This window comes from Blennius ocellaris (assembly GCF_963422515.1).
Source record: "Blennius ocellaris genome assembly, chromosome: 7".
Lineage (NCBI taxonomy): Eukaryota > Metazoa > Chordata > Actinopteri > Blenniiformes > Blenniidae > Blennius > Blennius ocellaris.
In genome coordinates this window covers 27,368,135-27,440,223 of record NC_137656.1, presented here as the reverse complement: position 1 = coordinate 27,440,223, position 72,089 = coordinate 27,368,135, and positions in this window count along the sequence as shown.

Below are 72,089 nucleotides of genomic sequence, written 5' to 3'. Positions count from 1 at the left end.
GAGTAATGACTGGCATTGGCCCCAGGTGTGGAACGGGACCGCCCAGACCTGTGGCCCGCCCACTCTTAAGGGAGATCCCAGCCTACCTCCTGACAGTACCCCCCCTCCACGACCGGCTCCAGACGGCCCAGGCATCTCAGGATGCTGCCTGTGGAAGTCTCTGATCAGGTCTGGGTCCAAAATGTCCCTAGCAGGCACCCAGGCACGTTCCTCAGGGCCATACCCCTCCCAGTCAACCAGGTATTGAAAACCCCCGCCCACGCCGGCGAGCTGCCAGGAGCCGCCTGACAGTAAAAACCTCCTCACCCTCTACCATACGGGGGGGAGGAGGGGCACTGGAGGAGGGCACCAGGGGGCTTTCCCGGGCAGGCTTAACCTTCGACACATGAAAGGTGGGGTGAACACGAAGCGAGCGGGGCAAACGAAGGCGGACTGCAGAGGGACCAACAAGCCTAACAATTGGATAAGGTCCAATAAACCTCGAAGCCAGCTTTTTTGCGTCCGAGTGGAGTGGCAGGTCCCAGGTGGAGAGCCACACACGCTGACCCACCATGTAAGTAGGTGCGGGAACCCGGCGCCGGTCTGCAAGCCGCTTGCGCTCTGCAGAGCATTGCAAGAGCTTGCTTCTGGCCTTAAGCCAAGCGCGCTTGCACCGTCGCACCATTGCCAGAGCTGACGGGACACTAACCTCCGACTCCAAGGCAGGAAACAGGGGAGGTTGGCAACCATACACACACTCAAAGGGAGACAGCCCAGTGGACGAACAGGGAAGGGAATTGTGCGCGTATTCCACCCAGACTAACTGCCTGTACCAAGAAGCCGGACTGTCAGAGACCAGACACCGAAGTATGGACTCCAGCTCCTGGTTCACCCTCTCCGTCTGGCCGTTCGACTCTGGGTGGTACCCGGACGAAAGGCTCACCGTAGTTCCCAATAGCCTGCAAAACTCCCTCCAAAACCGAGACACGAACTGAGGCCCCCTGTCAGAGACAATGTCCCGCGGGAACCCATGAAGACGGAACACGTGTCTCAGCATGACCTCTGCCAGCTCCTTGGCTGATGGGAGTTTCGCTAAGGGCACAAAGTGGACCATCTTGGAAACGCTGTCTCGCCACAAACAGGGTGCGCTGAGTTCCTGGATGACACGACAGCACGTTAGTGTGGGCCCATTGAATCACCCTAGACCGTACCGGGGGACAAACAAACAGGAGGTTGGGAGGACAACCTGGTGGCACCGTCACCCCCTCCAGAGCCCACCAAACCTGCTCCTCAATCTCCCACGTCACCGCCCCCACCACACAGGTCGGAGGTAAAATTGGCGTGGGGGAACGAGGAGCAGGATCAGGTTCAAAGACCCGGGAAAGGGCGTCAGGCTTCACGTTCTTAGACCCAGGCTGATACGACACCACAAAGTCGAACCGGGTGAAGAACAGAGCCCACCGAGCCTGCCGAGAATTTAATCGTTTGGCTACCTTAATGTACTCGAGGTTTCTATGGTCGGTCCATACCACAAACGGGTGCTCTGCACCCTCCAGATAATGCCTCCACTCCTCCAACGCAGCCTTGATTGCCAGGAGCTCTCGATTGCCGATGTCGTAGTTCTGCTCAGCCGGGGTCAGCCGCCTGGAGAAAAAGGCACAAGGGTGCAGCTTCCCATCCTCACTGCTGCGTTGAGAGAGCACTGCCCCAACACCGACATCTGACGCGTCCACCTCCACCACAAACTGCCGCCCTGGATCCGCCACACTAAGCACGGGAGCTGAGGTGAACCTGGCCCTGAGCTCGGAAAACTCCTGCTCAGCTGAGGGACCCCAAGAAAACGGGACCTTGGGGGAAGTTAAGGCATGTAGTGGCGCCGCGATGGAGCTGAATCCCCTGATAAACCGCCGGTAGAAGTTAGCAAACCCCAAAAAACATAGCAGTTGTTTGCGGTTACCCGGGGTTGGCCAATCCGCCACAGCCCTGACCTTCTCTCTGTCCATCTCCACCCTCCCCTCTGAGATGACGTGTCCGAGAAAATAAACTGTGGGAGCATGAAAAACACACTTCTCAGCTTTAACAAACAAGCCGTTGCTGAGAAGACGCTCCAAAACATAATGAACATGCTTAACATGACTGGCTAGATCCGATGAAAAAATCAAAATGTCATCAAGGTACACGAACAGAAACTTATTCAACGCATCTCTCAGCACGTTATTGACTAGGCCTTGGAAAACTGCAGGAGCATTACATAACCCCAAAGGCATCACCAAATACTCGTAGTGGCCAGAAGGTGTGTTAAATGCCGTTTTCCACTCGTCCCCGTGCCTAATCCAGACCAGGTGGTATGCATTGCGCAAGTCCAGCTTAGTAAAGACCTTGGCGGCCTGCAGGCGTTCAAAGGCCGAAGTCATGAGAGGTAGTGGGTAGCGGTTCTTAACGGTTATCTCATTGAGGCCCCTATAATCAATGCACGGTCGAAGTGTCTTGTCCGTCTTTGCCACAAAGAAAAATCCCGCCCCTGCAGGAGAGGACGAGGGTCTGATTATCCCAGCCTTTAAGGCGGACTCGATATAATCTATCATAGCCTGATTCTCGGGTGAGCGAGTAAATGCGACCCTTGGGGGGAGTGGCTAGGCCAGAGTGGTATAGCTGGCAGAGTAATGACTGGCATTGGCCCCAGGTGTGGAACGGGACCGCCCAGACCTGTGGCCCGCCCACTCTTAAGGATCCCAGCCTACCTCCTGACACCCTCAAACAAGACATGGTGGTCTCTGTGGAAGATGATCGAACAGACCCACTAAATAACAAAACGCATGAATGTGAGATATCAGGTGGGCATCTCAGATGGCACAAAATTCTGTGAGGAATTATGCAAATAGATTAATGTAATTTACAGCATCTTAAAGCGGGGGCATTGGTTTTGTTTTTATCAGGGACTGAGCCTGAAGGGCCTCCGTTACATGTTTTTAGCATGAAGGAAAAAAATGTGGAAAGTGGTGAGAAGCATTTCCTCAACTGGCTCCCAACGACTTCTGATTATGGACTTTATGACAAGACGTTCTCTGTGCTGCACCTCAGATTTTGACTTATCAATTCCTGAATTAGGTTTCTCCTTTTTCCAAAGTGGGTTTTAACAGCTGGAATGCACTGTGGGTTTTATTCTTTCCTCTGAACTCCATAGTGACAACGAGCAAACCAACATGTTAGCAATACTGTTTCCAGCTGATCACTCACATGTGAACAGGGTCGAAAACATACAAACTCCTCAGGTGAACACTACTGTTTATATATTTGTCGCAGGTGGTGTTATGATCTGTGCATTCTATGGTGAGAGTGACCATTCGGCACAAGTATTGCAGGATGTTAGTAAAGCAGGACCTTTTGGAAGAATATTTGGTGCAGCTACCAAATCTCACCCATGAATGTGTGTAAAAGAGCTGAATCAGGACGCTGCTGCCACCGGTTATTAGGACCCCCCCCCCCCCCACACACACACACACACACACACACCCCACCACCTCCCTACTTAAAATGCGCCAAAGGACCCAAAGTATGCTAATTGCAATGATAAGTTCCCTGCAATTTTGTCTCTGAGGATGAGCTAATTTTCTCAAACACAGCGCCCTTCAGATAATTCTGTGGATGGAGTGTCTCATCTCAGCTGAAGTACAGGGGTCATTAAGTGTTGTTGTGGGGAGCTAACTGTAGGGAGGGACCTAAGCCCCCCATCTCACCCCCACTCCCTTACACCTGTCCCCCCGACATTACTGCCCTCGTGTACGGTTGCTTCTTTCAGCCTGCGCCTACTACAGCCACTCCAGTGATGTGTTGTGCAGCGATGCGCAATTTACAGAAATTTTTATATATTCTGATTTTATCAAGATGAATAGGAGCTTATGTAAGAATGTAGCAGACAAAAAAAAAAAAAAGGATTCTTAACTTTTCCATTAGGACGAGATTTTTCAAGACGTGAGCATTGCCAAACCACTCCACTGTGTTACGGTGAATAACAAATGCAAACAACAAAGACATGTTGGTGCCACGAGTGCCATCAATTCATAAAGAGAATCTATTTTTCCTCTGGCGAGGGAGTATTTATTGCACCTCCAGCCCGGGGAGTGGAGTGCACGGCGCTCTGCTAGAGGCCCAAATGGATTTTCAACTATGGACCCGAAACCTTTCAACCCACAACGCTGCTGAATAGCAGTTAGCAGTTGCCATGCCAACGCCATCTAGAGGGACATTTCAGCTGCATCAGAGAGAAAGCTTGGCCAGATGTCTTCAACAATTTGCTCTGAAAAGATTCACCATCCGCCACGCTCATTAGAGAGCAGCAATCAGAGGAACAGGGGAGCTACGTGGCTTTTCTGTCTCCATCTCTCTCCCACCTTTCAGGGTGAAAAATAAAAAAAATAAAGGAGAGAGAAGATGGGCCACTAAAGCACGGTGGCCCCCCCTTTCCCGTATAGGCCTGTTACTGCTGGATATTTTCTAAAATATTTATGTCTTATTTCTGCGTCTGTGACAAGTCCAGTTCAGTGTGCAGCTGACACGCTCTGGCAGTGCAGGGAGGCATCTGGCCAACACAGAAGAGAGCGAGCAACTTTGTGAATTATTAATAGTATAAATCAACACCTGTGGTGTGGCTGACAGTTTCAGAAGCCGGGAGGCTGCAACCGGGGCTAAGGCCTGTAGCTCAACCTCACCGCCATGCACAGCCTGTGCTCCTCTGCTTATATAGTTTATATATGTATGTATATATATATATATATATATATATATATATATATATATATATATATAGTGCTGTCAAAAATAATGCCTTAATTTAGTGAGTTAATTTGAAATGCTTACGTAATTACATTGTTTACTTACGTTTTGTTTTTTTTACTCTCTTACCGGAGCAGCCTTATGTACTGTATCTCTGGATGCAGTGCCATGACTCCAGAGCAACACAATACCCAGTAGAATAATATTGAGGTAGAAGGTTTCACTTTAAAAGATCCCTTATGACTGATTGAGAAAGTGAACGTCAATAGCTTTATTTTGAAGGAGCCACAAAACTGCTAAAACTGGAGGAAAGACTGGCAAAATAATAATTGTAACTATTTGTCTCTTTCCCTGGCTCTCCTCTATACTGTGTGTGTGTGTGTGTGTGTGTGTGTGTGTGTGTGTGTGTGTGTGTGTGTGTGTGTGTGTGTGTGTGTGTGTGTGTGTGTGTGTGTGTGTGTGTGTGTGTGTGTGTATTACAGTATATTATTGCCACGTTATTCATGTAATACTGTAAATTCACAACTCTAACTAAACCCAGACTTATGTTAGATGTTTATCAACTAATCTATTCATGTTTTTATTATTTTTCTGATCTTGGAGAGAAACAGTTTCACCACAAGCTAAAAGGACATTATTCAAGTATTTAAATGCAGTCTCTGTATGTTGAGTCGACATTAATTCCGTGGTTTTCCCTGAATAAATATCTATTACAAGCTTCAGTCTTCAGGAGAAAAACAATGTGATTAATTGCAATCAATTACAGAAAATTGTGCACTTAATTAGTAAATCTATTGACAGCACTATATATATATATATATATATATATATATATATATATAGCTTTTTTTTTTGTTTTTTTTTAATTTTTTTTAATTTTTTGGTATATTTTGTATTATATCTTCTCCATGGTTTTGCATTTTCCTCTTGTGTGGTTATTGCTGTCACTGATGTTTCTGCTGCTCACACTGTTTTAACATTGCCACAGAGTGACAATAAAGTTGTATTCTATTCTGTGTGTAAGAGAGATATTAACATATTAAAAGGGAGAAAGTGATAAAATAATCACCTAATTATGCACAAAAGGAAACACACAATTAAATAGAGCAAAAAAAGGACAAAGTTAAGCAGTGATGACCAGCTCAGTCTTCAGAGGCTCATTGAATGAATCAAATCAGATTGTATATTTCTTTGAAATTAATTCCACTTGACCGACTGACCACAAAACCAGCAAACAGTTTAGGTACAAGTATAGCAGCAGTGATGGTGTGTGAAAGATGTGAAGCCTTCATTCCTCTTTTACTGCCACCATGTAGTTTTGCGGTATGTAAAGAGCTCAAAGTCACCATACAGTAACAGACAAATACTCAAGGAAATATAATGAAACGATGCAAAACAGATCAATGATGAAAGTCTTCAAGGAAAGCTGTCATACCTTGATGTTGCAGGTTAACCTTTAATCACGGAGGAGTGAAGAATGTTAGGAAGGTTGGAGTCTGAAGGCTAAATAGTAGAGCCTGATATAATGTTAAGAGAAGTATCAAGGCCAAGAAGCAGAAAGTATCACTGTTAGTGAGTAGCAAATACTAGATAAAAGAAGAACAACACATCTGAGATGCTGAAAGTGGGCACTGTTTGTAAAGGCTGCTAATGGACCCATGAATGCAGCTGCATCCATCTACAGTCCCACCTTCTCTTTTCACATGATTGGTGCATTAACAGTGGAAAAAGATTTGCTCAAGTTCATTCGTGATGCACTAGGAAAACAAAATCCTTAAAACAAAGGTTAAATTCAAAATAAACCTTGAAGTAGAAACGTATCCATTGGACTACAACCAAATGAGGCCCGTTAATGAGTCCATCCATGGATTGAGCCTGGCAGCAGTGATGGGAGATGGCATGTTCAGACTGGCTTCCTCCTTCCAAACCTCCCCCGTACTGTTGACGTTCCTCCACAGGATTGTTTCCAATCAAGCCTTTGTCTCAGCTCCCAGATAAGAGTCTGAAGAAACTGTCAGCTCTTTCTATTTATCAGTCCCGGTGTATTTGTCAGCACATCATTAAGGGGGCCGGCGGAGGGCTAATTAGTTGTTTGTACAGCGAGCTGATTAGCAACGGGATTTGCATTGTATTGTACCCTGGGATCTATGTGGAGACGCTGAGTTCTCGGTCCGAGCTTTGGAACTCATTTCCTGCTCTTGTCCTGGTCGCAGAAAGCAGGACTGAAGAAAGTTATGAGCCAGTGACAGATCAGTGACAAGAGGCAATGCCCGGTAACGCTGAAGTCCAGCAGGAAGCCAAGCAACAGCTTTTGTTCAGCTTTTATTTTGTGGACTCTGTCCAGAACTTCAATATCTCTCCGTGAAAAACTGCATCACATGAAATGAAAGTCTGTGGATTTGACATGATGAATGAAACAAGAAACATTTGAGAGCTTTCATAATAATCAAATGGAAGTTATTCTTAAACATACAATATGCAATATGCCTAAAACATCTTTTAAAAATTATACTAAACATACTCCTGTGTTATATATGGACCTTTAATGTCATAAATACATAAATAATGGACATTAAAGGTGATGAATGGTGTATTTTTACTCAAAAGGTACAACAATATAAAGAAAAGTGCATTATCTTTGATTTATTAAGAACATCTGTATCAGAGCTAGCAGTCAGGTGAGACTGGCTGCATCGTCCCCAACTGAAGAATGCAGGAGGAAGATGGATGGATGGTGTATCAACATCAACAATTGTGATTTGAAGGAACAGTGTGTCCTTTACACTGTTGAAGTACAGTAATCTTCATACACAACTTAATAATTGAAAAACTATTTCTCAAGTGAGCTCCAACATTTACACGAACAAGGACGGAGACCAAATCTTTTATTGTAAGTGATCATATGACTCACGGCTTCACTCTTGTTGCTCCATTTGTCTTGTTATTGATTTATTTATTTATTAGTCACCTGAGGGGAAATGTCTTCAGTGCATTGAGCCGTTGCAGCAGGCAGGCATGCAGCAGGCATACTGAATCTTACATGTCTGTCGCCTTCTCCTTCAAAACCAAACATGTTGAACAAGGTCATAATAATAATAATAATAATAATAATAATAATAAGAGTGGTTTAATGGTCCAATGCCAGGTCCTGGGGTAGAATAACTGTGCTGTATTAAAGCTACCGTTGATCAGGCAGTGGCTTGTACCAAAGTCCTCTTGGAAGTAACTCATCATTGCAGCATTAGGGAAGTCGCTGCACACTCCGTGTTCAGCCAGCAGAAGGCAGCTTGTATTGATTTGTTGCCCTTCTAAGCGAGTCTATGCCTACCGTTTATGGGTCGGAGAGGCACACAGACACTTGGAGCGCCCCAGAGATGGTAGTTTAGAACCAAGGTCTCCAGCGATAACTGGAGATAAGGTTTTATGACACTTCCCAAACTTTAAATAACAGCAGAGCACCGCTACAGCTGAAATGTGGCGGCACAATTTCATTCCATCTGTGTCTGCAACCCACAGTATTATCAATACTTCAAAGTAATTTTAGAATATCCTTACAATCAAAATAACATGTTAATAAGCATTGCTGACTAAAACTCACATATTTCACCTTCTCTGATTCAGATTGTCTTCAGATTTCATAAATACATTACTGGATCTCTGTAAATGGTTGGCCACATGCTAGTAGTACGCTGTCCTATTGTGTATTGTAGTATTTGCACAAAAGAATACCATAAACATGACTTATCCAAAGCATTGGGCATATGATTTGAAGTTTGGTCCAGTTTGATGTGTCCAGTGCTTTGCTCATGTCTGCTTTTCAGCATTTTTTACACTATATTCTTAATTTAACTGCATACGTCACTGAATGATTTCTGACAAAAGGAAAGGATGCTTTGCAAACGTTTTCTTGTAATCTCAGATCTGTGGCCAGTCGTCTTTACCAGAAAGCTGCAGGAAAGCCAAACAGGAGTGCAGACCCACTGAGGAGTCATCAAAATATCAGCACTGGGCAGATAGTGATGGACTTCACTTGTACACTTCATCTTCACCACTTTATTCACATTCACCAGTCTCACCACTCTTTCCAGTGGCCATGGCTGCAAGGTGCTCTGGCTGCATCCGTACAATCCTGAGGCGCAGCAGTTTTATTAACTTGCTCACTTTGTGGTTAATCTAATTGATTCCTTTTCTAATGAGATATCAGACTGATGTGCAGGATGAATAATATCATCGCATTCAGTTAGTGGATCAATCCCACAATCCTTTGCACTAAGATGCTACATGTCACACATCGAGCTCGACCCCAAAGCCCAACATTGTCCAACAAAGACTCTCAAACTGAGTCATCATGTCTCTTGTATTTCTTTTCTTTTTGAACTGCATCAAATGAACATTTTCTTCAGTTGTAGTTTGATCGGGGTGAGATGATCAAATGTTTCAGGCAAACTTGTTTTCCTGCATCGACCTGCACTACTTTGCCACTTTGTCCATTTCTTATGTCGGACAAATGCACTGAAAGTTCCAGCAGTCTTGTGCAATCCCTGCAATTCACATGGACTCTAATTGGTTCATAAACCAGCTCCACTGATCTGATTGTAATTTCAAATTGATTTAGGTCAGCTCGAGCCTTGACAATGTCTTATTCTATTTTTGTTTGTTTGCCTGGATAGCAGTCCAGCACGGGGTACACACAGACCCATAATCACCCACAATCACCCCGACAGGCCACCCAGAGTCACCAGCTCACCTCGGGTGACCATATTTCAGAAAAGAGTACAATCTTGGGATACTTCAATGAATTAAATCCATTTTTTCAGAAATACCTTTGCAAAAGACTTAGTAGTTTTGAGAGGTTTGGGGTGTTTGAACTTCACAAAAGTGATCCCTGAAATATCTAGAAACCTGGAAAAACAGACCAGTGGACAGTGAGAAATCAAGCCAAAACCTAAATAATATTAGTAACCATCTACAGACCACCCAAATACAATACAAACTTCTTACATGACTTTAGCAGCCTGCTGGATATATTGATTAGGACTCTGTTGTGATAATGGGTGATTTTAATATTCACTGTGATAATCCAAAAGGTAACTGTGGCTGGGAGCCAGTGTGTAGTGTTCTGACCCAGAGGCAGAGCACTTGTAGTGTACACAAAGTATATTTAAACTGCAAGACCTGGGAAATGGGGATCGGAGACTCCAGAGTGCAGAGTGCATGGGTGACAGGACTGCAGCAGGGAGGAGCGCTGTCGGGGAAGGAGGTGCGCCGAGGCTGCTCAGGGTGAGGAGCCGTGGAGCGCATGAGGAAGCTGGTGACTCATGTGAAAAACGCAATCTTCTGGCACCGAATCCGCCTCACTGCAGAGCTAAAGAGGTGGGAGCAATCAATTAGTTAATCACCTGGAGGAGTGTCAGTGAGGGAGGATCTGGTGGTGGAGGGAGGTTTGGATCCTCACAGTACCCTCCCCTCAATGGCTGCCACCTGGCGGCCTTGCCGGCTTGTCCAAGTCCCTGATGAGCGTCTCATACAGGATGAGCCGACGGGGAAGCCAGGATTGCTCCTCCGGACCATACCCCTCCCAGTCCACCAGATACTGGAAACAGGATCTTAGACATGGTGAAGGCAGGGTGGTCATCAATGATCCGGGGGGGGGTTGGAGGGGGTCAGCAGGAGGACAAAGGGGGCTAGAGGAGACTTGTTTGAGGAGAGAGAAATGGAAGGTTGGGTGTACCTTGAGGGAGTCGGGGAGCTGGAGGCGCATGGCAGTGGGGTTGATCACCTTGGAGACTGGGAATGGGCCGATGTGCCGGGGAGCCAGATTCGGCAACTCCACCTGGAGGGGAAGGTCTCGGAAGCACAACCACACCATCTGCACGGGTCTGTAGTCCGGAGCGGGAGTGCGGTGATGGTCCGTGAGTCGCTTGTCGGACTCCACGGATCTGGAGAGTGACCCTGGCAGATTTACACACCTCCCAGACCCAATGTAGGTGGTCCTTCACCGCGGGGACAGCCACATCGAGCTCCTGATCTGGGAAAAGGGGAGGTTGAAAACCGTTACATACCATGAACAGCAACATCCCAGTGGCTGAGCACGTGAGGGAGTTGCGGGTGTATTCGATCCAGAGAAGGTGGGAGCTCCAGGATGAAAGAAGCCATGCAGCCATGCACAGGAGAGCCGCCTCAAGGTTCTGGTTCGCCTGCTCTGTCTGGCCGTTGGTCTTAGGGTGATATCCAGAAGAGAGGCTGGCAGTTGCCCCCATGGCCAATCAGAATGTCCATGGGAATGTTGTGGAACCTGAACACGTGGAGGACCAGGAGGTCGGCGGTCTTCCGGAGAGGGACGTAGTCGATAGACTTTGAAAAACAGTCCACTATGATCAGGATGCTGGTGTTCCCGTAAGAAGACGGAAGGCCGGTGACGAAGTCCACGGCGATGTGGGACCAGGGCTGGCCGGGAATTGGCAGTGGTTGCCGGAGGCACACCGAAGGTTGGTTGGAGGACTAACTGCAGGCACAGACGGAGCAGGCTGCGACAAACTCCCGGACCTCCTGGGCCATGCCAGTCCAGCAGAAATGTCGCTGCAGGAAGGAGAGGGTGCGGACGGCTCCAGGTTGGCAGGTGAGTTTGGAGTCATGCCCCCACTGAAGAACCTGGGAGGGCACAGAGTCCGGAATGTAGATGTGGTTCAGGGGATCATTATCTGGATCTGGGTCTGCTCCCTGGGCCTCCCGGGTGGTCGCTTCAGTGTCCCAGCTGGCAGCACACAGGATGCAGGATGATGGGATGATGAGCTATGGCAACTCAAAGAATGAAGGGGAGGAGTGGAGCCGAAACAGGGCGTCCGGTTTGATGTTCTGGGATCCAGGTCGGAAGGACAGAGTGCAGTGCAGAGTGTAGTGTTGAACCTACTCAGGAAGAGGGACCAACGCGCCTGATAGGAGTTGAGCCTGAGGGCTGAGCGAAGGTACTCCAGATTCTTATGGTCTGTCCATATGATGAACAGGACAGTAGCGCCCTCCAAACAATGTCTCCATTCTTGCAGGGCCCACACCACCGGAAGCAGTTCCCGGTTCCCCACATCATAGTTTCTCTCAGCCGGAGAGAGCCTGCGGGAGAAGTAGGCGCAGGGGTGGAGCTTGTGGGAGTCAGGATGCCGTTGGGAGAGCACCACTCCCACTCCAGTGTCGGTTGAGTTAGAGGACAAGCTACCCAAGTGTAGACCCTGATGAATGAGCGAAGGAGGCAACGATGAGGGAATGAGGTGACCTGTTCTGTACGGTGATGGCATTCAAACCCTTGAAGTCAATACAGGGACAGAGTGGTGTCGTTTTTGTTTACAAAAAAAATCCTGCTGCCACCTGAGATGACGAATGGCGAATGAAGCCCGCAGCGAAAGACTCCTGGAGGTACGTCTCCATCGCCTCCATCTTGGGACGCAAGATGTAGAGGTGCGCTGCCGGCAGCAGAGCCTCGGGAAGAAGGTCAAAGGAGCAGTCATAGGGCAGATCAGGAGCAGCCGGAGCCGGAGAACAGGAACAAGAGACGGACCTCCTCCCTGCTGCATTCGTCTCGCCTGTGTGCCGAGGACGCTCGGAGTGAGGAGCCGTGGAGCACACGGGGAAGCTGCTGACTCATGCGAAAAACTCAATCTTCTGGCACCAGATCCGCCTCACTGCAGGGCTTAAGATGTGGGAGCAATCAATTAGTTAATCGCCTGAAGAAGTGTCAGGAGGGAAGGATCCGGTGCTGGTGCGATGTGTGGATCCTCACAATAACAGTGCTAATGGGTGATTTTAATATTCATTGTGATAATCCAGAAGATAACAGTGCTAAGGAACTTCTGAACATCCTTGAAAATATTGAACTTTTCCAGCCTGAGACAAATTCCACACACAACAAGGGACATGTCTTAGACTTGGTTATTTTCAAAGGGCTGAACATTTCTGAGGTTGTGGTGAACGATGTGTCTGTTTAAGAGCATTAACTTGTTTAATTGCCTGCAGCTTTCATCAACCACCTTGTGGAGAACTACAGCTCTAAACTAATAAACATCATTGATAGCATAGTGCCAGCCAAAGCTAAAGCAATGTGCGACAGAAGTCAATAGTCTAATAAGAGTAAATAGTGTAATCGACTGGTTCAGGCCCAAAAAAGATGGTGGAGCGCAGGTGGAGAAAATCTAAGCTCCACCTTCATTATGACATCTACAAAAAAACACTTGGCATGTATAACCGAGAATTAAAAAGGACCAGACAATCTTTCTTCTCTGAGATTATCACCAAACACTGTAATACTGCAGTACTTTGTTTAGTGTGGTGGACAGACTGACCAATAGTGATAAGAAACCTGACTCCTTGAATGGACTTGGGGGTTTTTGAGTCGTTCCTCCAAATGAACTGGCTGTTTGAGTCATTTGAGTCATTTAATTCTATGCACATGAGCACTATTTCCACCCGCTCCAGGACCTGGAGGCTCAGCTGAACTGCGACATGAACCAGGGGGAGAATCATGTATTCATAGTAAAATGATGAAACACTTCTGAGGAAAATAAACAATAAGTACACATTAGTTTTTGGTGGCCCTGGTCTCCTTATTCTAGATTATGTGTGTTGTTTTTGAGGTTTATTTGAATCAGAAAATAAATTAAATAAATTATTAAACTGAATAAATGCCTGGCATCCAGAATGGCAGATATACAGTATATATTAATGTATACATATGTTTTTATAGTTTTTTTTTTCCTTCCAACATTCTGATTTTCTTTTTTTACTAGTATCAATAAATAATGTGATGGTCATAGGGCAGAACTAATTATAGTTAAGTGTAACACAATACATGCTACAGTCGTATTTTAACATTATTTATTGTGTATTTATTTATGTATTATGCATGTGTTTATCTCTACAAGATTTGTGAAACAAACAATGTGTGTTGTTTTTTTTCACTGCCGTCACTCAGAAACTTTCTGAGCGGAGCGCCGCTGGAGATTTTCAGGTGAGGGAGGGGCGTAGGGCTCACCGCTCACGAGGTGAACAACACAGCAGAAGTGCTTCTGACCGATTCAGTGAACGACTCTTTCGAGTTTCGAGGTGACTCGGGCATGTGAGCTGAATGACTGATGCGAGCTGACTTGCGCCTGTGAGCTGAACGACGGAAACAAGGTGAGTTGGTCATTCGTGCTGAACTACACCTACAAGCTGACTCGAGCTGCTGAAAGCCTCATGTGAATGTAAGGAGCCGGAAGCTGCTGTGCTTAGCAGCTATTGTTAGCGGTTCAGTGACAAGCTGCTTTTAGCAGTTCTTTTAGTGTTACAGCTGCTTTTCTTACAGGGCGACTAAAGTGAGTAATGGAGATAGACTAGCAGAACAGTGACATTTATATTTTCCTCTCTGCAGCTGGGGGCTGTAGCAAGAATGACTCAGTGAACATGTTAATGAACGTGATAACTCATGAGTCACCGTTCAGTAAAGTGACTCGCTGGTTTTGAACGATTCGTTCAAATTCGATCATCACCACTGACCAATCCCTCGCCATCAGTTCCTCTTCAACTGTTAGCGATGCATCTTGTAATGATTTTCATTGCCATAAAATGAGCAGATCATCCTGAGAGTCAGCCAGTGGAGCTCAGGATTCTGATTGGGACACCTCAGCTCCACACAGAGGTTCTGTTTGGTCAAACCCCAGCACTGAAACAGGTATATTTAAAGTGTTGAATGACGTCTCCATGAGCAGTGACACTTCCAGAGTCTCACTTTTACTGTTACTGGATCTTAGTGCTGCTTTGGACACAGTTGACCACAACATACTGCTGGACCCACTGCAATTATTAATATATGTCTTGTGTTTTTGTAAACTTTTTCTGTATTTCTTTAATTTCTTATATTTTTTTGTAAAGCACTGTGTTTTGCCCTGTGTTTGAATGGTGTTCTAGAAATACATTTGCCTTGCCTTGCCTTTCCTAAAATAAATCTCATCCACTAAAATATACTTTACTTTTAAAATTTACTCTGTCGGTAAATGATGTGTTTGAGGTATTTACATCCTCACCTTTGAAACAGTCATGGAGTTAACTTAACAAAAAGTGGTTCCAGCTTGAACATATGTGTCAGAGCAAGCAGTGAACCCAAAAGCAGACTTGCAACCAACAGCAGTAAAAACAGTTTATTCTCAAGCAGACGTGTCCAAACAGGGGTAACCCTAAAACGGAACCTTTAACGCAGTCAAAAGCCTGTGCCAGGTCACAAAAACCTTTGGATATTTGGGTCTGGAACGAACAAAGACGAGCTGACACAGACCACCAAGGAGAAGGGTTTAAATACACAGGAAAGGAGGGGAGACAACAGGTGCTGCACATGACAACTAGTACTAGTATTCAGAGTATTCATAACGTTCATTGTCTCCCCACAGTGGGAGATAGTGATTCCATGGATGTATTTGTGTCCCCAGATGTCCTCCCCACTGTGGTGAATGAGCAGAGGACAGCAGCCTGACCTCTTCCTCTCAGTGGACCAGGGAGAGTTTGCACAGCATGATTGATGCCTTTGTTTTTAGTGGAGGCTGCAACCTGCCAGCTCAATTGTTTCATTGCCATCAAACAAACACTGCATTGGACAAGTGAGCAACACAATGGCAGTGTGAGGAGTGATCCCTGAGTGCTCACTACCCCAGGTCTCATCCCTGGTTAAACATTAAACCCACTAATGGTGGACAGTGTCAGCTGGCTGCTGATGAGCTGTGATAACAGGCAACATATAAACTGCATCAACATTCCCCAATCATTCGACTCCCAGCAACACCAAACACCCAGGTACAAGATACTGTGATGAGGATTCGTCATTAGGATGGAGATGAAGTACAAACAAGACCTAAAGGCTTCATTAGGTCTCCATTCTTGTCTGTACATGTTCACAATGAATGAATGGAGGATTTCCAGGTGAGAATCGGCCTCATCTGTTTCTCACTTCCAGAGTACGTTTCAATGTCGGAGATGTTGTCGACTCAAGATAGCCATGTATGAATTACATTTGATTTTAAAGTTGGCACAAATAGCAAAAGTGTCTTTGCTCATTTTAGACCTTTCCCGTCCAACCTCCACGAGTCTGAAGTGAAAGAATTTCTGTCAGGGTCACATCTGGCTATTAACGAATCGGTGTCTCTCACCTGTTTGTCACTTCCTGTTTTATTTTGTATGTCTCAGTGTGTTGAATGGCTTCTCTTTCCTTTTTGTCTCCCCTCTGTGTGTCAATCATCCTCATGTGTTCCACCTGTGTCTCTCCCCGTTCCCAGTGTTCTACCCAGTCTCCCTTATGTCTGTTGCCAGATCATCTTGTTTGTTCACTTCCAGACATCCCATAACTCCCAGTGTTCCCCTTCAGGCTTCGACTCTCTTTTTTTGGACTTGTGCCTGCTCTCTGGATGTTCATGTGACTCCTCCTGGATACCCCTCCCTCTGATGGTGAGAATAAACTCTTTAAACTAGTATCTTTGTGTCGAGTCTGTCAGTTACTTGAGGTAGCTTCAGGTGATGGAGATAGTCATCAAATAAAAGCAGGTCTTTGGTCTTGTGTAGGGGTGTCAACCTCTTTTCAGTTGAGGGGCCACATCCACCCTAATCTGACCTCTGGGGGGCCCAACAAGTCAAACACAACATATTAAAGTGCAGATATGGACAAATGCAAAGTCTTTCCTTCTTGTGATCCTTTTGTAGCTGCAAGAATTTGTCAGTCTATTCTGAAATTTACATATTAAAGGAAATCAGATATTATTATATTTGCAACAACAACAAAAAAAACCCTCAGTCACCTCTATCTGAATATCATATGTTTATTCAGGATTAAAACAATTTGTCATCATCTGGACATTTCTTTGAGTTTACATGTCTAAAGTATCATTTCACACAAGTTGGACTCATTGTTTTATTGTGAAAGGCGTTGCGTCATGTGACCTCCACAGATGCATTAATGTCGGGGGTCAAATTCTGACCAAGGGCGGTTTTGAATGTCATTTTTGACAATCTAGTGTTTTTAGATCAGCCTCTGTCAGTTTTCATATTTATACTTTAAAAAAAAAAGAAAGAATCACATGGCGGGCCGGATTAGATCCTCTGGCGGGCCGGTTCTGGCCCCCAGGCTGCATGTTTGACACCCCTGGTCTTGTGGCTCTTTCAGTGGTGCAGAGTACCATAAGACCCGTTCTCAAACCGGGCTGCACTCTGCTTGTTTGTGTATTGTTGGTCTGTTTGTGTATTTAAGGACATTGTAAATCTCGTTAAATTGTTTCTGAGTGAGAAGATCTGAGTGTCCTGTTGACATGAACACTGAACAAAGTGATCAGATTAATGTCCAGATTGATATGCACCAAGATTATTATCCAATTCAGTCAATGGATGAGTCTAATAATGATTTTCCCTGTGACATTAGTCATTCCAGTTTTTGTTTGAATCCTGATGATAGAGCGACTAATCAAGCTTCTGGTGTTTCGTTGGTGTTTCATTTGGCCAACATCAGGATAATGTAACTTTCAGCAGAGTCCTGGTCTTGCAGAGTCCTGCAGCTTTTGTTCAGCTTGCTCCCCATCACTTTTCTTTCCCACATAAAAAAAAAGCAGCTTTGAATTACTGATGCCTCATCCAGTATGTTACATTATTCTTTCTTTTTTCAGATACTTGTTGTTAACACTGCAATATGTTAACTTCCTCCCCAACATTTCCAACTCTGTTTTTGTGCTTCATCCATTCACTCCATGGTGAATTTGAACATACAATGCAGTCTCTAGGAGATTGATATAGGTATATAGTATTATGGTTTTATCTTCAGTTCATTGCCTGCACACTCAAACGTTGTCAATGTTTTTGGTGAGCATGTAATGCAGAACGCTTTATGTAGAATCTTAGGCCCTGACCACGCAAGCCAAAACAATCTTTTTACCATCATTCTTAAGCTGTCCAATCCTCATTACATCATGGAAACCACTCACAACCATGTTATGCCAGGCCTATAGGGGGTGCTGTATCCCGCCACAGAAATACAACAAAAAGCAAGAAGAAGACAGAGGTGATGACATCATCATTTTCAGCAAATGTGCATTGTGCCCATCCATGCCTCAATGCCAAGGTTGCGTTTGTACATTTCTGCACTCTGGAACCCATTTCCCTTCTCCTGAAATGTGGCGCATGCCGTGTGGCCCACCAGACAAAAACCACGGTTACATGAAATGGCGTTGTGTTGTGGGTGGGGCCTGAGTGATATGATTACTTATGAGGGGATTCCCTGATGTAGTGTCTTCCTGCCACTTCTTCAATCCAGGCTCACAAATAGTAAGGGACAGAGTTACTTCTGAATGACACATCCGCGAGCCAATCAGGTCATTTTATATACATTCTTTTTCTTTTTTGGAACTCTGTGTATGTTGTAACAATCAAGACGAAAGCAAAACTGTCTGGTACGATGGTGACTTTTCAAGGAAAGACGTCTGCTGAACTAAATGACATCCCAATGCTGCTGGTAGTTTGTGCTACTTCAGCTGGACTTCCTGCGCCCAAACAAAGGGACTGACTGACACTTCCAGGTAATTTCCTCCATCTGGAGCTTGTTGGAAAAGAAGAACAAGCACACACATCATACCTTCTGTGGAGTGAACAAGATCAGAATGACAACAGCCCACGTTGAAAGATTTCAAAATGACACGGTTGGCATCACTTCAAGCTGATGTGTACTTAGTACATAGTTTTCATTGTCGATACAGAATCAGCAACTTTCCGTTTTATCATGGCGCTTATATTGTGCTCAAAGACCTGTTGCATTATTGATCAAAACAGCTTCTGGTGTGTGATTTGCATGATTCAGCCTGATAATTAATGGAGCTGGTGAATAAGTGAGTGAAACATAATATATGAATAAGTGCTATTCTATCTATCTATCTATCTATCTATCTATCTATCTATCTATCGAGGCCCTGGATGGTGGGTTCTAGTTTTTTGAGAAACTTGATTTTGAGCCTGAACAGAAAACAACATTTGTTCAAGTGACAACCTGAATACCCCCCCCCCCCCCCCACCCCTGTCCCTACCTCCTGCTGCAAACAAGGCCTGTTTTGGGGCAACTACGTTATTAGCTTCCAAATACCCAGTGCTCACACAGAGGGTAATACGCAGCAAAATAAAGAGTGTAGAAACTCTAGCTCTGGGCAATGTGAAACTATTGTCAGACCTGGACAATAGCAAAGCAACATTGGCTGGAAAGGGAAACTGGAGTCTCCAATCTGTCCCGACTCGGTGTGCTGATAAGAGCTGGGGGCTCTGCCGGCGCTTTGGCCATCGTGGAGTACAGTAAACACCGGACAGGAGCCAGAGCAGGTCATTCAGAGTCTTCCTGCCTCCAGCTTAACATGACACTTAAGTAGTACTACAAGGGCAGAAAGAAAAGGCAAGGCTGCACACATTACAAACTGCCTCTATTCTCCACTCCCAGGCTGAAATGTCAGAGCCATTCTTTCAGTGCAGAGTGGGGTGGGGCTCGGGGAGGGGTGTGTGTGTGTGTGTGGGGGGGGGGGGGGGGGGGGGGGGGGGTCCAGACTAAAGCCCTGGGACTCCATGATGATTTGTTGCATTTTCATTATAAGTACTTTGATTGTTGGAGGAGGTAATCATGGATCTGAACACACCTGAAAGTAACTGTTTTTCAAGTGTGGAACTTGATACTGCTTGTCCTCCTCCTCCTCCTCCTCCTCCTCCCCCTCCCCATTCTCCTACTCCTCCTCTTTCTGCTCCTCCTTCTCCTTTTCCTCCTCTTGCTCCCTCTCTCTCTCCTCCTTCCTTCTCCTCCTCCTGCTCCTTCCCACTTCTCCTCCTACTTCTCCCCCTCCTCCTGCTCCTTCCCACTTCTCCTCCTACTTCTCCCCCTCCTCCTGCTCCTCCCCTCCACTTCCCCCTTCTCCTCCTCCTCCTCCTCTTGTTCCTTTTATTCTCCTGCTCCTCCTCCTCCTCTTCTTCTTCCTGCTCCTCCTTCTTCCTCCTCCTCCCCCTCTTCTCCTGCTCCTATCCACTCTTCTCTTGCTAGTCCTCTTCTCCTGCTCCCTCTCCTCCTCCTCTCACTCCTGTTCCCCCTCCTCCTTCTCCCGCTCCTCCTACTCCTCCTCTTGTTCCTTTTATTCTCCTGCTCCTCCTCCTCCTCCTCTTCTTCTTCCTGCTCCTCCTCCTTCCTCCTCCTCCCCCTCTTCTCCTGCTCCTCTCCACTCTTCTCTTGCTACTCCTCTTCTCCTGCTCCCTCTCCTCCTCTCACTTCTGTTCCCCCTCCTCCTTCTCCCGCTCCTCCTGCTCCTCCTCTTCCTGCTCCTCCTCCCCCTCTACCTCCTGCTACTCCTACCCCTCCTTATCCCGCTCCTCCTACTCCTTCTGCTCCTCCTCCTATGCCTCAACAAACTGTTTTTCTGCAGAACTCCACCTGCTGACCAATCCCAGATGGCTTCAGCCTGAGATAATTCATCAGTAATGAGAGGAGGGAGGAGGTGTGAGGAGAAGCCGGCACTTTCAGAAAAGATGAAGAACTATCAATCTAATAAACACCTCAAATATAAAAGACGTCCAGAAATATGAGATGTTGTGCTAGCCTGCAGCTCAAAGGACTCGCCTCTATGTAAATTGCTCCGTATCAGACAGAACACCAGCTGCAGATGGAGGCTGAGGTGAAGCAGTGGAATCAGACGCTGGATTCATATGAGTAATCTAGCTCAAATCTAGCTCAAAAACTACTAGGAGTTTGACCCCGTTCTGGATTATTTTTGGCAATATTTTCTGTCTTGCAGTTTTAATTTGCACTTTATCAACAATGATTTCCTTATTTACTGCAGAAATAAAGTGACCACACTTTGTCGAGAAAGACAGCAGCTCTGCAGCTTTCAAATCACAACAAGCACACGGACAATCAGGAACTGTAATCCTTGTACTATTTTCATAACGTTTCACTAATGTGTCACTGCAGGAAATCGAACTATTACAGCTAAATAAAAATACCTCCACCCAACATCTAGATACAGAAACGGCGGGAACATATTTTACAGAACTGCAAAAACATGAATTCTATAATGTATTGGACAAGAGTTGTTTAATTCTGTATGGATTTTATGAAACCAGGGGATAAAGTTCAATGGTTATTGTTATTGCTAATGTTACTAATGTTTACTGTGGGTTGTGTGTGTTATATGTATTATAATGTGTATCTGCCCGGGGACAGTGGATGGAAACTATATCAGGGATGAAGCATCTTTTCTTTAAGATGAAACATGGTCCCTGAAGAAAAAAAATCAAGTGTGACAGAAAACACACAGGCTCTGCGTGTGCTCAGCGCCTTTGTCCTAATGAATAAAGACTATCCAGAATGTGTGTCATATTGCACCAAACACTGGTGGAGTTTCAGTACCAGACTATGCGGGGAGTAATAGATTACATGTAACAATCGTACATAATTAGGATGCCCCTTTTTCTTTTTCTTTTAAATAAATCCACTACAGTAGAGAGAGAGAAAAAAAGGTAGAATCCGATTACTGCTATTATTTATAAAAAGGAGCCTTACTTAGCAGAATTACATTTTAACGTGACCTCTCAGTGCCAGCTCTCTGCTGTCAGCATCCCAAGGTCTCAAGGTTAAAGACTAATCTAGAGCCAGAAGAAGACCACTGGTATATGGAGAAATACACACAACCTCGGTGAGCTAATGGTAACATTTGCTATATGCATGTGTGATGGAAGTGAAATCCACGCTCAGAAAGATTTGTTAATATAATTGAATTATGTTGAACATTTCCATCTATTCAGATTAAGTAGATTGATATGGAGGGCCTAAATTTAAAAAGAAAAAAAAAATACACCATTATATAATTTAAGAAATGTATCATTGATTTATTAAAATTGGAATAAAATATATAAATGTGTCATTTTCATATGTGATTAATTCATGTATCAATTCATTTTATGTCAAACATATATAATTATTTCACTATTTAATTATTTCAATGCCTAAATGTGCCAAAATCAAATACATAAATACACAATTCATTAATTAAATATGTCATAAATTACTGGAATTAAATCCATAAATGTGTCATTAAATAAATCATTAATGAATTAAAATATTAATTCCTTTCATGTAAAGATCATATTTAATTATTTCACTATTTAATTAATAATTTCATGGTCTGTTGTATCAGTGGCTTCAACCAGCCAGAATCCTGTACACACCGTGCATACAACTTTTTTGAAGGTGTGAAAAAAAAATGTGTACGTTAAAGCCATAATACCTATGTAATTCAATTCTGGCAGCACCACTGTGTTGTACTGCTTCATGAATTTTATCCGTGAAAACTGAGTGGGCGGGGCTAACGCTGATAGAGTCAAAACCATTGCTTTGGTCTGAAGAGTTTCTGAACGTGAGGTTCCATTACCGGAGGATCTGCAGGAACTTTAAAAGTCTTTTCCTGAGAGGAGCTCCCACAACAAGTCTGTGACCAAGATCCAAACGTCACTAAGTGAACCTCGAGAAACGAGGGTCTGCAGGAACTTTGTAGGGAGTTGGTGAGAAATCTACCACGCTGAATGGAACCTCGCCTGCAGAAGTTAAGAAATCAAAGTTCTTCACCTGTCCGACGAGTCTGGAGTTTTACTGTGAGGAAGGAGCAGACTTTAACGTCCAGTGCCACCCAGTGGATCAGAATACGTTCATTTGCGCTGAAGGATCCTTTATCTGGGATCTAACGGTTCTGACTGGATGTGCAGGAGAACCAATCAGCTGAAAGGACCCGCCCACTGACTTTGATGGCTGAGTTTGACTGATCAAATTAATTAATGACGCTGTGCAACACCGGACCATGAAATAAATAACACGTTCATATATTTACATACAATTTTAATTAATTAATGACATATTTAATCATTATTTAATGGTGTATTTATTTATTTTTGGCACGTTTGGACCATGAAATGAGTAATTAAATAGTAAAATAATTATATATGTTTGTTACGTAAAATTAATTGGTAAAATTAATTAATGATACATTTAATGACACCTTTATATATTTAATTTCAATTTTAATTCATTAATGATACATTTAATGACACCTTAATGTCATGCTCAGGGACCCAGAGTGGTTTCACACCAGCTGTGGGATTCAAACACGACTCCCAATCACAAGTCCACCTCTCTAACCTCTAGCGAGGCCACCACTTCCCTTTGATGGTCAGGGTTGCTTGCCTCTGGTTTCAGCATTAATAGAAAGAAATGCATCATTTGGGTCTAGACGTTTTTCATGATGGGGGGGGGTCATTTTTTTTCTATTGTACCTAAAACTACAGTTCCTCATGTGTGCTCTCCATATGATAGGAGCTTTTGATTATAATTGTAATTTGATACTATGGTAACCTATGAAGTGGTCACAGTGTGAGGTGGCAGAGCAGGTAGAAATGGTGAGTCGATCGCAATTCTTCCATTAGCAGAACTTCAAAAAGCTCATGATTCCATTGATTAATTCAAGGAGGTTGTTCTCATAGGACCCAGACTGTGTGGAGATATTCCTTCCACCTGCAGACTGAGGGGAGACTAGACAGATCTATACCATGTTATACCATGAATTCACAATAATATCAATACTACTACTACTGCTACTACTACTGCTACTACTACTACTACTACTACTACTAATAATAATAATAATAATAATAATAATAATAACAATAATAATAACAATAATACAGTAATTGAAATAATTTGTGAGGAATTTGTTACATGCAGTTGTTTCCTCCCCTGACCTTCAGTCGCTCGTATGAAAACCCATGAAAACCAAAAAATAAAAAGAAAGCTTCTGCTGTCTGCTGGTAGTGTGTCACACATTGAACACGATCACAACAAATAGAATGTGCACAAAGAGAGCGGGAGCACAAAAAAAGGGATGATATTTGAACCGAGATGGAGCTTGTCATGCGATTGGACCAGGTCCATTTCAGCCTGATAACAATGCCAGCTCAGGAGACGTTTTTGCCTGTCAGGCCACTTAGGCCGAGCAGACAAAAGAGGTGAAACAAATCCTGCAGAGGCTACAAAGCTGCAATCCTCCCAGGCCAGACAGTCTGAGCCTCCTCCTGCCGCGCTCCGCTGGCAGCCGCCACTCGATTAAATAGCTGCTGTTAATTATACCTGGATTGTGAGGCGTTCAGGGGCTGCGGTTTAGCGGCTATCCATCACCCCCCGCCCCCACCCGTCCACTTGGTGCTCTGCCATTATTGAAAGGGGCTGGCTTCCCTTCTCCGCTGTGGACTGTAGCAATGTGCACGGGACAAAATGAAGAGGTGAATTCCACCATAACGAGTGACTACTGCTGTAAGACAGTGAAGAAAAAGACTGTTCAGAGCAGTGAATGGCTCTTTTGTAATTCTACCCATACAGGTGTCTTTTCTTTTTCTTATTTGAACAGACAATCAAATTAGATCCTCTCTGGGGACAAATTTGAGATGACGGATGAGCTGAGTCAGCTTGTGTGGGAGGTACCAGGATAATTCCCCTCAACTGGGATATGCAGCAGATGTGAACCTGGAAGACGGAGCAGAACCTGTCTGCTCCGTCAGCACACAGGTGAAACAATACATTCACACTTACAGTCTTCTACAATTCTATAAATTCTAAATATCCAGTTCTCAGTGATGGTGTCAGCAGTCTGTTCTAACCCTTCATGTGCCAATGAACCAGATGTGGTCAATTTGGGAATTTCTTCCCCTCAGTCAGTGTTTTCATTGCTGTCAGCTGGTGGGTTTGGCAGTTGGCCAGTCGGTTGCTTGGTTGGGTTGGTTGGTCATATGGTCAGTTGGACGATTGGTGGGTTCGTGGGTCGGTCCTTCAGTCAGTCGGTCGATCAGTCGGTTGTTCAGTCAGTGGGTAGGAGGGTGGATTCATTGGTTGGGCGAAGTCAGTTGCTTGGTTGGGTCGGTCGGTCAGACGGTCAGTCAGTGGGTTGGTTGGTCAGTCAGTCAGTCAGTCGGTTGGTGGGTGGGTAGGTGGCTGGATTCATTGGTCGTTCAATCAGTCAGTCAGTCAGTCGGTTGGTCAGTGGGTGGATTCATTGGTTGTGCAGGCAGTTGCTTGGTTAGGTCAGTCCGTCAGTCAACTGCTCAGACGGTCCGTCGGTTGGTCAGTCAGTCGGTTAGTTGGTCTGTCAGTTAAGTAATCGGTCAGTCAGTCATTTGGTGGATAGGTTGTTGGGTGGGTCCGTCGGTCGGTCAGCCAGTCAGTCAGTCGGTAAGTTGCTTGGTCGGTCTGTCAGTTAATCAGTGGGTCGGTCAGTCAGTCAGTTGGTGGGTTGATGGTTGGGTGGGTTGATCAGATGGTCAGTCGGTTGCTTTGTTGTGTCAGTCGGTCGGTCGGTCGGTCAGTGGGTGGGGTTGTCTGTCGGTTGGTTCATTAACTGGATAAGTGGACAGATTTTCACAAACATCCTCAGGCTGAAGGAAGTGATTGAATTCCCACTGATATCCACAATATAGTACATAGTACTACATCCTGTAGGAAGTCATCTGCTCCCAGAATGTTGTTTCTTTTAAACTGAATTTGTCAGTAAATAATAATTGAGAACACATCATTATTCTCTTGCATTTAAAATAGCATTTAGTTGTGTTCACTAAAGACCAACTTAAAAAAAGTGATTCATGTTTAAAAAGTAAATAAACATAATTTTACACCACCACAGTGTTTGAATTTTCCCTTTCTAATGATTTCTGAAACAGTGAAGCTTTGATCATCTCGGAGCTGCTTTTCTCTTCGCTCTGCAAATATCCACCCCTTCATCATGCTCATTATTTTTCCATTAGAAAAGCATTTTTCTAGAGGACATTACCACAATGTCAATGCTTATTTTATCTATAGCTTGTGAAATTAATGTCATTTATGTCACTTTCACTCTTCCCAACAGATTTTTCATGTATAACATCAGTTGTTTTAAATTTTTAATGTGGAACAACGTCTGATAGGCACATTCCTAAAACATTACAGTTAATCAGTGACTGACACTCAACAGCAGAGCCTATTGGTGGATTGTCAGTGTTCACCATGTTCAACATTTTATGTGACAACACCTAATCCAGTGCCGATTCAATAAAAATCACGGTTGCAGTGGAACGGCACACCGGTGTTGTGAACAGAGCCCAAAAGTGAAGAAAGCTTTGACTGGTGAGGAAATAAAGAGAACACACCGAGACAGTCCTGCAGCTCAGAGAATAGAATGTATTACAAACTTGTGTCCTGTGTGTGAGAGTCTAACATGCTGTACCAAAGCAGGCGTATGAGTGTGTGGCGACAAGTGAAGACAGATAAAAGTAAAATGTCTAAATTAGCTTTTCCTAAATGACCAGTGGTCACTTTCCTAGAAAATGTGTCAGTGTGTTTTGTTCCTTTTTACTGTAAACGTGAGGTTACGAAAGTCTTCATTAAATCAGTCATAACACCAAAAAGAAAAGTATTTGCAAGAGTTGCAGATTTCCCACCCATGTTGAATTGAAGGAAAAAGAAATGTGCACCTGAAGAGAGAGTGTGAGAAGAAGGTTTACGTCAACTTGTATCCAGACATTTTCATTTCAGATTTAGAGTTCATCTTACAGTAAGAATAGTTTTGTCAACCTTTGCATCATTGCATAAAACTGTAACTTTGGGCCAGCACAATAAAAATCTACATTACTAATACGACTGTGGAAAAGCAACATTACAAATGGTAACTTTTGAATTGCATGACTCCTTTAAGGCTTGGCAGAAGCCCGAGATGTTCAGAGACACAGCTTCTCTGAATAATGGCTGAACTGGTTCCTTCTCCCTCTACTTGTAGTTTCTGTTTCAAAACAAAACACACTTCATTCCTACACTTTATAGCAACCTGTTTTTACGTCTTTCAGCTGAATCCACTTGTCAATCAGTGAGCATTCCTTTCCGTTTGTTTTATTGGACGTGTGTGTGTGTGTTTGTTTTTGTGTGTGCGTGCATGTGTGTGCGTGCGTGTGTGTGTGTGTGTGTGTGTGTGTGTGTGTGTGTGTGTGTGTGTGTGCGCGCGTGTGAGACGGCTGCAGCCCATAGCGTTAGCTTGAATGAGGTTGATCAGAAGGGGCCTCTTCTCTCCGGCTCCCATGTGCCACACGAGGTGTGAGAAGAAGATAATAATGTGATCACGGTCTCCCTCATTAGGACGAACAGAGGTGGGTGATAAAAAAAACAACAATCCAACAATGCCTCCTTTTCCATTCAGCGTCAGCTTGCACTCTGGTGATTGAGGCCAGGCTTTGTTTAATTAATTTCAGGCTTGATGGAATGACTGGGGCTTATGCCTCTGGCACCAACCTGACACAAGCAGCCCTCAAACTCATCGCCATAATGTGCTGGGAGGGAAACCCTTCAGGGAGAGGAGGAACCGGGCAGGTCTTCGATCTTATCACGGCCGCCGCCACTCCTTCCTGATTTAGACCTTGGTAAGGCGACACCGGCCCGGCATACACCGGCTCACGGCCCCTACAGTAGGTTTTGTCATTGATTAATATGCAAAGTGTCAATTGATCCATGCGTTCACACAGAGCACCAACACACACACCACACACACACACACACACACACACACACACACACACACACACACACACACAAGCAACTATTCTTCACGAGTCACGACGGTGCCGCACAAAGTAATTTATCAATTATCTGCGCCTTACAGCCATCAATAACTATATATCTTCATATGAAGGTCATCTCTGGTATTCGTCCCTTTAGTTTAATGTCCTTTATTATAATTGGCTTTATTCTGTGTGAATGTGGAAAAGCATTCATTTTCAGTAGTTTGACTCTCATCTACCAGAACAAACAACCATATAGTAATGTTAAATCAGGGTTAGGTCAGATTTTAATTGCATTTGTACCACCAGGTCTCCACTCATGTTTCCTTAAATTAACCTCTGATTATTCTAAGTAATAAAACTCCACTTAAGTCTGTCTTTTTGTGTCCTGCCCTGATCAAAAGGTTAACACATTTGTATGTTAACTTTTAAAAGATGAGCGAAAAACAGTGAAAAGTGAAGATGACGGATATGAGTTTTACTACTCCAGTTAGCATGCTAACCAACGAGCTGCAGGACATCCCCTGTCCTCAGTCCAATGAGGAAAAGATCAGATTGAATCATAAACACAACCGAGGCATGGACTTGAGACAGATTACAGTGACTCTCTACTGCCACCGACCACACAAGACTGGAATTACAGAAGTTCTTGCACCATTAATAACGTTTTTCTGAGTGATGATTCTCTCATTATTTCAAAATATATATTGGTTTGAAGGATGCCCAATATATGAATGAATGAATGAAACTTTATTTTGAACAAACAAATATATATAAATTGCAACTGTATTGCTATGGTGGTACCAGCATGTAGAAATATATGTCGCAAAAGTCTCACTTGTGATGAATTCTGTTTTATGGTACATATTTTAAAAAGCATCATTTTAAAGATGAAAGCAAAGTCAAAGTGAAATGAACAAGCTATCCACAAGTTACCTTGTAATACCACTTCCTACCACGAGATAGTGTAGTGAGTCACTCTAGGGTCAAAGGCCTGATAAGCTAAGCTCAAAGTCAAAAGCTGTCAGAGCAAAAGCAAAGATTTGTAAAAGATGATAAGACTAAAGAGGGCGACATCACAGGTAATATTTTATGAAAAGGTCTGCAAATGAGTGTTGTGGCGAGGCAGTTGCCCAACTAACAGCAACATCACACCTCTTGTGTAGCGTAACGACAACCTTCACTGGGATGTCTTCATTCCCAACTTCCCGGTTACTTGTGAACGGTGGCGCTATGTTAAACATGTGGCGTCCATAAAAAGAGCTCTTCATGTGAAACAAGGGTGTACATCAAGTTAATCTGCGTTGCTGCAGCAGGAACATTTTCTCTCGGTCTGCATTTACTGTGCATCTTCATTTCTTTGTGGTCGTTTCTCCAGGAGCTGTGCAGCATCCTTTGTGTCATGTAGGAAATGAAGCTGAAGCCGTGGTGGCTCTGCATCAGCTTTTCAAAAAGCTTTTGCTGTGCAAAAAGTATTCTCATGATGCACAAGTTCATTCTATTGGAAAAAAGAAAGAAGATGGACAGTTGTGGATGGCCAGAAAATGGGGGAAAATACTATAAATATGCATTCCATTACATTTGGGAGAATTTAATTCAGGACAAATAAATTGAGAGATGAGCCGGCGCTGAAATGCTGGTCTTAATGGACAGGTGTCCACTTAAAATCTCTGGCAAAGCTAAGACTAATGGATTGCTTTATATGCAGCACATTCAGAGAATGGAAAAGGGATTGGGAGAGCTTAAGCGCCTGAAGCACCCTGCATGCACACACTCCCGCATAAATACGTCGCTTTCATTTGCACAACTCAGTCGTTTGTCAGCTGTAACCTTTTTGCTGTCGCACATTTTCCGGACAATGAGAATTAACCCCAGAGTCCTGCAGGTCTGAGAGGAGCAGCAGACTGAATGTGTGCAGAGAAGACCGGCGCCGTTTCCCTCCTGCTCTTAGGCCAGTCTTTGTTTCTAAAAGCTCCTGGGTACATGCTAATAGCTGCTCATGCACAACACTCATTCATATTTTACATGTTCAAATGTTGTTTTACTTTTATAACCAAAACATTTGTAGAATTTTTCTTAAATTAGGATAATTATGGCTTGAGGTTGAAAAGTTGGGAGACATCAAAACATTTACATTTGTTTAATATTTAAATGTTCAATATTTTAGATTTGTATGACATATGGGTTAAAATTATACAGTATAGAACAAAGAAAACTTTAAATATTTTAGAATGTAAAACAAAAATAAGTCACACATGCTGATGTTTTGCTTTGTGGAATCATTTCAATTGTTTAGTTTTTGAGATGCACTGATATATATTTAATGGAGTGAGTATAGAATGTAAACACATTAACGTTTCAACATTAATGTATTAAAGTTTATTAAATTCTTCTCAGTTTTTTTTTAAATAGTAATGATTTTATTGGTATTTTTCAAACATTCTCTCATACCCAAGTCCTCAATCTTCATTTCATACGTTCTGACAAGTGCGTGGTTGTGTGTGTGTGTGTGTGTGTGTGTGTGTGTGTGTGTGTGTGTGTGTGTGTGTGTGTGTGTGTGTGTGTGTGTGTGTGTGTGTGTGTGTGTGTGTGTGTGTGTGTTGTCTTTAGCACTATATGAACAAAGTTAAAACAGCATCATAGTGGGCGGCTGAGGCTCGGTTGGTGGAGCGGATGTTCTCCAATTGGAAGGTTGCAGATTTGAGTCCTCATTTCCATATGCCCACATGTGAGTTTGCCCTTGAGCAAGACACTGAATGGCTCCAAATGGATGGACTGAGGTCTCTCCATGGCAGCTGCCTTAATTTATGTGTGAGAACGGGTGAATGTGATTAACTATCTGAAGCCCTTTGGAGCTGCTCTACCAGTTGTAAAGCGCTGTATAAGTGAAATTCATATATAATCAAACCTTTATGATTCATCTAACAGACATGAATATATCTATGTCTATGGATTAATCCACAGAATTTCCCCACAATATTAATGCCTTAACAGTGTAACACTAAAACCCACACATAATGAGTTAAACTGAGTACGTTAAGGGACAACGACGGCTTCCAGAAGGCGTCATTAGTACACAAATATATATGTAAAAAATATGAAGCTAATGGACCATGATTTGAAAATGTTAATATCCTAAACATACAAAATACAGGCCGACAACTTCAGATAAAACAGAATAAAGAAGGAGTGATATAAATCAAAGTGAGTGCAGGCACTGCCCCAGGATTGCTCTGGACAAGAGTGGCTGTGTGAATCCACGTCCTCCGTCCAGCAGCGAGCTGAGATGCAGTCAGAGGATGTGAGAGTATGAGGTGACCTGTAACTCACTTTATTCCTCACGGCACTGCTCATGAGCAGCACACACCAAGCAGGAGTCACGTCGTTGCTGGAGGAACCGTGAGGGATCAGAGGGAGGCTTTAGATCCTCTGTCCTCACAGAGCCAGACATTCAGTCTGTCATGTGAGCAACAACAATACAACTGCCACCCCACACATATGTACTGAATAAACAGCTACACTCATTATCATAATGCAGCCCACCATGTCTGAAATAGTATAAAAAGGGAGGTTATCTCATGGTGTCACCTAGTGGCCATGCAGTCTAACTGCAAAAAAAGAAGTTTAGATAAATTGTAATAGTTTGGAATAAAAGTGTAAGATGACGAGGATGTTTGTATGGTGCAGTTGACTCTGCTGGGAGTGCATGCCAGGTCATGTGACTGGTCCCTGCAGACACATGGAGCAGATACATATAGGCCTGGGGAATCACATCCGCAGCAGCATGCTAAGATGTCTTTCATGTCTCCCTGCTCTCTGAGGCTCTTGTCAGGATACACACCTTGAAGACGGCCAGCTCTGAGGATGAGGTGAGGCCTGAGATGAAGATTGCCTGATGGTTCGTCTGCTGTGGAACTGAGATGACATCTGAATCTGCTTGTGTTTCTGTTAAGATGCAGTCATTGGAGAATAAGTTTCTATCTTGAACATTTTTGTGTATGATAAAGGTGCACAGTAAAATAAAAAAATCAAATATCTAAGTACAAAAAATAAAAATAGATTTGAGTGAATTAAAAGTGAAATACTGAGGATTCACATGTAATGAGCATATATTCACACACATGATGTTTAAGGTTGTTGAGTGTTCAGTATTATGAGTCTGGTTGTGAAGCTCTTTCCTGAGGAAACCAGTGGGAGTTCATTGTGTCTGGGGTGTGACCATCGGAGGTGATGCTTCAGGCTCTGCACACACATCGAGGGGTGTAAAAGTCTGATGGAGAGGACCGCTGGGCTCCTGCAATGCTCTGAGCTGATTTTTTGACTCTTTGCAGAACCTTGTTGTTACCTTTGAGCTGCTTTTGTACCGCCCAGGATGTTCCTCTCAACTGAACATCTGCAGCAGGGTGGCAGCAGGTCTTGGGACAGGCTGACCTCCTCAGTAACCTCAAAACATACAGGGCATTGGTGTTTGTGCCCCATGTGAGGTCCTGACAGATGCTTGTCTTCAGGAGTTTGAAGTCAGTGACCCTCTACTGTCCCCTTGGATGAGAAGAGAGGGCCGGAGAATTTGACGTCATCTACTGTTGTGGTCTTTCACTTTCCAACAAAACTCTATGTAAACCAAACGTCCAGGCTGCAGGTCACTGGAGCAGCTACCATCGGCCCAAATACCTGACTCTGTCGAGTATTGATCGCAGGCTGACGAGTACCGACAGTATTGGCTGTCCCAGGAACCTTGCATGACTTACCACCGATTAAGGCACGACGAGGATGAGAGATTGGATTTCCCACGACCCCACCTCTCATCTCCTACAGCTGAAAATGACACTGCAGTGTTTATGGGAGTCAAAAGACTGTCCAGAAATGCCCCGATGACCCTCTGCCCAATACTGATGAGGGGCCACTGCTGCTGTCAAAGCAAGGCATGGACTCCATTAGACATCCAAAGGTGTTGTCTGGTACAGTTATTTGTAGGAAATCCTTCAAGGACTGGATGTTGTGAATGAAAACTATCTACGCTTTGTCTGCCCATGACCTGCTTGTCCTTCATTTGCCCTATTTTGATAGATGCTGACCAGACACTCCCCACAAGAGCTGTAGTTTTGGAGATGCTTTAATGCCTTCATCAAGACTACACAATATGGTCCTTGTTAAACTTGCTCTAATATTCTACTTATAACACATGTGCTTTGTGGCTCAATGAATCCCACCTCCTCACAGCTTCCATTTTAAAGAGACAGGAGAAGGGAGGGCCTGAGGTTGTAACGACTGCTTCTTATAGTGCATACTTTTAGGCAGCGAGCCATCCAGCTATCATTTGGACGATCACTTTTAAAGAAAAACGGCCCCAAAAACAGTAGATGTGTTGCTCTAAGCCTCAAAAATATGCTATAACGTCCATCACTAGTTGTCATCGTCTATTTTTGTCTAAACTCATCTTTTTTTCACCAAAATATAGCAAATTATCGGCTCGAGTACACATATCGCAACTGACTTCCTGTTTGTATTATGCTCAGTAACAAGCAATGTGATTGGTCAATTGATACCATGTGGTATAAACCTTTTGAAAGGCTCACCATGATGCTTCATGCTGAAACGAGAGGAGGAAATTAGAGGAATTTCCTTTCCAAGATGCTGAAGAATTCTATCTACAGAATCCACACAGGTGGATATGGATCCATGATCGATCTATGATACATCTCATTTTTCATGTCTAACATATTGACACATGTTTGGATAACTGCATAGCATTCATGCTTTTCATTGAAGAATAAAATATTCTTTGATTTGAATGTTGATTTTGATAAAAGTATTGACAATCATTCTTGTTCCATCACCGCTTAATGTGTGACTGTGACTGATTTTAAAGTGTTGGACTGAGCTATAGGAGGCCTGCAGAGAACTAATAAGATCTAATATTCTATTTAACACTAATAAGAGGAGAATAGAAACTATTTCACATTGTAAAGTGTTGGACTGAGCTATAGGAGGCCTGCAGAGAACTAATAAGATCTAATATTCTATTTAACACTAATAAGAGGAGAATAGAAACTATTTCACATTGTAAAGTGTTGGACTGAGCTATAGGAGGCCTGCAGAGAACTAATAAGATGTAATATTCTATTTAACACTAATAAGAGGAGAAAAAAAACTATTTCACAGTTCAGAGTCTGCAGCTGCTCAGTTTAGGCTGCAGATAGAAGCAATGTGAAAATAAAAGGAGAATAAACAAGTACATGTAGTGAAGTTTGGAGTGAGGGGACTCAGGAACAGGAACAGGAACAGGAACAGGTACAGCTACAGGTACAGGAACAGCTACAGGTACAGGTACAGGTACAGGTACAGGAACAGGAACAGGAACAGGAACAGCTACAGGTACAGGTACAGGTACAGGTACAGGTACAGGTACAGGTACAGGAACAGGAACAGGAACAGGAACAGGAACAGGAACAGGTACAGGTACAGGTACAGGTACAGGTACAGGTACAGGTACAGGTACAGGAACAGGAACAGGAACAGGAACAGGTACAGGTACAGGTACAGCTACAGGTACAGGTACAGGTACAGGTACAGGTACAGGTACAGGTACAGGTGAAAACGTTCACCAATGAAAAGCAGCTATTACCTTAAAATAAAAGAAGACATTTACACAAAGCAAGAAGGAATATGAGATGCATCATCAAAAATGCCATATTTAGTAGTCCAGAATGCATTAGATGCACAATTTCAGGTTGTTTTTTTTTAAATAGCCCTTTATTGGATCTGTATGCCTCTCCTCTGTCTCAGGCGTCTCAGTCACCCCTCTACCCTTCCTCCCACTGTCCTTCCTCTCTGTCTGTCCTGCTGCTGCCAAATACAATGAGCTGGTTGGCTTGTCAGCTGAATGTGGTCGGATGCCTTCAGTGCTGCTCCACCATGCGTGAGGATGGAGACTGATGAACAGCTTCAGCTGCGAGTGGCCAAAGCCTCCATGCCCCTTAAGTGTATTAAACTCTGAAGACGTTCAGAGGAAGAGCTTCACCAGATGAATCACTACAGCTACTATCAATTGTACAAAAAAGAGGGATAAGAATAATTCAGAAAACTGGGTCTTGAGATCATACAAATCCACTCTTCTTCAAATCAAATATACTGAAAATTTACTGACCTGGTACGATTTAAAACTACACAAATGATGTATAAAGTAATAAACAATCAATTCCCTACAAATATTCAGAATGAGTTTTTTTTATAGCAGAGACAGATTCTAACTGGAGAGGATTCAAAGCTAAAACACGGGAGTTTTCACAAAACTAAACTCTAAAATCATTTTGTCTATCAATGCATAGAGTAGGGTCGTGGATGGATTGGAGGCGGAGCTTCCAATCACAGCCCAGTTCAAAAAACACTGCAAAACAATGGTTTTCACGAAGTATAGGAAGGAGGACAGGTTATGACACTGCTGGAAAGTAAAAAAATACATACAAAAATAAGATGTATTAATTGATATTATATATACATTATGTATTTACAATTTTATTAATTTGTAGATGTATGTATGTATGCATGTGTGTGTGTGTGTGTGTGTGTGTGTGTGTGTGTGTGTGTGTGTGTGTGTGTGTGTGTGTGTGTGTGTGTGTGTGTGTGTGTGTGTGTGTGTGTGTGTGTGTGTATATATATATATATAGAGAGAGAGAGAGATGATTCATTGTTGAGGTGGGTTTTTTTTTTAATAACCTATCTTTGGCTTGGTATGTTTATTTGTTTTGTGTGTTTTTATGTAATTTTGTTGTTATTGTTTGAATAATTAAATTTGTGCCGATATTTCCAATACAAACTTTTTAAAAAAGCAGTGATAAATGAAAGGAACGTATTCATCAGGTGTCTGGAGAAGTTGATTGCCAGAAGTCTCTTCCCACGAAGTAAATGATGGTTTAAAGGACATTGAAAAGATGCCTTTGCCTTCCGTGGAAACTAGGTTCAAATTTGGTCGAAAAGTGAAAAGCGTCATTTTCAGGTCGTTGAAAAGACGTCTCTCAGGCGGCGTCTCCTTCTGGTAGAAAAGTGAACCAATGTGTTTTTCATCCATCTTCTATCTTGCTGGCCCAGTTCAGGGTGGTATGGCACCTGTTCAGTTGTGGGCAGGACACACCTGGACAGGTCTTCAGTCTATCGCAGGACACACACACACTCACATCCAGAGGAAACCGCCACACACACAGGAAGAACACGCAAACTCCACACAGAAAGGCCCTAACTGGATTTGAACCCACAACAGTCACGCATTCATGTGTTATATTTCAAACTTTGACTCGGAATGAGACAATTGACAAAAAAGCGCTGATGAAAGGTTAATTTATGCACATTCATAGTAAAAGTTATCAAAGTGGCAAGCTTCATGGTGTAGGCATCAAAAGCCTGTAGGATAAGCCGGCTTCTCAACTGCGGCGTGAGCCTGGGGTTCATGACAGGGCTCACACTGGCCAGAGACAGTTGAAAGTGGGGGTAGTGAAAAAGTAATGAGTCAGCTTGTTGGGTGGGCCACGGCTTTTTGCTTTTACTTCCAAATAGTGCAAAGAAGTACATCGGAGGATTCAGGAGTGTGGCCTCTCCAACAGCACAACATAAACTGATGGTGAGAGGCACTTTAAATCCATTCTTGTCAATCGGATCAAACCATTGAATCTGTATAGGTGATAAAAGGTAACAGACGCTTTGTTAAAACTGAGAAATCCTCCAATTCCAAACCATAACCTTCGTGTAATGAAAATAAACCCCATATTAACAAATACATCTAAAAACCAAACACCTAAATAATAAACTAAATCCTAAACCCTATTAAAACTATGTTAACCCCCCCCCCACACACTTGCTCCTCCTCTTGGTTCAGCACGGAACCTATCTTTAGTGGTGTCCATTCCAGGGGGAATCTTTTACTTGAACACAAGCCTGAACACAAGAGAAGAAGGTAAGTGGAAACTCTCCTCACACAACCCTCTTACCCACATCTTAAAGCATTCAGAGCAAACACATCAACTACTAAAAGAATCAGCCAGTCTTAAATCCACTTATATTGCACATTGCTCAATTCATCAATTAATTGTTGTGTTGCCTCCACAGATAGCCGTTTCTACAGACGACAACAGAAGATTCAATCTATAAGTTAAAAACAACAATTGTGTGCAAATTAAATTGTTTTGTGCAAACGGCCTGATCTTGAAGTGCTGGTGAACATTCAGAGTGTTGTGAGTGACTACATGAGGAAGGAACTGCCTGTTCCTTACATGCCGTTCAGATGATAACGTGGAAGAAGGTAACAATATTGCCTTATCTTGTGTTCTTTCAAATTATGAAATTAAATCATGGCATCACAAAACTAAAATGAATACAGGCAGTTGATCTTGATGTGGAATATTAATCACTTCCTGTGTTCATATGGATCTTTAGTGGAGGTGGGGAATCTCTGATTGCGCTTGTTTCACCTTATTTTGCCTCACCGATTGTGCTTGGTGCTTGGTAGACCTGAGCTTCCATCACTCTTTACCTGGTTAACCTGCGTTCAGGTGAGATTCAGACCCAGGTGTGTCCGTCCCTGCTGACAGTAGGCCAAAGGCATGGCACCAGCCTGTGTACTCCGAAGACAGCCAATGGCTCATCAGTCAAAACCATTTTTTTTTCCTCATTTGTTTATGTTGTGAGGTAATCTCTGAGGATTTAATCTGTGTATTTGTGAGCCTACAGAGCAACATTTAATTGAGGAATTACTTGAACAATGTCAGACAGACGAGCGCTCTTCTCTAATCCAGGTTATTCATCAAACTGAACCAAGCACTCCATGATTGATCACGTCTATGAAAGACACAGGCAGATATGAAAAACCCAAGCATTTGTCTATCTGAATTTCAATTAATTTTTATTGATATCTATGAAAAACCACCGTTACTTCGGTTAATTTCTAAATAACTATACAGCATTGGCTTAGCATTCACAGCTTGGAAGCATCCAAAGCACAGCAGTCTGTCCTCAGAATGGACAAAGGACAATGATCTAGCAAGCACCATTCATTTATGTTTTGTCATTTCTCAGCAGTTTTTTGTGCCGTAATGTGAATGCTACTAACTGAAGGTAACTTCTAGCATTCCCACTTCTTCTCTTTGTTTTCCATGAAGACAAAGAACACATGACTTGATTTTCCCTCTCTGACTGGCATTTATTCAAATGTGTTGTCAACCCTCGAAATAAACAAACAAAAAAAAAAACCCAAAAGAAACCTTGTTTTGGGATTTAGGACTGTTGGACATGTCGACATCTCAAACCGGAATTGGAGTCTTTTCCTGTTTTGAAATGTTCCTATATTTTTCAAACGTTGTTTATAGTTATTCAATTTCCAAATGCAAACCATGAACTGTAAAACAAGATGAGATGAATGGTCCCACCTCATCCCACTGGAGCGTCTGTTCAGTTCAATGCTTCACTTCAAAAAAAAAGTCACAACACGGCAAGACAACTTGACACTAAAGGTCCAATGGTGCAGCTACATTTCTGTGTATTTGTCTATGTGCAATGTGTGTTAATATTTAAAGTGCATTTATTCTAACATAGAAGCAAGCGGGAGAAGCGTGTCCAAAACTTTAATGCTGCTTTGATCTGTCAATGGAAAAAGCATCGTTTGTGAGCAGAAGCCTCTCAGCAGCAGCTTTTTGTGTTCTGTCGGCTGAGCCAATAATGATCATGTTCTCCACACACTTCCTCTGAAAGTCCTCATCATATCCTGATGACAGAAAGGCTTTCTCTTCCTTTTTCCACACAGGGACCGTCACTAAAGTCAAGCCACACACGCACACAAACATCAATAGATGAAACCAATAGAAATATCAGGAAACCAGCAGGGAAGCTCTATTTTTCAAGACTCCAAATAAGTGAGTATAATTGCCCTCCTGCAGTTAGCGAAGATAATGTTATTATATGAGAATCAATACTATTGTGTGCAGCAGCAGCAACAAAGATTCACATGGCAGCATTATCATAAGGAAAGCCCCTTGACAAATCTGATTAGCAGCCATTTGAGAGGGCAGCTCCCAGAACGACCTGCTGTCACACTGACCCTCCTTAACCTCTTGATTTCTCCGGTTCAAGTCCAATTAACCTTTCGTATGGAGCGAGAGTGTCACCGGCAGTGCAGTCGATAGGAGCCCAATAGTAATCATTTCATTTTCTGGTTCATCAAACAGGCCCAGGCCTCCACTCACCAATCTCTATCAAAGACATGGCTGTTTATCTGGAGAGAAACTCAGGACCGCCATCCCACCATCTCAGAGCGGAGGCTCGCCTGGCACTGTGCTGGGACCTGCTCGTTATGCATGCAGGGAAAAAGACCTGTGGGGTGCAGATGCTTCCTGGAAAGAGTACTGAATGCTTGTATTCAAGTACAACAGCTGATGCATTGCCTGGATACACTCATCAGGACAGTACTCCTCTGAAAATGGACTTTTGATCAGTAGCAGACATTTCCTTCAATTTACCTGTCTGACATTACCATGTTCTGAGTGTGTATACTATTTAAACAGTGGCACTAAAATGTAGATATCAAGTAGGATGTGTGTCTACTGAAAGAAGAAAACCCATTGACTGTGATGTTTAAAGCAGTAAAGTACACTACATGGTGTCAGTTATGACGAGCGAAATGAAATTCTCGTATAGAAATTACTCAGAAAAGTGCCAGTACATTCAAATATGATTTACTGACAATTGAGTTTGCAAGATCTGCACATCAATGTTTGAAAACCAGCCTTTATCAGAGGCGTGAAGTATTTCCTCAGCTGCCCCCCTCCGACTTTTATGAGCAGGATTTTTCGAATAACATATTTTCTTCCACATTTCTGATACTAAAAAGATTATCAATTGTTTGAAACCAACTATTTAAAGTTGGGTATATTGCCCTGCAGATCCACACAGGCTGGGGAAAAGCCACTGAAAGCGACTGTATGACAACCAGACTTTCCCTCTTCATAGTGAAAGATGCTGCATGATCTTCATTAACTGATTCTAAACCCATTCACCTACACAACCACTTGTTTGGTCACTGACTTGCTAAAAGTGTCTAATGCTGCCATATGTTGAGCATGCAGCATCATTCAAGATGAACATCACTGGCAGATCATCAGCTCTCCATGAGAGAAGCAGTGGGCTTATGGTGGTTTGGGATGGTCTACACTAAACCTGGGGTACGTCTGAAATGTCCCTCCTATCTCCTTTCCTATCCACTTCTCCTTAACCCCGGAAGCGTTTTGTGTAGCGGCCATGATAAGGACTGCCCGAGTTCTCAATAAGCAAAGGGAAGGAGGCTCGTTGCTTCCTTTAGAACCTCCTTTAGCCTAGTAAACACTGATGCTTCCTTTTTCAAAGGAGGTGAGCTCATGCTGCCCCACAATTCCTTGCGGTGACATAATGGACAGGCTCATTGGAGCGATCAGGGAAACTCAGGATGAGTGAAAAGGGAGCAGATCATATTAGTTACCAAAGCAGTAATCTGCTGGAACAACTTTAAATCATCTAAAACCCAAATGTGCTTTTTATCATCCATTTTCAGAAACTTGTCAAAGTGCCACGGTAGACCTCACTAACTTGTGCCGCCGTCGCATTGCTATGATGTCACTAAGTGAAAGTGCGGTCCGACTGGCATACGAATGTGATTGCCTTTCACTAATTCCTTTAGGAAGCCTCCTAACACCTTAACCCCATGATGTCATCCAAAGGTTAAGTTAAAGTCTGTAGATAAGGACATAGGAGATACAATTCGGACATACCCTGGTGACTGCTCACATACAGCACTTTAGCATTAGCAGCATTAGCAGACATGAGAAAAATCCCAGTGCCGTCTGTCCTCCACACAGTGCTGGTCCACCAGGTCGGCTTGGCAATGCCAGACAGACGTTGATAGATTGATGACTAGCCCCAGAGGTCAGCACAAATACACAAGTTGCAGGATCTAATTAGAGGCTCGCTGGGCAGCGGGACGAGTGAGGGACTAAAATGAGAGGAGAAAGGCTGGACTCCATGGGGAAATACATTCTGTCACACATTGCTTCTTGAGGTTGTACTTCTTCATTCTGGTTCAGTTTATTCTGAGCATTTCATGCAAATAAAAAATGATTTAACAGATTTGAAATCAAACTTGTTGAAACCAAAATGATGTTTTTATATAAACATGATATAACCTCAAATTCTCATGATGTCCTTTGCTTTGTTTTGTTGTATAGTTTGTGTAGTTAAAGTAGCAGAGTGCTACTTTAACTACACAATTATTATCCCTTGATTTCTTTTCGTTACGAGTGCTTCGTTTCATGCTATGGGTGGAATGTGTGGTTTTTGAATGGTTAAATGTTTGATGGAGTTTTGCTGAGAAGCAGCCACTACACTACTTTGCTGTTGGCTGTGTGCTGGGAAGCCTTCAGGATATCAGGTGAACCTTGCATGATGCTGCTGCAGCAATGAAAGGATTCGTGACAAACTTGATGATGTTAATGTCTTCTTCAAAAGACCAGCGCTTCTCTCTGCTCGAATCATCTCTTCCACATAGAAACATGCTGATATGATGGGTTTGAAATTTAGCCTGTAGCCCAGAACCTGTTTGCAGCTTGTGAAGGGGGGAAAACACCTTTTTCTGTTGGACTGGACTACGTGGCTCAGTGAAAAGGATGATGCACATTTACAAAAATGCACGTCTATAAGAGTGTCAACGTTGCAATGGCTGCACATGAAGGCTTAGCAGAAGTGATACTTTCCAAGTCGAGGATAAAGTGAACATGTGACACCACTCATTAAAACCATCCAGTGCATGAACAATTAAATAACACGGTGAAACTGTCAGAGATCGAATAACACTCACTTACTCCAGGTTAATAGGACCTGCACCTTCTCTACGTTGTTTATTGTCTGAAAACTCTATTAAATTAACACTTGCATCGATAGCATGAGTTTTCATTATCTTTAAGAGGTTTCAATATACACTGTATTCAATTGAAATTTCATGATACAGTTTCATTTGAGATGCATCTTTTTTTTTCTGTCTGTGTGTTCTCTCAAAGCTGCCTGATGACACAAAGCACAAAGGTTGTGAATGAAAACGTGGTAATGAGCATCAAAAACAGTCTCACTTCTTAGGAGCTGATGTTTCACGACCTGCCGAGTGTCTAGCGCTGCAGCGTGTACCAGACCGGCTGTTGCTACAATTACTACAAGTACTACTATCAAGCCGGCACTCGAAGGCTGAGTGTCTGCTCATTGAGGAGAAGAGAGTTGTCTTCCTCCCACTCTATCACTTTACATTCTACTCAGTCTCTCCCATTAGCATGTGCTTTCTGACCGTCATCCATGCCCTTCCTTTCTCCGTCTTTTCTGTCTGTTCAATAAGAAAATGTCCATATATCAAGAAGTGAGGTCATCCTAAATGTAGATCCTGGTTTACTAAGATCCTGTGTGAAGGCTGCGCTATTGAACGCTCAAAGAGATAGGTCGTGCTTTCAGGCAATCCATTAGAAATTATACCTTCAAAGAGACTTAGGGAGGCTGGTTGCAAAAAAGCTCAAGACAGAATGCACTCCTCCTCATTTTGTTTATGACAGAATCATCCAGTTCCAGATCCTTCTTCATCTTCACTGGCCGAAAGCAAAAATACCTACATTTATGTGTGGCGTTGACCCTGAATATGACCATGTGGACAAATCACCAGCCAAAATGTAGTTTTTTTTAGCCTGTATATTTTAATGTGTGGAATTTCTTTCTTTTTTTTTTTTTTTTATGTCATGTGAGAGAGGAATGCTATTCAGTTCTCTGTATGTGAAAATGTTTTGCAGAACCAACAAATAAAGCAACTTTGGACTAAATGCTCTCTGGCAATCAGTATCCAAAACATTTCCAGAGACTGTAGGATTACCCATAAACCCTTGTGCTCTTATCCTAACACTGAACAGGAGATGCAATAGCTTTCGCATCAACTTATGACCAGAAGATTTAAATGGAAGGACAAACTCCTACCAACCTTCAAATGATGGATCAGAGACCTGGTGGATCGTCTGCCATTGGAGAACTCCAAACAAAAAGGTGCGCACAGAAATGTTGGTACAACATTTTTAACTTGTATAGAAGTACTACAGTTTGGGAAGTGATGCAACATGCATGTGTGTGTGTGTGTGTGTGTGTGTGTGTGTGTGTGTGTGTGTGTGTGTGTGTGTGTGTGTGTGTGTGTGTGTGTGTGTGTGTGTGTGTTTGGAATAATTAATGAATTTACTCTGATTGTTAAATCTTCTTTTTGCTTATTTCATAACTTATGATAACAGTTTTATTCAATGGAACTGTGTGCGGGACAATGCTGTTAAGAATCTTCTTCTGGGATCAATAAAGTGTTTATTTTCTATTCTGTTTTAACTCAAACTGAAACTCAAGTTGAATCATTTCAAGGAAGTAAAGTCAAATAGAAAAGAGCAACTTTTGTAGAAGTCACACTGTGATTAATACCTGACTAAACAATTTAAATGAATGTCATTCATTATGTCTTAAAACAATTCCAAATGTTCAAGATAAATGGACTTTATTTTAAACCTTTTTTATTGTTTACTCATCTCTCTTCACATTGAAAAGGATTTATTTATATATTGTTTTCACTTAGGCAGCCTGATCAAGTCACTCAACAAAACAATCAACACATTGAATTTTGAACTTTAAGATGCTGTGATTATTACAAACTTCAATGCTTGTAAAACTTCAATCAATGTTTGTAAAATTTCAGTCAAGAAAAACAAAAAAAATAGTGACTTCATTCAAATTTTCTAGAAATCAGTGTGAAACTGACCTAAACCTCAAATATTTCCCATTTATAGTTTAAAGTCCTAGTGAAATGAAAATTCGACCTCCAAAACACTCTGGCTGTCGCTTCTAGGGACATTTTTATGCTAACTGGCTGAAGGGTAAAATGTTAAAACACAGCAATCTGTGAGAAAATAGCCGATAAACAGCAGTATTTTCGCTGCTCGGCAGAGCTTCTGACACTAACAGAGTGATGTCACTAGTTGTGCACACGCCCAAGTTGTGCTTACATTATGGTGGATCAGAGTTTTGACGACGAAGAGGCTGAATTTAACGATATTTCATCATCATTGGGCATTTTAAATCCAGTGATTGATGAAGAAGACACAGAATGGGTCGTTCTGCCATCGGTGACCCCGTCTGGAACATGTTTGAGGAAGCAGAAGACTGCTCGTCCTTGATTCGTCCTCGTCTCCTCGCCTCAGCAGCCGGCGGTTTTCACTGCGGCTTTGAGACTCATGACTTTTGGCAGAACGACCCGGCTTCGTGGATCATGTCGAAGCGCTTTTCCGACTGCGCGGAATCACCGAAGATGAGTCCAGGTATTACTTGATCGTCTACTAGCCGCCCGAGCTAGCGGCTCCCGCTAACCGCTAGCCGCCCGAGCTAGCGGTTGCCGCTAGCCGCAAGCCGCTAGCCGCCCGTGCTCCTTTTCTCCTCTCTCGGGTCTCTTCCATGCTCAATCTTTCATCAAGGCTCATAAAACGCAGACTATAACTTCAAAACACTGTAAAAACGTCGATATTTAAGAGGGAAACAATGCAAGCCAATGTAAACACAACAGATGGAGATCTGCACAACTCTTGACGTCACGCCCACGAAGAAGGATTCCCCCGATTTCGTCGGCTGGAGATTCAAAATTCAAATAACTTTGTCATGTGACAACAGTGGTGGGGCAGAGTCGGAGGAACCTTATAAGTAGTACCCCAACTATCGTTTTTTGCAAAGTAGTGTTTTACATTTAACTAAGCCTTTAAATGAAAAATCCTCTAAATGAGTGTTGTGGATAGATAAAAATGTAATTGTAATACAAATGCAATTAATATGATTGATCGGGTTAAACGAGTGATAAAAGGAGATCAGCAAATTGTCTAATGTCAGTAATTAGGACAAATTATTATCTAAATTGTAATCGTATCATGATTATTTTAAAATAGAAAATATAAATTGTGATAATGTGAAATAGATGTTTTTGGACTTTTAAACAGTTTCATGATCACTAAATGAGAGATATATTGTTCAAGATGTTGATTTTGTCCTCGCTGTGTGAAATATTGAGTTGCGGAGGTGAAGGTGAGCAGTCGCGGTGCAGTGAGGTTAGTGGAGCAGTTCATGGTTGGGATCTTCAGGTGTGTAGAGGAGCCACCTCCCCTTCTCCGTGCCCTCCCACTCGCCGCCTCCTCCCCCTCGCCGCCGCCTCCCCCTCGCCGCCGCCTCCCCCTCGCTGCCTCACACTCTCAGGATGCTAAATGTTGCAACCAGACGGCGAGGTGACAAAGTCACGACGGGGCCTGCTGGGTGCTGACAATGGGCCGGCCGCTGGGTTTTGTTGTGCCACATGGCCTCCTGGCTGAATATGGGCCATGAGGGAGTGGTTGGCTGGATTGTAGAGAGCTGGGTGGAGAGCTGGGTGGAGAGCTGGGTGGAGGGCTGGGTGGAGAGCTGGGTGGAGGGCTGGGTGGAGGGCTGGGTAGAGAGCTGGAGGACAGCTGGGTGGAGAACTGGGTAGTGAACTGGGTGGAGAGCTGGTGGAGAGCTGGTGGAGAGCTGGGTAGCGAGCTGGATGGTGAGCTGGGTGGAGAGTCTCCGTCTACAGAGCCGCTCTTTTTAAAGGGCTTCACCCCGGTTGGCCTGCGACAGATGTAGCTTTATTCAAGGATTTATTCCACCCCTCCTCCTCATGCTTTCTTTGAACAGGATTAGGATTATTTAGAGGGATTAGTGTTATTCTTTATGGATAATGTCAGCGCCGTGTCAGAGGGGATGAATGAGAGGAGGTCAATGACTGTTTGATGTTTATTGGAGCTGTTTGTGTGATGAGGAGGGAACTGAAGTGGAGCTTGTGTGCTAACAGCTACTCCCTCACACACACACACACACACACACACACACACACACACACACACACACACACACACACACCAGTTGCGTCACTTCCCAGTCTGTTTTCAGGAGGATTATAGGAAGAAAGGGGAGGAAATGTAATCCTGATTGTTTTTCTGCTCAAAACGGACCTTAGATTCATCACATTCCTGCAAATTCACTTGAGATATTGATAAAAATAATTTTATTTACCAGCATAGGAAGGACAATAAACTTCCAGGAAAGGGTTTCACAACATTGTGCTGCAGCAAGATCTAAATACACACTCTGCTGTTAAGAGAAAAGGTTAAAAAGGTACAGTCCCACTGTGGTAATACTACATCTGGTCAAAAGGTGCCAGTAGTGAGTCACAGTTAGCGTGTAGAGGAGGTTAGCATGATGTCAGCCAAATGTTCCCACATTTCCTGCATCCTCGCTATATTTCAATAAAATTTTTCACCCGTTGGCTCCATATTTCTTGTCAATATTAAGAATGAACTGTTGCAAGACCACTTCAAGATGCTGAGAAAATCTAATTATTTTACAGCATTATCATTGCTAATGTTGCTAAAACCTTAATAGAATGAGATCAAAAAGCATCGTTCTTCATAGAGAGACTTGCTTCAGGATGGCAGGACAAATCTACAAAACTAACTCTGAAGTTCATTATACAGTCTTTTAGTGTATTTCAAATGGACAAATATGAGGTAACCTCACCAAAAGTTGTCATAAACAGCCATTTTTTTTAACGTATTGTATTTTCTATGTGACTTTCTGAAGGAGTTTGTTGAGGGTAATGTTTTTTTCTCCGGTGAATGACAGAAGAGCTCACAGACAATCACCACTGCTGCTTTACAAACCAAACCAGCCATTAAACAAGCAATTACAAGCTTCTCCATCTGCTGGGCGCCACCAGTCATCTCCTCGTGACCCTCCTGTTCCTACAGCTGCTCCTTCACAGCCTCCAGTCACTCCAACACTGCCGCTACTGCTGCTCCACCCTCGACCGCCTTGCCAATTTGTCAGGCACAGCAGGAGCAGAGGGGGGAGGAGGAGCAGAGGGTGGAGGAAGTTTTTTGTAATTGAATCTTGGATATAGCGCTTAGAAAATAAGAAAGAGGAAAATACCCAAAACTACTCATAATTTCACTTTTCTGAAAGTAATGAAGCCAAAACATAAAACAATGTGATAAATGAATGAAATATTTTTGACAACCTTGACTGAGAGCTGCAGAGTATCAACATGACGACTATCCCATATCACTATTGTTCATCAGCTAACTGCAATAAAACAGCAAAAAAAAGGCTTTTATTTCACTTTAATTTCCCCATTACTTATATGAATAACATTTATACATCATTTAAACAATATTATTTCCAAACTCCCATGGTACATTGCAGCACAACAATCAGATCCATGATGGCTACAATATAATTGTCAGGGTCCGAGGACAACCCAAAAGCAGACTCGCACAATAGACCAGCGTTTACAGGTTTTTTTTAAACATGGGGTGTCCGACCCCGGTCCTGGGGGGCCCCTGCTCTGCAGGGTTTAGCTCCTTCCACTTGCAACACACCTGATTTCAATAAGGGGCTCTTTACTGGGCTTTTTCACAACCTTGGTGATGACATCATCTTTAGATCCATGTATGCTGAAGCAGGGAGAGACTAAAACATGCAGGACAGGGGCCCTGGAGGACCGGGGTTGGACACAACTGATTTAAACAATCAAGGCAGACTAGATTACATTTGGCATTCACAGAGGCAGTCCAGGTGCCGACAGGTGCCGCCACCCGGGGAAATCCAAAACACAAAGAAGAACAAGAGGAAAGGGCTGCAGTCATGAAGCAGAATAACAATGACGATTGAGCACCGAGACATGAAGGAGCGGTTTAAATACAAGAGGAGAGGGAAGACACAGGGGAGACACATCAGGCTGATTACACACACAGACACACACACACACAGACGGAGGACTACACAACAAAATGGGAAGTGAAAACAGTAAGAGACGCAGATTTGACAAAGACACACAGACACACACAGACCCTTATAGTGAACCCCCCTTGAACCGGCACCCGATGGCCCTAGATGTGTTCCGGATGGGGCGGAGAGACCTGACGGCGACACGTCTCCCATAGTAGGACAGTGGGGGGGCTCCAACACCTCGGGGTCTAGAGAGAGAAGGGGAACCGAGGCAGTCATCATCGTCTTCGGTGTAGTCATCTTCACTGAAAGGTGGACTGACTGGACTGGGACTCTGGGGACTCAGTGGACTGGGACTCTGGGGACTGACAGGACTGGGACTCTGGGGACTGACTGGACTGTGACTCGTGGGGGCTAGAACCTGGGTGGCTGGGACTGAGACAGGGCAGAGGGTATATGGCGATGGGGAATTCACTGGAGACAGAGCCACAAGGGCTGGGGAGAGTCTGAAGTTTCCCACCTGGAGGTCTCCTGGGCCCCGCCCCCTCTCCAGGTAGGCGATGAGCCTGTGACCCAGCTGGCCACAGTACAGGCAGCGCCACGACCTGAAGCGCCATTCACACTCTTCTGGTGAGAGGTGATACCGACTCTTCTGGTGAGAGGTGATACCGACTCCTCTGGAGAGACCAGCCCCTCTGGAGAGAGGTGATACCAGGACAGGTAATACCAGCCCCTCTGGAGAGAGGTGATAACGGCGCAGAACCTCACTACAACACTGCTCCCCCCACTGAAGGACCCCACACTCACTCTGCTTCACCTCCCCAAATAACTCTGCTTCACCCTCCCACACTCACTCTGCTTCACCCCCCACTCAATCTTCTCTCCCCCACAATCACTCTGCTTCACCCGCCCACACTCACTGCTTCACCCTCCAACACTCACTCTGCTTCACCCCCCACTCAATCTTCTCTCCCCCACAATCACTCTGCTTCACCCGCCCACACTCACTCTGCTTCACCCCCCACTCAATATTCTCTCCCCCACACTCACTCTGCTTCACCCTCCAACACTCACTCTGCTTCACCCCCCACTCAATATTCTCTCCCCCACACTCACTGCTTCACCCTCCAACACTCACTCTGCTTCACCCCCCACTCAATATTCTCTCCCCCACACTCACTGCTTCACCCTCCAACACTCACTCTGCTTCACCCCCCACTCAATCTTCTCTACCCCACACTCACTCTGCTTCACCCGCCCACACTCACTCCCCCTTGCTCACTCTGCGTTCTCACCTGTTCACCTTGCTTCATCCCCCACGGTCACTCTGCCCCCTCGTTCACTCTTCCATACCCCCGACACTCACTCTGCTTCATCCCTCCATTCACTCTGTCCAACACTCACTCTGCCTTGTCTCACCCGTCTTCTGGATTAATTCAGGATTACTTCTGGTTTTCTCTCCAGGATTCTTCTGGATTAACTTCAGAATTAATTCTGCTTTTTCTCCTGGATTGTTCTGGATTAATTCTGGTTTTCTTCTCTGGATTCTTCTGGATTGACTTAATTCTGTTTTGTTTTTTTCTCTCTTCTAGATTTTTCTGGATTCATTTGATTCTGGTTTTCTCTTCTGGATTCTTGTGGATTAACGTAATTCTGGTTTTCTGTTCTGGGTTCTTCTGGATTAACGTAATTCTGGTTTTCTCTTCTGGATTAAGCCTGGGTTTTCCGTTCTTTGAGGCTGGTTCATTCCTTACCTGGGAAATCACTGTTGTAAATTATTGGATCACTTCTGGATCAGAAATTGACCAGTAAAAAACCTCAACCTCCTGGATCTCTTGGAAAATGTCCTGTCCATTCTTAGAAGATCCTGACTGGTGAGCGAATGGTGGGATGAGCTTTGGAGAGGAAAAGTTTATACAATATCTTTGACATAATAAAATAAATCCTCATCACTGAGGCTTTGTAGTAATGTTTATCAAGGATTGTGCATGTCTGGGTTGGTCAATCCAGATAAGAGCAAGATATCCCGGGTATGGTAATCCAGATAACAGAGATATCCTGGGAATTTTAATTCAGACCATGGAGAGATATCCTGGGTAGGTTAATCTAGACAACAAAGAGATATCCCAGGTATGTTCATCCAGTAAATTGAGAGATATTTCGGGTATGTTAATCCAGATAACGGAGAGATATCCCAGGTATATAAATCTAGAAAATGGAGAGATCTGTTGTGTATGTTATTCCAGATAATAGGGTGATATCCTAGGTATTTAAATCCAGATAATGGAGAGATAGCCCGGGTATGTTAATCTAAATACTGGAGAGATACCTCAGGTGTCTTAATCCAGATAACACAGAGATATCCTGGTATGTTAATCCAGAAAATGGAGAGATCTCCCAGTATGTTAATCCAGATAATAGAGAGATATCCCAGTGTGTTAATCTAGATACAGAGAGATATCATGGGTATGTTGATCAAGATAATAGAGAGATATCCTGGGTATGATAATCTAGATAACGGCGAGAGATCCCGGTATGTTGATCCAGATAATGGAGGGATATTCCAGCTATGTAAATCTAGATAATGGAGAAATATCCTGGGTATGTTAATCTAAATATGCAGAGATATCCTGGGTATGTTAATCTAGATACAGAGAGATATCCCAGGTATGTTAATCCAGATAATAGAGAGATATCCTGGGTATGTTAATCTAGATAATGAGGAGATATTCAGGTATGTCAATGTAGATAACGGAGAGACATGTTGAGGCTGCCTGGCAGTGCAGGCCTCTCCTCAGCCTTCAGAGTGAAAGGCATCCCCTGAAGTCCTGGTTGTCTCATGCCAGTAAAAGATTCTGTTGTAAAGTTAGAATGCTTTCTGCAGAATGTGAGTAAACGGTGTGAGACAGCAGTCCATACCTCTGCAGAGAAGAGCCGTCTGCAACATGACAGGCACTTACTGACTTCCTGTCTCTTCCAGTTGGACAGTTGAAGAAATCTTGAGAAGCCTTAAGCTGAAGTTCCTCACACTTTTCAAGACAAATGGTCCTCTCTGGACTTATCAGGCTGCAGATGGAGGTAGTGGGTGACTGTCCAAACACTGAGCAGTGTCAGGTTTCCTCCGACCACAGCCAAGAGCATGGGGGGGGGGGGGGGGGGGGGGTTTCCCTTTAACTTCCCCTGGTTTTCAGACTCCATCCTCCTCACTCATCGGCGCTGTGGGGACTCATAGCCACCCCGTCCCGTCCTGTCTGAGGATGTATAAACAGCAGCCTCATCTTTCCCCAATTGTTTTCTTTATCAGGTGCTTGTCCCGCGATTGATGAGGCAATCGCTGCTGCTGATAGACGTTTCCTTTCAGAGACCATAATAGTGAAGTCACAGCTGTTTTATCAATGGCCACCAAGTCACGACATTTTTGTGTTATCCACAGCAAGGACAAGTGGCTGGAGCTGGAGCTGGAGCTGGAGCTGGAGCTGGAGCTGGAGCTGGAGCTGGAGCTGGAGCTGGAGCTGGAGCTGGAGCTGGAGCTGGAGCTGGTGCGGTAGACTATTTCAGTAAAGATATTGGAAATACAATCATTAATATGTATGTAGTAAAGAACTAGATGTTTGAAAAGTATGCCATCCCCATTATGCTGTCCATTGGGCGCCCAGTCCAGTTCATTCAGTCCCAGAGACGGTTCTGCCTTTCTTGCCTTTTGTGTGGAGCATGATTGATCTGGTCTGACGGAGAAAGTATAATATCATGCACGCTACACACAGACAAAAGATCCCCTCAGCTCCTCCTCTGTTTTAACATGTCACACTCTCTTGATCTATGCCCTTGATTACTATTGATTGTCTGAAAGATTTTATCATAAAATCAATAGTTTATGGAGGCTGTGATATACTACTGCTCTAAGCTCTCATAGTTGTCATCCCTACATAGGCCCCTGAAAGTGAACAAAAGACCAGGATAAAACATATCCTATTGATTTTCTCTATTGAACTCTTAAGGTAATGACAACACATGCAAATCTATCAGTCTGCATGGATTGTGCACGTTGATTAAATGGGCCAGTTTGGTTTGTGTGTGTCAAAGGCCTGTGCAGGTATCATGTTCACAAGCCTGCCTCAAGGTTATCAATATTACATTGTCAAGTCAACAAAAACAAAAAGAGGACACTTTCTGTTCTTTAAACCAGATCTGTAAACCTTCCCGATGCTCCTGGTGAGAGCGCACAATCGCAGGGAGACTTGTTGATGTGTTGTTCGAGAAAATGAACGAAAAATGTTTGATTAAAATAGAGTTGAAGAACAAGTTCATTCCAATAATAATACAGTTGGGTGGGAAATACAGCCGCTTCTTGTGCAACTTTGTGTTTATGAATCCTTCACCCTGGAGGGAAGGGTACGGGCTTCCTTGCACTACATCTCTACCCATGGTCACAAAACATGGATCTGTGCTCCTCAGCAGCTCTATTCATCGCTGCTCCATACTGTCAATCACGGGTGTTAACGAAGAGCAGTTCAGCGTGAGACATCAAGGTTATCAGCTTTACCTGCTATGAAACAGGTGGCAGCCACTTGCTGAAGCAGCGAGGGGGGAAGAGGAGGGACACACTGCTCTTTTTTATTTTTTTCATTCAGGCACATTGCAGACATCCTCTTCTACCCCTCACACATACCTAGTCATCACATAGAATCAGATTTATCAGAATAACTCTGATTCCTATCTTTTGGATGTTATAATATACAGAATGATGACCACAATCATTTCATGATCAGCACAAATGAGCCCTCATTGTTCAACAAGAAATCTATTTCAAGTTACAGAATACAGTGACAGTGGTGGGGCTAGATCACTTTTTCTTTCTTTCTTTCTTTCTTTCTTTCTTTCTTGGATGGAGTGGTGGGAACTAACATAGAGTGATAGAACCAGCAGATGGCAGTAATGCAACATTCACAGATGCAAACTGCTGTTAAACCCGAGAGAAGAAGAAGATTACTTGTGGCTAAGAATAAAAACGTATGTAGTAACTTGGGAAAACAACTTAAGTCTGGCTGCTTATTGTCTTGCTGATGGTTTGTCTTTAAATGAAAATATAGGACAATAAAATGTCAATTTGAACATTTCTGCAATGCAACTTCAATTCCTGGAAAATATTCTCACCCTTCTAATTAGCATTTGTCATGTGTTTTGCCTCATTAAGCTGCTGTAAAATACATTTAAACTCAATTTGTAGTTTTCTCAGTGGACAAATAAAAAGTGCTTCGGTTCTGAAACCTTGCAAGACATGCAGAAGACATCTTCGATATTATAGAACTGATTAATTCATGAGGGTTCAGTCAATGTCCATTAGGTGGCAGTGAAGATCCCGCCTCATTTTTATGGAGTAGTTGCAGAGTTTCTGCCTTTGTGACTCAAGACACCATCTTGTAGTAGAAAGATGCATTACAAGTCAGGCCGACCAGGGGCTAGCTGGTTTGTTTGTTATCTTCAGTTCTGACAGCTTTGACTACATAAGGTATGAATCTTGATATCTACTGCTGATTTCACTTATTCTTAGTTAATGACTGTTATCCATCGGGTGCTAGTTGATAAAGAATATTTTGGCTTAATGTGGTCTCACTCTGAGAAGGTCTTTGTGCCTTAGTCACGGATTGCAGTGAACTCAGACTCAGACTCAGACTCAGATAAGCAGTTCAGAGCTTATTTAGGATCTGGGAGTACAAAACCAGTGGCCAGCAGTCATCCAATCAGGCAAGAGTCCAGAACACATCATCCAGTAGAGGAGGAGCTGGAGTCACAAGACAAGCAACAAATGACACTGTGGTCTATGAACTAGGGTCACGTTAGCAATAGCAGGGATGGGTGCTAAGGGTTTGTTCCAGCAGAGTACTTGCTCTTGACTTCGGTTTGCATCCTTTTGCAATCCTAAAATATAATGTGTGCAACATTGAAACCCTGATCCCTCATCTCTGGCTTCAGCTCACAGAATTCCACAGCAGTAGTGACAGGACTTGTTTTTCATCCAGCAGTTGCTTGATTAAAGCATTGGTCTGTTTGATCTCAGAATGACTTAGAACTTTGTGTGGTAGAATGTTGTACTACCAGGGTGAAGACCCTGAAGTTGTCAACTTTAGCTCTAAATTCTTGCAAATCATCTTTATTGTATATTTAGCCATCAGAGCCCTCCATATTTCTTCAGATAGGACTTTTAGGGTCATCATGTGTCCTGCTTTGATCAGCATTGCTTCCTCTTTGATTACTTATCTACACAGAACAAAGGCAGGTTGTTTGAGGGCCGAGGTCTGATTGAGAAACGATGGACGGAGCTGAAGACTTGCAGTCCGTCAGTCTCCAACTTATTTAATCAGCAGGAGTGCTGGTGGAAGACCCACTCTGATTAAGACCCCCAACGATCAATAAAGCCCTTGAACTTACATCAAATAACTGCTGGCCACTCTCAATATTACTGATAACTACCCCCCCCCCCCCCCCCCCCCCCACACACACACACACACACACTCACACACACACACACTCACACATCCTGTCTGGCTGCTTCACCTGAGTGATCTCCTCACTGATGAATTATTTCTTTTGACCTTCACTTTCAGGATAAAAACAAGTTTAAGAAATTTTCCATGATAAAAAATGGACACAGCTGCATGTGTGTGTGAGTGTGTGTTTGTGTGTGTGCGCACGCGTGTGCATGTGCGTGTGTGTGTGCGTGTGCATGTGCCATTAGTGTGGTGGTGTGCAGGTGAAGAGAAGTTCTGGTAATGCAGGTATAGCAGAGGTTCTGGTGGTGTGGAGGTAAAGAGAGGTTCTGATGGTGCAGGTGAAGAAGAGGTTTTGGTGGTGTGGAGGTAAAGAGAGGTTCTGATGGTGCAGGTGAAGAAGAGGTTCTGGTGGTGTGGAGGTAAAGAGAGGTTCTGATGGTGCAGGTGAAGAAGAGGTTCTGGTGGTGTGGAGGTAAAGAGAGGTTCTGATGGTGCAGGTGAAGAAGAGGTTTTGGTGGTGTGGAGGTGAAGAGAAGTTCTGATGGTGCAGGTGAAGAAGAGGTTTTGGTGGTGTGGAGGTAAAGAGAGGTTCTGATGGTGCAGGTGAAGAAGAGGTTCTGGTGGTGTGGAGGTAAAGAGAGGTCCTGATGGTGCAGGTGAAGAAGAGGTTTTGGTGGTGTGGAGGTGAAGAGAGGTTCTGATGGTGCAGGTGAAGAAGAGGTTTTGGTGGTGTGGAGGTGAAGAGAAGTTCTGATGGTGTGCTTGGCGCTCTGATTCTTTTGGCGGCCCATCCCCACATGCACTTCCTAAAACACACAGGATCACTTCCACTGATTGAATGCAGATTGAAGTCCAAACATGTGAGAGATGGTTCCGTCTCGTCATTGGTTAACGGTGGATGACAAGCGCAATCTGTCTGTGGTCCGCCACCCAATCATCCAAACACAAGTGTGTGGGCAAACAATAGATAGTTTTAAACTTAAACGAACTAGTTTTATAAGGAACTTGCAGACATGTGACCTGATTGGGTGGATCACTGAACCCCCCCCCACACACACACACACACACACACACACACTCAAGCACCCAATCCTTCCAACAATCCACTGTGATACCATGAAGAAGGAAGTGTTGCAGGAAGTTATCAAACATGGTTACAGCACAAAAATCAGAATTTGGCAAAAAAATAAAAAGAATTTAGGAGATGATGTGTCATGAATTTTAATTATAGGTTACAACATAGAAAATATCTCAATAATAATAAAGTCTACACATGAAAGTCACGGGAGGTGTCAGGGGTGGATGAAAAAATTCCACACATTGAAAACAGACATAATCATTATCACAAATATTTTAAATTTTTGTAAATCACAAGTGCACTAATCTATTGGCGTATCTTCAACATGGCTGATTTTCCATATTCATGATGACAAAACCAACAGAATCTATTGTCGCTGCAATATCATGGCCAAGCCAGCTGGCCAACACACAAACATTTAGCAGATATCAGACCTGAACAAAAGAGTTCAAAGTTCTTATAAAGAAGCTCTATACACACACAAAAAATAATTCTACGCACATACACACACTCTGCTACCTTGAATAAAATATAGAATTGGTTGATTCATGATTTCATCCATTCTTTTGTTACTTTCCACTCTGTACAGCAAAGTGCTCTTATTTCCACATTTTTAAGTGTCACACACACACACACACACACACACACACACACACACACACACACACACACACACACACACACACACACACACACACACACACACACACACACACACACACACACTCCTCTGGGCTGCTGCTCTTTGTTCTAGCAGTGAATCCAATCTCAGCTCAATCAGCACAAGTGCCGGTGTTTCCTTGTGGCAGCCCCATTCCTCCACTCACACGTGAAGCAAGAAGTAAAGGTCACACAGGCATTCAAGTGTTACTGATCTGTTTCTCTTTTTCATCCAGTTATGGAGGCTGATTGAGGGCGGTGGGGGCGGCGGTAGAGGGGGGGTTATCAGATGATTCCCGGGCAGATAAAGCCCCTCCGGGGTGTGGGCTGTGCCATGGGTGGATCTGATTAGACGGCCGACAGGTGAAACACGGCGGAGGCTGTTTACACAACGCCAGCATCGGGTCTGCTTTGAAAGATGAGCACGGGCCTCTGAAGACGGGCAGCCAAATGCCAAAGCTGCAGATCTAAATCTGTGACTGTGTCGTCCTGTGGGATAGTCATGGCAGACGTTGTAAAGACACACCGGCGATTTTTCCCCGCAAGCAGGCTGAGATAAGAGGCGAACGTGTGAAGTGCATGTCGGTGTCAGTGAGGCCGAGGTCCTGAGGACGCAGCACTATCCTGCTGGGGCTCATGACCTGTTAACATCAAGCTGCTGTCTATACTGCTGCAGACGTGCAGGGTGGCTCAACTTTTACTTTTAATGTGGTTTCTGAAGGATCACAGTGTTTCAAACAATCCAGTGGAAACACAAGGATGTGAAGTAACTCAAAAAGCTTTAAATGTTCCCCAAAGTTCTAAGAACAGGAATGGATGTGACCATCTATCGACACTCTGTGAATGTTGGGAACCTCGTCCTCAACCAAGAGGCTTGACTGGTGACCAGTGGCGGTGCTTGAGATGTTTTTTTGCAGGTGCTCTGGGGGAGCTCAATCTTTCAGTGATTCTGGGGAATTTAGGGGTCTCTAGTTATTTTCTATTGTAACACTATAATATGCGCGCACCGTACCACACACGTAACAGACACTGACTCCTGCTGCCAGAACCTCCACTGAGAGAACAAGATTCTCTTCAATGGATCTAATTACATTAATAAACACTACATAGAGAGAACCAGGAGTCCCAGTTAAGATCTCCAACACCAAATAAGGCAGCAATCACCATGAGACGTCAGAATAAAACGATACGTCGGTTGTTGTTGCTGTTGTTCAGAGCAAAGGCATCAGTGATTGTTTTCCCTTATTTATTTTTTTCCAGAAAGTGCATCATGTTTCATTACTATTCGTAACTTACCAGTCACCAGGAAAAATGCGCTCGTAATAACAGGAAGCAGTAAGTTGAAAGGTTAATGCAATGCACTACAGTGATTGGCTGAATCACATCACATGGCTCTTTAGTTAAAAAATAAATAAATGCAAGATTTATTGGTGTATTCATTAATTAATCAGGCAACAAATTACAATCCTCACACATAAAAACGAATCTAAATAAACCACTGAAAAGAAAATCAATTTTCTTGGGGGTGCTATGGGGGGCACTGCAGAGGACCCAGCCCCACATCTTGAGGTAAACCTTTGGTGTACCTCAAGGATCCACTCTTGGCCCTCTTCTGTCTTCGGGAATACATCAATTGTTGTCATCTACTTTGAATCATTTATTGGGAGGGTGGTTGTACTTGGTAAGGTCCTTATGGCATCCTGTTTCTTCCAAACCAGCAAAGATGAGTTGATGACAATCACAGAATGAATCACAAAATAAAATATAAACTCAAAAGACATTGGAATCAGTCCTGCATGAGCAGGAGTTGTAGAATCTCAGATATTTATATAAACACTAATGTGTTTTTCTTTAGAAAAGCACCTATTCTTTGCAGCTGGTGCTCAGGATCACCTGATCATAAACTATATAAGATTATGACACATATTTAGTGACAGCCCCCCCAGAAACAGTGAGCGTCAGCAGACTGGCAGCTTCTTTACGGACTTCGTAGGTCAACAGGAAGGAATCTGACATGTCAATAACTGTTTACTACCTCCAATAAAAATACACTGAGAAAGATATTTTCTCATTTTCTCTCATATATTTGTGACCATTGAAATAAGTAGTTTTACATTGGTGAACATTTTCATTTTCTTTTTTCAATAGTGAAATACTTTGTGACTGCTTACTCTTTCTGAAAGATTTTATTCTACGTGAACAGTATTTTATGGTGTTTATTGATACAGATTATGTAAAAGTAAGTTTTCTAAAATGGCAAAACAACATCTAAATCTGAAAACACTTTATTCCGAGGCTTAAAAGACATTCTGCTCTGGATTAAGTGGAAATTATGCAAGAATAGATTCATAGAAGGATGTTCAATTCCCGAGGAAGCTGCTCTGACCTCCTTCAAGTGACTTTCAAAAGATAAATAGTGTGACTGAGGTTCTCAGAATATATCGGATGTTACAGATGATAAAAGAGTTTGAAACGCCTTGTTGAACAGGCGTTGTGTTTTCAAAACTCTGTCGATGTTATCTTCCCCACTTTGAAACCAGCTCAGTCTCACCAGCACCTGCAGAGATTCAGTTGATAAGAAGTTCCACCATTGGGGTTATGAAGCTCGTGTCAGCCTGATTGTGCTTCTTGGCAAAGCAAGTAGAAAAGAAAGTAGATTAGACGACTGGACCTGCGACCTGTGAGGGTGTGGGTTTTCCCGTGGAAGGTCAGCTTCAGCCTGACGGAGAGCCCGGATCTAATGAGGTTGCTCAGAGAAAGAAGATGCGCCACAAAATAAGATAAAGTGCATTAGAGAGACGGCGCGGAGCATCTCAGATCACTTTACGGTGATATTGGAACTACTCAGGTTCATCCACCTGAGCAGCATAATGCTGGATTCTGTTGCATCGGGCTTGCCGCTGCCCACCGGGAACTCGCTCACAGCCGCCGTCCAGCACACTCTCATAGCGTCCAACACCAGATTCCCAGTAAAACGGATTAAACAGCTTCATCATTGATTCACCACAATATTCTTGAGTTACTTGTGGAGCTCTGGAGCAGCATCTGCCAGGCTGAATGATCACACAATGTCATTATACTCTGATTTCACCGCTTCTTCAGGATCCCCTCTATTATTTTAGAGAATCATGGTGAGCAACGCTGTCTCACTCTGAACTGTGTGATAATGTGTTTGTCCACAGCGCACAAACAGTCAGTTCACAAAATTGCATGAAACGGCAGTGAAAGTCTAACATGGGTAGGTTTCATCTGCTGGTACTACCACGCTGGCTTTCTTCTTATACAGGTAATTTTAGGATTAACTCAGGTTTTCTCTTATTCAGGTAACTTGAGGATTAACTCAGGTTTTCTCTTATTCAGGTAACTTGAAGATTAACTCAGGTTTTCTCTTATTCAGGTAACTTGAGGATTAACTCAGGTTTTCTGTTATTCAGGTAACTTTAAGATTAACTCAGGTTTTCTCTTATTCAGGTAACTTGAGGATTAACTCAGGTTTTCTCTAATCCAGGTAACTCCAGGATTAACTCAGGTTTTCTCCAATCCAGGTAACTCCAGGATTAACTCAGGTTTTCTCTAATCCAGGTAACTCCAGGATTAACTCAGGTTTTCTCTAATCCAGGTAACTCCAGGATTAACTCAGGTTTTCTCTAATCCAGGTAACTCCAGGATTAACTCAGGTTTTCCGTACTAGGACGCTGGTTCACTTGTCACCATGGTAACTGACTCTGAATGTCTAACCTGCTCCGGCGCAGGATAAGCAGTCAGAGCTCCGCCTCCTGACCAATCAGATCTCTTGGGAAATGCCCCGCCCATTCTTTAATGATGGTGATTGGTGGGTGGGATCAGCGCTGAGCTGCAGCGGAGAGGAGAAATTAATTTCAAGATATTTTGACATAACAAAATAAATCCTGGTCACTGAGACTTTGAAGAAGGTTTTTGTTCTTGACTTGTTCCAAGTCTGTTTTTCTCCACGAGGGTTGATCTGGAATAAAGAGCTTAATGACAGAACTGCACAAACAGGAATTTATGGAACCAGAACTACTGCTGTCATCATGGTGAGGAATTAATTTTCCAACAGGAAATTAAAACTGCAACCAACCTGGATGGGAACTTCTCACTCAGGCCCATCAGAATCGGCCCAATTGTGGCCTTTGGGCCATTTCAACATAAAACATATAGTTTGAAGGCTTTAATAAAGAAGGACTTTTATTATTGATATTATTTAGAAAGGCAACTAACCCTTAACCAACTCACCCCTGAATATCCAGTTTGAAGGTACTGTATTGCTGTATCAATATTAAATCATACATTTAAAATGTGTTTATTTTGAGGGAGTTTCAGCCTTTTATTTTGAAAGGTAGCTAAGCTGTAGACTAGCTAGCCTTTTAATATGTATTTGGAAGGTTTTGATAAACAGGGACTTTTCTTTTGAAGGCCAACTGCTCACAGTTTGATTTACATTGTGGCTGCAGTTAGTGACATCATGGAGGGGGGTGGGGGGTGGGGGAGCAGTGTGTGTTTCCCAGCAATCAGACTATAGATACCAGAGTTTGGTGAAAAAGCAGAAATGTTCTCCCTTTAGACGCTTTAATAAACCACAATCCCAGGAGGAGTGCAGGTGACTGTTCTCCCTCGTCATGAAGGTCGTGTCTTATTGAATTTTCCCCACATGCGACATCGTCTTGTTCGGCAGGTTCTTGTCAAGTTTCTGATCTGCTTATTTTGTGGCTCAAAGTCATGGTTTCGCCACAGTGGCCACTTGTTGGAGCACTTTGATCAGTTTGGTTGAGTGTTTGAGTGGCCGTGTATTTTAATGAGAGCAGAGATTCAGGAGTGAGAATTTGATGGCGAATAACATCCAAGCTGTGCAATTGATTCCAAAGTTGTACACATCTTTTCACCAGAAGCGTCTCTTTTGTCATTATATACTATTTTGAAACTGATATGATAATAACCCCCAGAGGAGATAGCGTTTGAGTGAGGTCCAAATTGGGTCTGGATCTTATTTTGAAAGGTAAATTGTGGACTTCCTGTTGTATTTAGGTGAGGGGTGACCTACATTTGTAGGTCTTGATTAGACGAAAAGGGAATTTTGGTTTGATCATTCTACGGATTCCTATCCTAGATTCCTATGGGCCGTGGTGGCCATTTTAGTGTTAGTAGGTGGCACTAGAGAACACATTTTGGCACTCTGGTGGTTCATTTTTATATTTTATCAAATATGTTGCCATTCTTGATGAGTGTGCCAAATCTGCTGAGTACTCTTTATGCTTATGGGGTGAAATGTGGGTTAATTTATGCGTAGGTATAAGAAAGAAGGAAAGAAGAAAAGAAGGAAAGAAGGACAGACAGCCATCAGGGTCCTTGTCTTTTGGGCTGGGTCTCTAAAAAAGAGAAACCTGGTTGCCACCTTAACCATCAATACCGCGTGTTGCTTGTTGACGTCTCAGAGGCCTTGCAGCTCTTGCTGACGTTTCATCATTTTGTGGACTTGAACAGACCAACATGTTGCTTTCCTGGAAACTCAGGTGTTCTGTATTGATTTTAATTATTGTCCTGCATCCTCTGCGCCACCATGCAGAGGTTGTAAGGTGAGGGTCTGCCTTGCATTTGCACCACAATGCAGCTCAATTCCCAGTACAACTCCCTGGGACCTGGACAAAGGCTATAACCTTGGCATCCTCGTTCATAACCCACATCAGTGGGCCACGCAGACCCACAGTTTGTGGTAGATGGCTTGCATTGTCCAAGCCATTTACTCTCGTGTTGGGAAGATAAAGCTGCTTCCACTTTAATGGATGCTGCTGGGTTTCGTGTCGCCTTTCAGCCGGGAGTGAAAAGCCAGTGCCTGCTGAGGAACAATTCAGAGAAGAATGTGACATATCCAAATACCAGTTGCTTTCATAGTGGCCCAAACAACAGGTGCTTTACACGCTCCGCATTCAGCACCTCCCCATTTGCCCAGCTTTCAGAGCCGGCGTGCCGGGATTCACATGTTTTCCAGTGACTGTAGCATCACACCACCGTGGGCGCGGTGTGTGGCGGGGGCCGTCGGCTGCCTCCGGGAAATATGAGAATGTGTGGAATCCACTGCGGAAGCTGGAAATGCAGTACATTAGCTTATAGGACATTATTGTATAGGTGTACAATATCTGTGGGGAATATATCAAGAGTGGAAGTGGATCTTATGTCTCGGTCCAACAGTGGAATCTGTGTTTCAATGCCCCTGCTTGGAGTGGACGTCTCCCTTTCTGCTTGATCCACTTGCAGGTACTGTCACTGAGATGGCTGCTGTGGCTACCAGCATGAAAATACCCACAAGCCCAGGCACAATGCTCACAATACAGCTCACATGCTTAAGAGCGTGTGTGTGTGTGTGTGTGTGTGTGTGTGTGTGAGTGAGTGCGGGGTGGGTAGGTGGGGGTGTGTTGGAGGGTTGGGGAAGCAGGAAAGGGGGAGGCGCACTTCAGTATCCATTGAAACCCATCTCTGACATATTCCATGGCCTTGAAGTCTGTGTAGAGCGTGGCAGTGCTCTCCGGGCTTTGTTTACGGATCACGGCTTGTTTACTATGAAGCCCAGCGCCAACCCTGAAGAGATGTGGGCCCAAGATGTTTTATCTCTTGTCAGGGCTTGCTTCAATTAAATTAATGGAATCCATTCAGCTCTCCTCTTTCCTTTTCCCTTTCAGGCCCAGCCACAGAGGAGAATACATTAAAAAGATCTTAGAGCCTTAAGATGGTACATCGTGGTATTAGCCTCAGTCATATTTCTCCTCCCCTCACAGATTTCTTTTTTCTTTTCCCTGAAATAATGAAATAATCAAGCCAGCCCAGCAGGTACAGGCAGCTTGTGTATTTTTCTAGACAGACTGACAACATCAGATCTGGTTCAAATGAAATCAAGGATCTATGTCTTGTTTCTGTGATTATTAAAAGCTAATAAACCAAACAATGCAGCATTCATTTTGGTAAAAACTAATTAATGACTTAAAGTCCCACAACAATTACAAAAAGCACATTATCCAATGATAAAACTTGATAATAAACCAACCTGCTTCTTATCAGGAGGAAACAGAATTCCTTACCATTGAATTTTGATACTTAAACATCAGGTATCCAAAGACACCCTGATTTCATCAAGTGATTGCAATATTAAAAAAAACACCTTAAAAAAGGAACTGAATCATTTCCACTTATGTTTACAGATGTACACAACTTTTCACCTACACAGCTATAGAGGCACTAATTAATAAATAAAAAATTAAATTCATGGCCAAGACACGGTGCAGCAGTGAGCCTGGTTGACATACGCTGGATTACATGCTCACACAAACACATATGGTACACATTCAATTTGCCATAAAGAATAATTTCATGACTGAGGTGATGTACAAAAAAGTGTATTAAAATGAGTGTTTTGGGTGCAATAGGCTTGTTAACATGAGAACAATCTCCAAGGAACAACTGGACTGATTGCTGAGCTCCACAAAATAAAAGCTGACATCATAGAGATGGGGGTGTTTTGGAGGAAGTTATGAAACTTATCTGAGCTTTATACTAGAGAAACCCAATATGCGCCACAACACTTATTTTAAAACTCTAAACTGAGCAAATAATGTTTAACATGGCTTTCTTAAAAAAAAAAAAAAAAAAAGGATGTCAAGTTGGATATCATTGAAAGGCCAAACTGGATGTTGTTTCTACCGAAGAGTGCTGGATCCATAAACGTGGTCACAAAGGTAGGATTAGGTAATTGTTCCCACATTGTTTTATCTGGAGGGTCTGCAGATCATTTCAAACATTTTCTTCCAATCCAGAAAAAAACCATCACTGTGACTGTGTTGATGAATGTTATAGTGAGCATGCTCATTCTGCTGAGTGACACTCCTGTACAGTTCAACCTTGTTGAAGAGAGTGCCAGACTTCCATAGAGCCTTCCAGGAGAAACAGGCTAAAACACACAGTTGCAATATGTAGAGGGGGAAACGTCCAATCTGGCAATCCAATCCATATTGTCCTTTGCTCCCTATGTCCATAGTTTCCTTTGTTCCCTGAGTCTATAGTGTCCTGTGTTCCCTAAGTTCATAGTTTTCTTTGCTCCCCGAGTCTATAGTTTCCTTTGTTCCCTAAGTCCATAGTTTCCTTTGTTCCCTGAGTCCATAGTTTCCTTTGCTCCCTGAGTCTATAGTTTCCTGCGTTCCCTGAGTCCATAGTTTCCTTTGCTCCCTGAGTCTATAGTTTCCTTTGTTCCCTAAGTCCATAGTTTCCTTTGTTCCCTGAGTCCATAGTTTCCTGCATTCCCTAAGTCCATAGTTTTCTTTGTTCCCTGAGTCCATAGTTTCCTGCATTCCCTGAGTCTATAGTTTCCTGCGTTCCCTGAGTCCATAGTTTCCTTTGCTCCCTGAGTCTATAGTTTCCTGCGTTCCCTGAGTCCATAGTTTCCTTTGCTCCCTGAGTCTATAGTTTCCTGCGTTCCCTGAGTCCATAGTTTCCTGCATTCCCTAAGTTCATAGTTTTCTTTGCTCCCCGAGTCTATAGTTTCCTTTGTTCCCTAAGTCCATAGTTTCCTTTGTTCCCTGAGTCCATAGTTTCCTGCATTCCCTAAGTCCATAGTTTTCTTTGTTCCCTGAGTCCATAGTTTCCTGCATTCCCTGAGTCTATAGTTTCCTGCGTTCCCTGAGTCCATAGTTTCCTTTGCTCCCTGAGTCTATAGTTTCCTGCGTTCCCTGAGTCCATAGTTTCCTTTGCTCCCTGAGTCTATAGTTTCCTGCGTTCCCTGAGTCCATAGTTTCCTGCATTCCCTAAGTCCATAGTTTTCTTTGTTCCCTGAGTCCATAGTTTCCTGCATTCCCTGAGTCTATAGTTTCCTGCGTTCCCTGAGTCCATAGTTTCCTTTGCTCCCTGAGTCTATAGTTTCCTGCGTTCCCTGAGTCCATAGTTTCCTTTGCTCCCTGAGTCTATAGTTTCCTGCGTTCCCTGAGTCCATAGTTTCCTTTGCTCCCTGAGTCTATAGTTTCCTGCGTTCCCTGAGTCTATAGTTTCCTGCGTTCCCTGAGTCCATAGTTTCCTGTGTTCCCTGAATCCATAGTTTCCTGTGTTCCCTGAATCCATAATTTCCTATGTTCGCTGAGTCTATAGTTTTCTGTGTTCCCTGAGTCCATACTTTCTTTTGTTCCCTGAGTCCATAGTTTCCTGTCTTCCCTGAGCCACAGCTGCCCAACTGTCCCTACCAAGCACAGAAAAGACAATGTGCTCCAGTCATCAGACCCTCAGAGATGGACTCAGGACTCAGGACCGAGGAGCTCCAGCACCGTGGTTGGACACTTCTCAGCTGAAGGAACAACAAAGGTGGACATTCTGTAGAAATGAAGAAGAGTGATATCGTGCGGTGACAGAATATGTTGAAACCTCTTTTATCTGACGTGATTAGACGATTTCCTCAGTGTGCTCGTGTGTCACAAACAGTGGTCAATGACCACCAAATGGATTTGTGGAATCAGGGAAGGAAAGCAAATTTTTTAGCGCTGTTCTTGTCATGCACTGCTCTAATCGCTGGTCCACCTCAGCATTGACAGGAAAATGACCTATCAGCTGTCAGCTGAGGGGAAATTACCGGCCGAGAACGTGTTGCAGCTCTGGTATTCTCCTCTCCTCCCACCGTGTTGATGTCACAGCCTTCTGGCGAGTAAATGCTCACAAAAAAAAAAAGGGACTCAGACAACACGCACGTTGAAATTAGGGATTATTATGCTGGGGTTTGAAAATGTGAGGCAGGATTGGATGGTGATTTTCCTTGGAAACATGACAGAATAAATACTCTGATAGTTGTGACAGAGCCGGGCGACTGACACCGGGGAGCCAGACGTGTAATTCGTCTGTCATCATTATCGGAGTCATCTCTTGATTCAACAGCACCGATTTGACTTGCAGTTTGCTGGGGGAGATTAATAAATGCTAAACAAACAGCACATAGCGGCATGTGTGGATATCAACCCCCCCCCCCCCCCCCCCCCCCCGTCTGTCAGCGTGTGACGGCTGAGTGCAGAGCCCCTCCAGTGGATCCAGCGTCCCGCTGATCATTAAAGTGCACGCTGCACTTCATTAAAACCAGCCACTCACCTGCTGAAGGACAAGTCCTGATAAACAAGACTATTCAGGGCCATTTCTTTGTTGTCTGTTTGAAGATTTGTTTGTTTCAGGACTCGACAACAATCATGTTATCACATAAGAAAGACAACACAGCTCAACATAAGGTGGAAACCTAATAAAGGAAATCCCATGTGTTGTTCTCACAGTCTGGAGATGGAGGGGAATCATTATCCTTTGACTCTTTTCACTTTGATATGATGGAAGGAAATGAGGGAAATGCATTTAGAATATTTATGACCACATTTGTTGTGAGTGTAGCAGAGATGAATTGATTTAGTAAAATATGTGCAACAGTACATGAAAACTGATGGGAAGAACTTCAAAGCACTGAGTTCAACCACCACAAAAAGGCTCATACGTTTAGTTTTCTGTGGTTCCCAACACGAAACAACACTGACATCTTATCATGTGAAAAGGACCAATAACCCAACACTAAAAACCCATTGGCATTGGCCGAAGATCATCAGAGCAGTTTCCCTTTCAGCAAACCCTGGTAATCAGCAAGATACAGTATTTCCTGCAAATCGCACTTTTTCAACTGTTTGGCTGATCATGCAACTCATAATTGTTGCGGTGATCTGCCTGAGTGCTCCATGTGCGTAGTAATGCTGGGTGTGTGTGTGCGCACATTCTCCGTATGCACGCATACACGCTGGTCCGGTTTGGGGACCACAGGATCTTGTCTCTGATTCTTGCAGATGATGTGGTCCTGTTGGCTTCATCGAGCCTGGACCTTCAGCATGCACTGGCGTGGTTCACAGCCAAGTGTGAATCAACTGGGATGAGGATCAGCACCTCTAAATCCCAGGCCATGGTTCTCGACCAGAAAAAGGTGGCTTGCCTATTTCAGGTCAGTGGAGTGCTCTTGTCCCAAGTGGAGGAGTTCCAGTATCTCAGGGTCTTGTTCACGAGTGGGGGGAAGATGGAGCGTGAGATCGACAGGTGGATCGGTGCAGCGTCTGCAGTTATGCAGACGTTGCATCGGTCCGTCGTGGTGAAGAAGGAGCTGAGCCAAAGAACGAAGCTCTCGGTTTACTGGTCGATCTTCGTTCCTACCCTCACCTATGGTCATGAACTATGGGTCATGATCGAAAGAACGAGATCCCGGATACAAGCGACTATAATGAGTTTCCTCCGTAGGGTGGCTGGGCGCACCCTTAGAGATAGGGTGAGGAGCTCAGTCACCCTTAGAGATAGGGTGAGGAGCTCAGCCACCCTTAGAGATAGGGTGAGGAGCTCAGTCACTCTTAGAGATAGGGTGAGGAGCTCAGTCACCCTTAGAGATAGGGTGAGGAGTTCAGTCACCCTTAGAGATAGGGTGAGGAGCTCAGTCACTCTTAGAGATAGGGTGAGGAGCTCAGTCACCCTTAGAGATAGGGGGAGGAGCTCAGTCACCCTTAGAGATAGGGTGAGGAGCTCAGTCACCCTTGGAGATAGGGGGAGGAGCTCAGTCACCCTGAGAGATAGGGTGAGGAGCTCAGCCACCCTTAGAGATAGGGTGAGGAGCTCAGTCACCCTGAGAGATAGGGTGAGGAGTTCAGTCACCCTTAGAGATAGGGTGAGGAGCTCAGTCACTCTTAGAGATAGGGTGAGGAGCTCGTAGTAGAGCCGCTGCTCCTCCACATCCAGAGGAGCCAGCTGAGGTGGCTCGGGGGTCTGTTTCGGATGGACGCCTCCCCAGGGAGGTGTTCCGGGCATGTCCCTCCAGTAGGAGGCCTCGGGGCAGACCCAGGACACGCTGGAGGGACTATGTCTCTCTATGGCCTGGGAACGCCTTGGGGTGGAGGAAGTGTCTGGTGTCTGCTTAGACTGCGGCCTCCGTGACCTGGCCTGGAAAAGTGGTAGATAATTGATGGATGGATGGATGGATGGATGGATGGATGGATGGATTTATCTGCATTGATTTAGTAAAAAATAATAGTGTAATATATACTTTAATTTGTGTGCATACCTGAAATTGTATTTATTTGTACATTACTTCCATTGTTGATGCAAAATCTTTAACTTATTTGCATTGTATTTTATGTTCAAAGGTTTGTCACCTTGTCACTAGAGGAATAAAACATAATTGAGTGAAATCCTGAGTTTGATCAAGTCCTTTTTTCAAGTACGTGAAGCCATGCCGTTGTAGAGAAATATAACAATAATTTATATGAAAATATACTGTTATGTACCATCTGTGAAACCTTAAATCTGTGAAACCTTAAATACCTCTATATATCAACAGAATGCAGCTACAGTCCAGGGAAAACATGGATCAGTGTCATGGCTGACAGAACAAAGAAAATGAAAGAAGCTACACAACAGAAACACATTAAATACAACAGTGCAGTACAGCAAATACATGTTAATCTGGAAGGAAAGAAAGAGAGAAAGAAAGAAAGATCAAAAACAGAAATCGGGCAGCAATCATTCTTCCACCCTCACAAAGTGAGCAATATAAAGTAGATGAACATGAAGCCATAGAAAAGGAACATAGTCAGTTGTGTCTTTGTTGCAATGGTTCATGGTCTTGTCTCATAATTCTAAGGTTGTGGGTTCAAATCAGATGGAGCATCCACATTGATGTGAACTCTGGGATCTGCTCTTTCAGGCAGCATACGCAACTCTTCTCAGACAAAGTCAACAAGTTTGTCTTTAGCTTGCTGCAAACAAAAAACAAAGAGGACATCGGAACCCAGTTTTGGTATCGGGAACAAACAATGTGTTGTGGTCTGCTCTGTTTGCAGCGTCAGCAGAGAGAATGTATTGGTGGTGGACTAGGAGACATCTTGGCCATATCAAGAAATGTAGCTAATTCTGGACTAGTCTGGGGTGATCCTGGACTAAACTCTATTGATCCTGAGTGTTAGGGGTGACCTCGGACGACTCCACATGGATTCATAACTGAATAGCCAATAGTTACCAATATGTCACATGGCTGCTCTGGGCTGACAAGAGAAAAATCACCTGAGAAATGTCCACAATCGTCCTGTCCCCTCCATTCACACATCCTGCTCTGGGACCGGCCAGAGTACTGGACCACCCAGGATGTTGTCTTCTGTTCAGTCCCGCACAATCTGCTGTTTGCAGCTACATTTGGTAGTGAGCTGAAAAAGGATGTGGATAAATGTTTGTTTTGAAATAAAAGTTTTTTGTTGACATAAATGTTAAAGGTGTTTAATAAACACGTTAAGTGCAAATATATTCCCTTCTGTCGTCAGTCTGTTTAAGCTTAAATGTTTTTAGTCTGTTAAATTACTCCCCAGCAATCCTGTGATTAATTTGATTAAAGATTTTAATTGTTTGACAGCACACAATCTTATATAATATCTAGTTTTAATGGGGGCTGTTTCCAGTCGTTGAATGGTGCATGTGTGGGTGCGTGTGTGTGTGCGCGCGTGTGTGTGTGCGTGTGTGTGTGTGTGTGTGGTGTGTGTGTGTGTGTGTGTGTGTGTGTGTGTGTGTGTGTGTGTGTGTGTGTGTGTGTGTGTGTGTGTGTGTGTGTGTGTGTGTGTGTGTGTGTGTGTGTGTGATTTGGTAGAAAGACTGAGGCAGTAAAAGTAGTTAATGATCTTTCCGTGGATCTTTCTGTTGGGTGTGTATCCGTTGCATTTGCTTTACACTGTAAAGTCACTATTGGAACAGAAGCATGAATGGAAGTAATAGCGATGATGGTAATAAGACTATGGAAGGCTAAACCTGCACAAAGAGCTAAAATTACTAATTGGTTTACTGATCAGTTGTACTTTGTTCGATTGATTTGCAATTAATTCTGGTTTGCGGTGCATAAAGACAGAGGCTGGCGCCAACCTTGGAGCTTGTGGATACCTTATACTCACTTAGAGGGAGAAGGGGGGAGGATGTCAATACAGTGTTGTGAGTCTGGACCAGGACTCGCGCTGATACTGTCTTCTTCATTTGTTGGGGCTGTGAGGCAGAGTGTATGGAACAATACATTTTCTGTCCATTTTAAAAGGGAAGTGATGGATGATTTATCCTTCTAAGTGCAGGTGGGTGGCGTGTAACCCTGATCTGCCTGTGCCATTAGTGTGATCTTATGCTTCAGGATACGCACAGTGGAATTAATGTTTTATCCTCCGCCGGGATGTATTATACAGAGCTGTGCAGTAAATATAGCTCATTTCCCAATAAAATGGCATATCACTGTATAAATATGTGAGGAGCCGACAGAGATGCTGCTCAATGAGTGCATGCTTGTTACATGAACTTTTGCGCCACTTTGCTATTTTATACAAATGAATGAGATTTCATATCTGTGCAACGCCACACAAGAAGGAAAGTATTAAAAAAGGCCAAAACAGAATACTTTCAAAGGATTGGTCAGTAAGTGTTGTTCAGTTGATGAATTTACTGTAAATGCAGACATTTTTTTTTAATCGCATTTATATTCTGCTCAGAAGAGACTGGAAGTGGTTTTGCTCATACAAACAGAATGTGTTTTAAGTCTGTGTGGGTTCATAAGAACAATACAATGAGTACATTGCGTATTGCATGTATACATTGTAGAGTATAGCATAATCAACCACCCGAGCCAAAATAAAAGAAGTTTACAACAAAGTTACCTTGTGCAAGATGTTTTTTTAGGGGATTAATAAAGTATGATTAGTAAAGTAAAGAATAGTTTTGAATGTATAAAAGAAGCTGAGGTAGCTCTATCATGTGGGATTGATTCCTACTTCTGCCTGTCAAGTGTTAGTAAGACATTCAACTCCCAGTTGCTCTCAACGTCATGTAATCAACTTGTTTGATCATTTTGCTCCAACTGGCCTGTTTCCATCTGATCAAGTAAATAGAACTAGCGGGCTAAAGTGACCTGCTGATGATTCCAAGTGATCAGTGGTTCTGTCCTGACAATGAAACATTTCATATGAATGTAAATACAAGCACCCAAGTGGAGGTTCCAGATGGACCAGATGCAGAAGCCAGAAGCATTGAGTGTATTGACATTAAGTTATCATCCTGGATTAAACCTGAATTCTTCTCATCAACACCACAAGTGCAATATGCTGATAATGCCACCGCAGCAGAGTTATGTCAAAGACCACCAATCCAGCATTTGACAAGCTGGTGTTCTGACAATACTCTGGATACAAACTTTATGAACACCAAGGAAGTGAGCCTTCATGAGGCGAAGGACCCCCGACTGGCCCTTAGGAGCCAAAAGGCAACTGCAGTGACTCTGTCTCTTCAGGGAGCCTCCACCCTCCTGGACACCACCTGCCCTCAACACGTCATTAGACTGTAACAAAACTCACAGCAGCTCCATTCACCTCTTTACCAACAGTGCTCCTTTGTTTCACATACTCAAACTTTCACTCATTCATTTTACTGTGATCATTCCTGAAGTTTTTGTTCTTGCACATCAGAGAATGATATTCCATCCACCTTACATGTTAGTCTGATCATTTTAGTGCCCTGACTATGAACAGCCTTTCAAAATTAGATTTCTCTTGATCACCATCTGATTGTTGCATTATATTGAGTATTGCACTTTTCAGTTAATTTCTGAACACAGTGACTATTGTGTCTCCCGATGGGACATACTTGTAAGCCTTGCTGGAAAAATATTTGTCTCTTTACTCATGTGCAACATTTACCAAAGACTGTTTCAGTAACTGGATTTAGCAAAAGCTCTGGGTGAAGACAATACAATGATAATACAACACAAAATCAACATGTTATTTGTTCCCTCAGAGGTTGACCTGCCGTCTGCTCATTCTGAAACCAAATGGCTTTGCCTGCCCACAGGTTAGATTGGAACATGGTTGTGTGTCCATCATTTTGTGGCTTGACTGCACTGTTTCAGCCAGTAAAAGAACAAAGAGATCAGTGATGGCTTTTGGGCTTGTGACACTCACTGAACTGTAGTTCAGCTTGATAATACTGACTATTACTACATCTAGAAAATTAGCGTACATAAGATGAGATAAATCCTATTCAGGTGCTGTTTATGCAAAGGTGAGAATAGAGAGGTACACTGTTTAACTTTCCTGTAGTTCCTCTTTCTTTCACTTTCCTCTTCCGTCCTAATGTGGTGAGCAACGGGAACTCGAATGCCCTCTTACCGGAGGAAACAGAGATAAGGAAGTGAGAGAAAGTCTTGACCACAGATGCTTTCTGAGTCCAGACTGCTAGCTTTTTAGCGCGTGCTGTGCAGTGATCTTGTTACCCAACGTGCCGCCGCCACGTTCACAGACACACTAGAAGTTTCCCTGGAGACGCTTCCACTGTCTCCAGCATGGCTGAGAGAAGGATCTGCCCTGGACGTCACTGTGTCTGACCACCAGCCAAGCACTCCCCCACCCCCCCCCCCCCCCCCCCACACACACACACACACACACACACACACACAAACACACTCCACAGCTTACAGCTCACGTAGATAAGTGCACCAGGTGTTGATAGGCGGTGGATGACAAAGGTGGAAATGCAGGAATCCCAGTGAGCCAGAAACCACACATGAGGGACAACATGGC